General features: G+C 43.2%; 3 protein-coding genes across 3 annotated transcripts; all 3 read left to right on the plus strand.

Annotated features, from left to right (window-relative positions):
• The first annotated feature begins 5078 nt into the window (after window positions 1-5078).
• On the plus strand, window positions 5079-5881 carry LOC119655602 (proline-rich protein HaeIII subfamily 1-like). Its single transcript, XM_038061558.1, has 3 exons — window positions 5079-5221; window positions 5397-5466; window positions 5631-5881. The coding sequence occupies exons 1-3, from the start codon at window positions 5171-5173 to the stop codon at window positions 5804-5806; spliced, it is 297 nt and encodes a 98-aa protein (XP_037917486.1). The 5' UTR covers window positions 5079-5170; the 3' UTR covers window positions 5807-5881.
• Window positions 5882-26812: 20931 nt separating this feature from the next.
• On the plus strand, window positions 26813-32776 carry LOC119656014 (matrix metalloproteinase-9-like). Its single transcript, XM_038062264.1, has 3 exons — window positions 26813-26925; window positions 27016-27076; window positions 32429-32776. Exons 1-3 carry the CDS (start codon window positions 26878-26880, stop codon window positions 32623-32625), a joined length of 306 nt encoding a protein of 101 aa, XP_037918192.1. The 5' UTR covers window positions 26813-26877; the 3' UTR covers window positions 32626-32776.
• A 15144-nt stretch (window positions 32777-47920) lies between these two features.
• LOC119653432 lies at window positions 47921-48452 on the plus strand. The gene is made up of 3 exons (XM_038058013.1): window positions 47921-48028; window positions 48102-48177; window positions 48274-48452. The coding sequence occupies exons 1-3, from the start codon at window positions 47981-47983 to the stop codon at window positions 48450-48452; spliced, it is 303 nt and encodes a 100-aa protein (XP_037913941.1). The 5' UTR covers window positions 47921-47980.
• Window positions 48453-72089: the final 23637 nt, after the last annotated feature.

Raw genomic sequence — 72089 nt, forward strand, 5'->3', positions numbered from 1 at the left:
GCGCTCTTGAAGTTTTACAACGCAAATTCACCCGAACCCTCATTTAGAAAAAGAATCTTCCACGGGTTGACTATCTGTCACGACTTTGCGACCTCAATCTTCCTTGCAATCCTTCAATCTCTGCAATTGTCTGGCCGCATCGCCTTTCATAACACACGTAGTGCGGACATTTTTGAAGTACCCTTCGCGGCACTCCTACTCCGAGTTTATGTAGGTCCCTACAACGCCCTACAGCTTGTGTCCTTTGACTCTGTCTTCTTCTTTAGTTTTAAGCATAAGGTAAACCAGTTACTCACTCCTCCCTCTGAGTGCAACAAGGAATTTGTTTGCTATTCTATTGTCTTAATTAAAAAAATAAATACATAAATGAATAAATAATCCAAACTGATCTACGAATGTTTTCAAGATCCAACCAAAGCGGAGATGATGCTATTTTCCGCTAACAAGGACAAGTAAACTTCACCGTCCGGGGTTAAATGGACTGGCAGTTTGCTCCAATGTAAAATTTTGAATTGGATATTACATATAGAACTGCGAATTAAGAAGACCTGTCTCGCCTTCCGCCCCTGCAGGAGGATCTTTGCAAGGAATTATGATCTCCGGCCGAAGATGGTTCTTTAAATGTACGCAGCTGCGGTTTGTCCTAACCTAGAATACGGTTCTATTATGTAGCTAGGACTTAAAGAACCGCGTGTGTAGCAGCTACTGGGGTTTTACAGTCCCACCCGGCAAATGCCTCAATATACTCCTATACCTCCTTCCATCAAAGTCTCACGCCATAGTAACATCTTAGACGAACTGCCTCGGGTACTCTTAACATTCCCAACGGATTCCCACACATTTAAGCAGCAAGGCTTCAACAGGATTGGTCTGAGCTTCCCAAGCAGAGCAGAAGGGAGGACCGCGGACGTGTTGCAAGTATTCTCCTCAAATCAAAGATTGTGTGTGTGTAGTCGGGGCTGGCTTATTTTTTCAGATTCGCACAGCTTGGCCGAATCGTACGGTCCTCTGGGGTTCGGAAGTACTGGCGATGCTAGAGTCGTGTCGATAGATGTGCATAATCCGAGCCCCACACGTAATATTTTGATCCTGACCGGGAGCCAAGCGGTCATTGAAGCTTTCTACTTAGTTTCAACATTGTCAAGACTGGTGGAGTAATGCAAAAACACGCTGAACGACTGAGTGCCACGCTCCTCTGTCCCAGCTGACAAGGGTCAACTCGCTTTACTTAATAACTGCAGACTTCAAATGACGAAGGCTCAATTCCTGTGCCAAGTTGACAGCCTCAATTAACGAGATCCGATCGCGAGAACTTTTAGGCCGGAAGTGTACAAATGCATACAGGATTACGGCGGCTAGCATGGGGCACTGGTCTATAGAGGCCACGACACTCTTGACTAGTGAGTTCTCATCAATGCAAATTATATGACCATAAAATCGAAGACATGTGTCTCAACTTTTTCGCGAATAGATCATATCGTGTATAACGACCACCATTACCGGAAGACGCTGTAAATTGCTTTTCATAGTCAGCTAGCACCCATTAAGAGCGACAGGCCCAACGAAATTGTAATAGACTTTGTGTTTGAGACATTAATTGGTGCATTGATCAGACAGACTGCAATTGTGGGACATCACTACATTCAAGTAGAGCTGAATGCATCCACAAATTTCACGGCGTACTTCAATCTTTCTTTTTTGCGAGCATTTACGCACAGAGTGTCGAACTCCCCCAACAGTATGCCATCGAACTACCTGCTAAACACCTGCCTGTCGTCAAAGAACCAGCTTGGATCCGTTCGACACGTCACCTTTCCGCTCTAGTCAGGAAATTCCTTTCACTAACCGGAAGGGAGAGGAGAAAAGTAGTTGACAGTTCAGGGAGCTTGTTCCTCCGTCGTTCGACCTGAATCTTCCTCGCAACAAGGCAACTCTCCTCTTCGCAAGTCAACTCGCCGATGGACATATGAGGCAGGATCAGGATTTTCTTTGTTGTCAGGATGATTACCTCGTTTTTCCTGGCATAAGACCGAAACCGTGAGCAGCTTACCCGTTGCATCAATATGCCAACTCTGTTTTGCGCCTGTTCAACAGTGCGTCCCACAACAAGTGCTGCAACACCCTCTGCGTAACGAAGCTGGCGCAACTCATCTGGCATACCGAACCTCAGCAGACCATGTATGAAGCGGTCTGGCCTTAAGATGAATCTCCACGCTACTCCGGATGTGATCTCTATCCCCTCTGGCCCTTTAGAGTCTAGCACATAATCCCTTAATATCAGCAAAGATAGCTTGGCACGCGAAATGCGTTTTCTATTGTGCGTAGCATATCTGACCATCTTTTGGAATTTCTGATATCAGGTGCGTCTTGGCTCGATGAACGGCATTCACGACCACCATAACAGCATCCAGCGTAGATCTTCCTACTCTCAACCCAAACTGCCTTGAAGGCAAGACCCGGCAGCCCTGATACCTTCAGCGAGTCTACTTCTGGTTAGCTTTTCGAGGACTTTCCCGACCGTGTCAAGCATACACAGCGGTCCGTATACAGACGGTAGTTTAGAGGCGTCTTTTCCTTTGCTGATTAGCGCGAATCTCGCCTCCTTCTAACGACAATGAAAAATGCCCTCCTTGATGCAAGCGTTGAACGCCCCGAGCAGAAAGCTGGCCCGTATGTGAAACACCAGTTTGTAAACTTCCGCTGCGATACCATAAGTATCTGGCGCTTTCTTGTTTTTCGTGAAGGTGAAGATACTGCTTCTTCGAACTCTCTTATTTTCGAAAGGGAGCAATCCTTGACGCTTTCCACACTATTGGTAGTTCAGTCTTGGCTGCTAGCTTTGATCTAAGCTTCATTCACAGACCCGGTTGCTTAACGCGGTCATTTAACTTTGTAGGGAGACACAAGGGAGACATAATCTGCACAAAGCAATACAGTGGGGTATCGGATGACTCGCATGGTAGCGCCCATGACAAGAAGCAACAAGGAGTGGTATGTGCGTGCTTCTGTAACGAACGCTGACATGCGCAGTGAGCGGTTTTGATATACCTACCAGATTTCTATTTTTGTCCTCCGCTCTGTGGTAGAGCAATTTAACCCTGTATATGATTTCCTCCAGGAGCAGCTACTCTCGCAACCCAGCTTGGTTCATGGTAATTTGACTGACATCGGGATCCGTTCAAGAAACTTCAAAGTATAGGATGATAACCTAATTGGACGGTAATTTGAACTTTCTGCCGGATTTTCATTCTTCTGCCATATTAGAACAGGAGACTTCTTATCAATCAGATAATGTTCTACCCTCATCAGTAACGTAATTGGTGAGTTCAGAGAGCATCCAATGAGAATTGAACCACCATCTTCCGCAGCTATGACTTAAAGGTGTAAGCCCTAAGCCTCCAAGGATATTAGTTTATAGCGCTAAAACCCTCGACTCGGACTCTTCATAGAGGATTTTGTGCCCCTTAGTTCCAAACATTCATCTGTCATCCTGGAATTGTGTGTTTCTTTGGATATCATAGTTAATAACGGATTCGTCTCGCTTTTCTAATGTAGACCTATTGTGAAATAGGCTTAGAGTTTTCCGGCAAAGTATAGTCAAACTGAAGCTGTTTCGCCCAAACGCTTTCTTTGTGCTACTACGTGGGAGTAATAGGAGGCATATCCAGAAAGTAATTGTACTGCGGCTCTCTTTTCAAGATAGTGGCAGCACTGCAGTGTAGCTTGACTCCTCCCTCTCTAAATAAGACCGTTGTTGGAAATCCTTGACGAAGGATCATCTCTTCCGCACAATCTCTATCCAATTTCTCGGCAAGTGCGAACTTCGCACCTTCGTTCGCTATCTAATTGTAAAGGGAAAAAAACCCGGTTGGGATTTTTGAGGAGGTTACAACTTTTTATATTGCTAGAGTTTGGTTATCCACTACTCGCGTGAAACCAAAGAAGGTCTCAACCGTGGCGTCATCTCCTTTGGCCCTCCGTTAAAATAAAAATTCAATATCAACCCAAATATTCAGGGTACCCGTATTTTGGTCCAGGAAGGCATGATTTTGATTGCATATTGACTCAAAAGGAGACTATCGACGAGGCAAAATGCAGAAAGAACCTAAAAAACTGAAAAGGACGATTCAGAATAAAAACGGGGGTATGTTGACAATGGAGGTGAAGGTGGATATTAGAGGACAACATTTTCCAAAAGATGAAAAGTAAAGTGAGATGTAAGGAAGGAGATGAAGGAGTTGGCGGGTAACTTTTTCGGGGAATCATAAAAAAAAAATTGATCCCTTCCATCACCATCGATTACGACCCCCAAAAAGAATCGATTACAATACACATGCATATGCGTATTAAAGCAAAATTGATGTAATAAATTAAATAAATATACTTCACGTGGTACTCAACCTGAAGTTACCTCTGGAGCCGTTGCAATTGGAGTAGTTCGTCAAATTGGACTTTTCGGAACAGCTTTTCGACCCTCTTATTTGTAGATGACGTCCTTGTAGTACAATAGGTTCGTAGTGGCAGCAGTTAACATTTCACTGGTGGTAACTCTGGGGTTCGGCTTTTCTTACCTGATACCGTATACCAAAGACAGAGGAGCTACTTCTTTCTTAAAATCAGAAGGCATTGATGTATGGTTCTTTTTTTCTAGAACTTCAAGAATTAAGTAGAATGTTTTTGGTTAATATAATATGTTTATATGCTATGTTCCAACAAGCAAACGATCCCATCTCGGGCATGGAATTTACAAAAAACTGAGCATTCATCAAGCTTGCTGGAGCGTAAATCAATTTGTTTTCTCATTGAAAGGCTTTCACGTGAAGTTGACTTTGTTGAACCACACCGATGGTATTGAATTTGATATAATTTAATTTTATAATTATCATTAACAACCATACTCGTGTTTTAAATTTACTGCAATGTCACATTTTTTGCCACCTGAAGTAACATTGAGCATGGAATTAACAGGAAAGACAATTGGAGTTATTAGCAATCCATATATGTATCTTTCATCTCGCCGGACAATAGTGTTTATGGAAGTTTCAATTATATAAATGGATTCTACGTAACATCCACCGGTAGGCGTGATAATTTTCTCTGCTCTTTATATAGAGCTTAAATCAGGGAACCCGCGTAGTTCTGATTTAGATTTTCAAAAGCCTGGGACACCATGGGTAGGCTGCCTCTGTCGACTGTTGTAATAGCCATTTTCGCGCTTATTGTAAGTTTTGGTGGATAATAGTAGTATAAAAGTGGAATAATAAAATAGTCTTCATATACTTACCGAAATGTGAAAATTTCCTTATTTGATTAAAGGAATAGTTGGTTTCTTGTCGTAACTCAATCAAAATCAAAATCCTATAAAAAGTACAATTATTTATTATGCTTCTTTTAAGTGTCTAAATGGGAATGCTTTGGAACAACCATCTTCTGCAGGATTCGAAGCTAAGGCTCAAATGAATGGTCGTAAGTTTTAAGCTTAACAAAAACTAACTAACACTCTGAAGTCAGGTGATCTGCAGTTTGCAATCACATTTGTGTTTATATACAATTTTTATTTTGCTATCTGTAGTTAAGTTTATAAATTTAATTTTAATATAAATAATAATTTTTTTTTCAATTATTTGCAGCCCCACAAGGTGGAATGCCCCCACCAGGCGGAAGGCCTCCACCCGGTGGTGGTATGCCCCCACAAGGAGGTGGTATGCCCCCACCACCGAATAATGGAACACATGGTCCACCACCTGGAAATGGAACTTTCCCAGGACCTCCTCCTCCTCCGAGCACTGCTTCTTCATCAGGTTGAATCCGCTTTAAACTGAATTTCTCTCTACGGTTTGTCTTTTCGAATGATATAAAAAAATAAATTGAATTTCCAAGATGAAGGCATTTTGTTTAGTTGTAAACTCGACAGTTGTTTAATAATCGTGAAGTTAAAACTTTACCATATAAAATTGTAATTGACCATGTTTCCAATAACGCCTGAAGCATAGAAAGCAGTTACGATAGGATGGAAATGAAAAAATATTCAACACTTGAGCCTGAGAAACCTTAAAACTCGCATAAACGTTGAACATTCAAATCTCTGCTAAATAGCGAGGGGAACAGTTTCTATAGCCTAAATAGCAAAAAAAAAATCTGCTCATCTTCATACATAATTTCAGCAATGTCCTTTTAGTCCCTAGAAATCAGTTCTATATTAGCCAGCACTGTGATGTTGTTTCCTAATAATCCTAAATCTAATCCTGAATTAATACTAATAGCTTCCAGAAGGCATATTTTTTTATCACAAGGAAGATAGTAATCATCATCGTCAGCGGCGCAACAACCGGTAACCGGTCTAGGCCTGCCTTAATAAGGAACTCCAGGCATCCCGGTTTTGCGCTGCGATCGACCAATTCGATATCCCTAAAAGCTGTCTGGCGTCCTTATCTACGCCATCGCTCCATCTTAGGCAGAGTCTGCCTCGTCTTCTTTTTCTACCACAGATATTCAACGGTCTCAAAGTTCTATTCTCCTATCCTTATTGTTTTCGTTTGACCAATGCGATTCGATGTTGTTGGTTTTTGGGTTTTGGCACTAACGTTGCCACCATGTACTTTGTCTTGCCTTCAATAATGGGCAATCAATCTCGCTCCACCTGCTTAATCTGGATGAAGGTTGAATGTACATCCCGGGTTGTTTTTCCCATAATGTCAATATCGTCATCGTAGGCCAGTAGTTGGATGGACTTGAAGAGGATGGTGCCTCTCGCATTTACATCTGCATCGCGAATCACTTTCTTCAGGACCAGGTTGAAGAGGACGCATGATAGGGCATCCCTTTGTCTTAGACCGTTGTTGATGTTGAATGGTATCGAGGGTGATCCTGCTGTTTTTATCTGGGCTCGCACACTGGTCATGGTCAGCCTAGTCAGTCTTATCAATTTCGCCGGGGTGCCGGGGTATTAAGGCGATACATCGGCTCCCAAAGCTTACATAGGGATACCTACGATAACGGACTGCGGATTATACAGTTAGCAGTATCGCACGAAATGGTTGTGGGAAACATCTGATTTGCGCGGAAAGCGGTCCACAAACATACGTGGGCCTCTCCAAATGCGACCACTATCAACCAAATTGACCATGTGCTGACTGAACGCCGCCACCCATCAGCCTTGATGAATGTCAGAACATATAGGGGGTCAATACAAACTCGCTCCACTGTCTCGTTAGCATAGTGCTCCGAGCCACCCACAATCCCCTCTGACAATCAGGTAAGAGCGAATACTGACGCTATTCATACTACAGCCCTCCGTAACACCTATAAAGGGGCCATGGACACGGCAATAACTATAGCTAACAGATGTCGTGGAGATTAAGCATAAACAAATGATCTTGATAACCACCTAAAGATAGTTATCTGATTTCCAACAGAATGGGCATATTTAAACGATGGGTTGAGTACTACCAGAATATTGGCGAGTTAGAGGACCCGCCAACTGAAGATGACGGACAAATTCTGCCACCACCAAGCATAAAAGAAATAGTCCGTGCAATTCATCGGCTTAAAAACCATAAGTCGCCAGGAGCCGATAGAATCGAATTGGTTAAATATGGAGGCAACCAATTAAAACAACTAGTTCATTAACTGATGATCAAATTATAGGAAAACAAATCAATGCCTGATGACTGGCAATGGGGCATTATCTGTCCCATGCATAATAAGGGGGATATCACACAGTGCAACAATTATATCATGTTACCGAGCACCAACTATAAGATATTCTCCACTATCTTGCTAGGTCAGATAGTCCATCATTGGCCCATATCGAATGGGCTTCACTTAAGGCAAATCAGCAACAGATCAGATTTTCTCTCCATGAGAGAATTCGGTATCCCAACGAAATTGATAAGACTGACTAGACCGAGCCTGACCAATGTGCGAGACCAGATAAAAGCAGCATGGTCACTATCGAGATCATTTAACATCAACAACGGTCTAAGACAAAGGGGATGCCCTATCATGCGTGCTCTTTAACCTGGCCCTGGTGAAAATGGTTCACGATGACGATGAAAATGCTAGAAGTACCATCCTCTTCAAGCCCATCGAACTACTGTCCTACGCTGACGTTAATATCATCATGGATAGAACAACCCGGGATGTACAGTCTGCCTTCATCCAGATCGAGCAGGCGGCACGAAATATTGGGCTGCGCATCAATGAAGGCAAGACAAAATATATGCTGGCAACGTCAGCACCAAAAACCAACCTACCAACAGCATCAGACGGCACTGGTCAAACGGGAAAAATAAGGAGAAGAGACTATAACTTTGAGACCATTGATAATTTCTCCTATCTAGAGTCGAAAACTACAACCGATAACACCTATGACGATGAAATCCGCGCACGGTTGTTGACTGCCAACAGAGCCTATTTCAGCTTACAAAACTGTTTCGCTCGAAACTTCTCACCATAGGGTCAAAGTTTTTACTGTACAAGACAATGATCTTGCCAATCCTTATTTATTCCTTGGAGACTTAGGTTCATAGCAAACAAAAACTGCGAACTACATGACCATCTGGTTGTGGGCAAAATCCGGCTCAACAGGTTGCGGTAGGTGGGTCACTTAATCCGCATGGATGAGATTGATCCAGCCCGCAAAGTGTATAAGGCAATGTATGGTAGAAAGAGAAGAGGAGGCAGACCCTGCCTGAGATGGAGCGATGGCGTAGGTCAGGACGCCAGGCAGCTTTTAGGGATATGGAATTGGTGGATCCCGGCGCAAAACTGGAGTGTCTAGAGTTCCTTATTATAGCAGACCTAGACCGAATACTGGTTGTTGTGCCGTTGATGATGATGATGATGTTCACTTAGCAGCTAGGTAAGGAAATATTCAGTCTCACCATGCTTCCGATTCAGCCTCGCACATGACTTCTCAGTGAACCGAAAAAGCTCTATTTTGAGTCGAAAGTGAGTGAAAGGTACTTAACTGTTGGTTTTGACTCGGTCGTAATTCTCTTTTTAGTCAGGATGGCTACTTCGGTTTTTCCCAGTGCTGAGTTGAAACCATTAGCGGTCATCCATCCGCTTGTCGAGTCTAAGCAGACCATCATAAGAAGCGTTCCAAAAATCCTGTTCTGATATGGATCTCTGTGCTACTCCCGACATGATCTTCGCCTTCCTCTGACCCTCTAGCGTCTCATACAGCAGGGAGCGATCTTTCAGATGATACCTCAATATCTGAAAGCGATTGCTCGGCATGCCGAAAGTATTGTCTAGTGTGCCTAGAATGTGGGATTAGCATCTTTAATGTCAGACGTTACGAAGAATACCACCCGTCGAGATCAGCGGCTTTGTGTTTCCGCTCGACAAACCGACATCCTTGACTTCTATGACAGATCCCCTCGCTCTAAAGCCGAACTGCCGTGGGGATAAATCTCCGGTAGCTAGTCTACCTCTGGTGAACTTTTCGAGCAGTTTTTGGCAGTGTCAAGCATATAAAATGGTCGGTCTAAAGACGGTAGCTTATGGTCGCCTTTACCTTTGGTAATCAACACAATTATGGATATCGAATTGGTGGACCTCGGCGCAAAACCGGGATGTCTGGAGTTCCTTATTGGGGCGGGCCTGGATCGGATACCGGTTGTTGCGCCGTTGATGATGATGATGAATCAACACAACCACCGCCATTTTTCAACGAGAAAGAAAAATGCGGTCTTTCAGGCAAGCAACGAGCAGTTGGTCTAGCCGATGTTGAAGCATCAGTTTGTATACCTCTGCTGGGATATCATCGGGTTCTGGTGCTTTCTTGTTTTTTACAGAGAACACTGCCTCTTCCAACTCTTTTATAGAGAAAAGAGGGCAGTCCTCGGCGTGTTCCACGCTGGCGTCATCATCCCGTGTGGGGTGGGCAGGGAATAGTGCCCGTACAATGCGGCCGATGTCCTCAACCTGACCATACAGCTTCAATTTTTCGCGTCATCCGTCTGTAACCGGTCATTTAGATGTTGTATCAAGCGGCGAAATTTGTGACATACCTTCCGGTATTCTGCAGTTTCCGCCATCCGATAGTACATAGAAGGCTTGCCACGTCTCGGGGGGCATTGAAGCCTGGCAGGCCGTCGTTATCAGGTTCAGAACTGAATTGGTAGCGGTACTTGGGTTGGGTACCATGTTTTGGTGTGACATCTGAAATCTAATACTACCAGTGACAAAAGTGGGCCAAGCTTGGTATGTCACCACTCGAAATAACTATGACCTTCGACAAACGTGATTGATTGAGGGAATCGAAAAGAACTATGGTTGGTACAAGTTTTCCGTTCAAAGCACGAGTGTAAAAGGAAAAATCTAGAACAGTGTTTCTTTCGGGAGTAAAAGAAAAGGCCGCAGCATCAAATTGCAATGCGATGCGGAAAATGCAAGATATCTCCTCATAATAAAATAATTGAAAAAAAAGAACAAATGAAATAGGGAGTGAACCAATGAGCCCTCGGGATCCCAGCAAGATGCCGAGAAGAAAAAGAACCTCTTCACTGAAGAAAGCGGAGCAGGCAAAAATTCCTGGGCTCAGTATCTGCGATAATGGAAATGATCCAATATTCGGTAGTCCGAAAAATGAAAAAAGATGAGCAGTAGGAGGACCGGAGAAAGGTCTGTCCAAAGATAATATTTATATCCAAGAAGGGGGACATTTTTGGACATATGACGTCTGGCAATCTGGCCGGTACCAGACGGGCATGTCCAAATTAAATAAATTAGGTGGAAAATGTGTTAAGGGGCCAATTTGAGATTAAAGCCAAAAAGATTGAAAGAGCAATCGATCTTAACAATTTACAGTAGAATGTCAATGAGAAAATATACGAGAAAACGCAGATTGTTATTATTACTTTACCGGTGGAAGAAACGACCGAATTGATTAAGGCAGGCACAGTAAGGACAGGTTGTGGTTTCAAGTCTCTGATTTTGGCTACATTGACAAAAAAGGAGTAGGCAATCCGGAGGGACTACTGGCCTATGCTGATGATATCGACATCATGGGAAGAACCACCCGAGACGTACAAACTGCCTTCATCCAGATCGAGCAGGCGGCGCGAGATCTTGGGCTGCACATCAATGAAGGCAAGACAAAATATATGGTGGCAACGTCAGCACCGAAGACGAATCAACCAACAACATCAAACCGCACTGGTCAAACACAAACACGAACAAGAATAAGGATAGGAGAATACAACTTTGAGACCGTTGACAATTTCTCCTATCTAGGGTCGAAAATCACAACCAATAACAACTACGATGATGAAATCCGCGCACGGTTGTTGTCAGCCAACAGAGCCTATTTCAGCTTACAAAGACTGTTCCGCTCGAAACGTCTCACCATAGGGTCAAAGCTCTTACTGTACAAGACTATGATCTTGCCAGTCCTCATGTATTCCTCGGAAACTTGGGTTCTTAGCAAGAAAAATTGCGAACTCTTGGCCGCGTTCGAGAGAAGAATCCTCCGAAGAATTTTTGGCCCCCTACATGAGGATGGACGATTCCGTAGCCTACACAATGACGAAATCTATGAGCGATACCATGACCGTCCGGTTGTGGATAAAATCCGGCTCAATAGGTTACGGTGGGCGGGTCACTTGAAGATGATCCCACCCGGAAAGTCTATAAGGGCAATATCTATGGTAGGAAAAGAAGACGAGGCAGACCCTGCCTAAGATGGAGCGATGGCGTGGGCCAGGACGCCAGACAGCTTTTAGGGATATCGAATTGGTGGACCTCGGCGCAAAACCGGGATGTCTGGAGTTCCTTATTAAGGCAGGCCTAGACCGGATACCGGTTGTTGCGCCGTTGATGATGATGAATCCGGAGGGTAGTCACCTCATCAAGAATTGCATCTACAGAGCTACAATGTATTTCACACAGAAACAAAGACAGTGTGAATGACAGACATATTGCAGGTGTCCGGCATATAGCAAAGCAGGGAACCGTACTGATAAATGACTTTTGTTTCAAGTCAATCTTAACCAATGCAGAAACTTGCTTTTGGAATCCATTTGAGAGTTGAATATAGACATGATACTAATTTGTAAATCATACCTAAATTAAAGTGGCGCTACTGGTGTGAAAGATACATCCACACGCTAAAGAAGAGCATAAGATCGCTAAACCATCATCATGGAGACGCTTTTGCTAAGAGACTAACTCTCTTGATGCAACCTGAAAACTGAAGCTGATTCTGGTTAAAGAACGTACCCAGAAACTGGGTTATTTACGTTTACAGAACGGGAGGTACACAGAAACCAGGGAACCCACCTACACAGACGCAATAAGCTCCCGAAGCTTCTAACGTCTTTTCTACTAAAAGGACTAGAAAGATTAGTAGATCGGTTCATAAGGGATACAAACATTCCTAAGTGGACGCTTCACCATAAGGAACACACCTACCAGAAAGGGAAATCCACGGAAACAGCACTCCATGAACTCCAAAAATTGAAAAGGCGATGTCCGAAAAAAATACGCCTTAGGCGCATTCGTGGACATCAAAGGCGCCTTCAATTATGCCTCATTCGCGGCAGTTTCTGATGAGGCAAGACAGGATGGAATCGAACCGATGTTTATAAGTTGGATCCTTCACATGCTAGAGTGGAGAAAAATCCACATATTGGTCGGCTAGAAGTGTATTGAAGCAGGATGTCTTAAGGAGTGTCCACAGAGAGGGGTTTTCATTCCGCTGTTATTGCTCTTGGTAATGGATACGCTACTATAGCTCCTGGAGGACAAAAAGTCTTCGCGCAAGCATTTACGATGACGTAGCGGTAATAATTACCACCAAGTTTGCGGACACAGTATGTGTGAACGCTAGGAACACTGGCCTAGTTATATTTACTACGAATGTCAGGTGGAGCAGCTATACGCTACCCACCTTAGCAAGGGCGGAAACCCAGCTGGCACAAACAGTCAAGTATTTAGGAGCACATTTCGACTCCAAGTAAACGTGGAAGCACCATATCCAAGAACAATATCAGAAATCGTGCAGATTGCTCTGGTGCAATAGGAATGTGATAGGTAAGACTTGGGAACTTTCATCAAAACGTATACACTAGATGTATACATCCATAATAAAACCCATTTTGATGTATGCATGCATCGTCTGGTAGGTGAGACTGAACTTTGCTAACAGCAGAAAGCTGCTAAAGCAGATTCAGAAGCTTAGTTGCTAAAGTATTACTGGAGCAATAAGTACCACACCGACTGCGGCACTTGAAGCTATCCTAAATCTACTCCCCATTCACTTGAAGGTTAAATGGAAAGCAACCAATGATGTATATAGACTTAATACCATTGGAACGTGGAAAGGCGGCCAATCACACGGTCATGCGTCTATGTGAGAACTTCCTTGACAAACATCCGGTAGCTCTGACGCCATCCGATCATACGGTATCGAGTTTCACTTTGAAAAGACGTATACTGTCATAATCACCAAAAGAGAAGAATGCCGGCAAATGACCATGAGTTTTTTCAGATTACGGACTTAATAATAACCTTCAGGGTCAGTTATGGAGGGTGGATCAGGCGTACGAGTGATCTTGGGGGATCCGATTATGGAACTAGCCCGACCCCTCGGAAAAATGACCACCATATTCCAGGCGGAGATATATGTCATTTCATTGGCAGCAGAAGAATGTCTGCGACAAAAGTGGAGGAGTCGCACCATTCAAACCTGTTCTGACAGTCAGGCGACATTATCAGCACTAAACTGCGCCAACATATCAAACCAGTTGGTGTGGAATTGTCATCGGGTGCTACTGAAACTTGGCCGACTGAACGCAAAATTCGTGATGGGGGTGCCGGGGCACTCTGACATTGCTGGTAATGAGGAGGCTGACAGACTGGCTCGCCAAGGGTCTGGATCCACAATGGTGGCGTCAGAATTAGCTCTTTGGAATCCGGCCATACCTTGCCAAGCCTACTCTGAGTGGTGAAATTGCGAGGATTCACGCAGCCGAGTGGAAAAATTTGAAGTCTTGCCAGCAGGCGAAAATCCTTCTGAAAGAACCTGGGGACGCTGGCATTTTTGTTGTCCCTTAAGAATTGGCACATGAAAACCCTAGTAGGACTTTTAACAGGAAACTGCTCCTTAAACTACCGTATGGAAAAGATTGGGGTAGCGGTTTCGACTATGTGCAGCCAATCTGAGAAGGAGGAGGAGACGGCCCTGCACTTTTTATGGAGCTGCCCGGCCTCCTCAGATCTCAGACGAATACACCTTGGTAAGGTTTTCTTCAATGAAGAATCTGTATACTCCCTGCCTCTGCGAACGCCGTAGGGGGGAAGCCATTGGAAAGGCGATTTACAGGTATAGTACAATGAGCCTAACAATGGATAGTGTTCGGAGCTGTATCTCCCCCAGTAAACTAAACTTCATTAACCCGGATAAAGCGCTACACACGAAGACATGTACAGATGAATATGTTATGTACAGATTATAAGTATGGTGGAATGGTATGCGCATACAAGAATTATAATCATTGAGTGTCGAGTTCATTGGAGAGAGAAGAAAAATTTTCATTCAGATGCATAATACAAATAAATCCTGAAATAAGATACACTAAATTTTAGTAACTCTAGAAGGACTGAAAGATTCATGAACTTCCATAAATATTTTGTGTCATTGGAACTCTTTGCTTACAGTTAATCGATCCAGGAGTTCGGAAAACATTACACGCCTTTATTACTACACTATATTCAGCTGCTGGGAAGTTCAAAACCTGGTTGACCGTGATTAGTAGTGCGAGAGTATCAGCATTGAATGCTTGGTCTAATCACCGATCTCCTTTTTATGGAGATATTCTTCCTTTCTTGGTGATTCAAAGTACTTCAGGCCAATGATGATAACGTCTGTATTAAGAGATTTCTTAGATATGGATTCCGTCCTGAAAGCTCGAAGAATATATTAGGCGGTTTAGGTCAAAGCCTTCCTCTGAAATAATACTTGCGACTGTCCCTGTGGTAACATCTTTTGTAGAAGAATGTACATACTTTAATAAGATTTTTAAGTATGAAATGCACTATATCCGTTTGAAATTGCATGGAAGTAACCAAATTCCGCCTTTAGACTAAACACCGATACTCTTAGGAAGTTACTTCAGTTGAAAAGTCAAGTAATAATGTTTGCTACTTTATTGCAACTGAAATCCAAGTATATATTGTGGTTAATCCTCAACCCGAAAGCATTTATTTTTGGTCTATTTTCTAAGAAAGAGATTTTGTTTAGGAATAATTCTTTACTTTTAACATTTTCATTGTAGGAAAGGATGTTTTCATGGTAAATTAACTTGTGGTATTGGTTGCTGCTGTAGTGGAAGTCCCATTTCTACAATGTCCTCCTCGGTGACCTCTACGACGGCCATTAGGAGATGCTTTAAAGAGGAAATTAGAAACTCTGAATGCGTTATCTACAGAATAAAACTTACTAGTAGTTTGTTGGCCAGCTTCTGCGGGAACAGTTCTGAGAAATCCTACAGGATCCTCATCCAAAGAAAAAGCGTTCATTCCCTGAAGTAACCAATCGCCAAGGAAGACAAGGCATAATATTTTTAATTATTCCAAATCTAATCAAAGGTCTAGTAGACTTACGATGAAAGCAATACTTGCTATTAACACAAGCAACAGAGTCCACTTGATCATTTTGTCTTTGGTTCTTAAGCTACTGAGCCAAAACTAAACAGGAATCTGAAATTTATATCTATTTAAATGAAAACACAACCGGATGCCTGCCATAGTAAATTAAAATGCTATGAATTTTTTCCACAAATATAAACGGTTCGGTGGAAATTGAGCGTGAACTCCAACGATATGTTAATGTAATCTGTTGATACCCAATTCGAAATATTGACAGCTTCACTATCATAATGATATCTGTTCACTTTGGTATACAGTATACGTCTGTTCTCATTGAGTAACCCGAACTAAATGGGCGAACAAAACACACCGGCATTTTTGTTAATAATGTTGGCTGTTGAAAAAACATTTGAATTTCAAGCACTGACAAGCAATGAATTCTTGTGAATTCAATTCTTTGTTTCTTCTCTCGAGCCAATTTTTTATTGGTTGGTACAAAACACAGTAAAATCTATTAGATCTTTTTAGGGTAATTACGGTTCCACGACCCCTGCAAACTTAAAATGTTTTATTTCGTTAGATTTCGTTCAGTTGGTCAATTTTTCGTCGATTCTCTCTCTATGTAAAGAGATAAGGGAATCCATGACCTCCGCGAAATAATGATTAGCATCTTGAGCGGCGCAACAAATGGCATCCGATCTATGTTTACATTAGTTAGGAACTGCAGACATCCTGGTTTTGCGCCGAGGTTAACCAACTCAATATCCCTAAAAGCTATTTGGCATCCTGGCCTACGCCACGTGACGTTGCATATGGTGGCGTTAATGTGCAGCATAATATCTCGCGCTAACTGCAGCTAAGGCTGATTTTATATCTCTGTTCCTCATGAAGTCGTTATCGTAAGCATAGGCTAGTAGTTGGGTGTCTCCCACATTTACATCTGCATCGGGGATCACTTTTCACCGGGGTCAGGTTATGATCAGGTATCCCCTTGTCTTAGACAGTTATTGATGTTCGATCATCTCAAGAGTGATCCTGCTATTTTCCCTGGCCTCATACATTGGTCAGAGTATTATCAATTTCATTGTGATACCGAATTCTCTCATGACCGTGCACAGTTCGCTACGCCAACATAGGCAGCCTCGAAGTCTATGAAGAGGCAATATTCCAATATATTAATTTTAGCGACTGGTTGTCCGTCCACTTTGGCCAATACATAGTGAAAGAGCAACACGGCTTCGTTAAACGTAGGTTCACTGCCTCCAACCTGCTTGACTTTACCAACTTTGTCGCCAAATGTCTAAATTCACGACAAGAAGTGCATACCATTTACACTGACTTCGCGAAAGCCTTCGACACTGTAAATTACAAGATACTTCTATCCAAACTCTCGTCCCTAAACGTTCCCATACCACTTGTTTTATGGCTTGCCTCTTACCTTTCCAACCGATCCTGCCGCGTCTCTTTTGACGGCAGTACTTCCCGCTCCTTCTCCCCCTCTTCTGGCGTCCCACAGGGGTTATTTTGGGTGCTTTGCTATTTTTATTTTTTATTAACGGCCTTCCTTCCCTCCTTACTTGTCCCTGTTTGCTCTATGCAGACGACCTTAAGCTGTTTTCCGCTATATCGTCGCCTATGGACTGTGTTTCTCTTCAGCATTACCTGCACACTCTGGTTCGTTGGTGCTTGACTAATGGTTTAGCGCTAAACGTCAGAAAGTGTCACTCTGTGTGTTACTCCCTCAAATCCTCACCCACTTCTTTCTCCTATTCGCTTAACGGACATTCCTTATCCTGCTTAAATTCCACTCAAGACCTCGGAGTCACTTTTGACGATGTCATCGATTGAGCAGCAAAATTGTCAGGCTTTATACTTCGCTCCTCCTCTGATTTTGACTCCATCCAACCCTCCTTAGCTCTCTTCAATTCCCTCGTGAGGAATACCCTCGAGTATTGCTTCGTGATCTGGTCACCCTCCCGTAACTGTGATTGTCTTGCCCTTGAAAATGTGGAACGTAAATTCACCCGTTCCCCCTTCTTTAAGAAAAGCTTCCCTCGTGTGGATTACCCCTCCCGCCTCCGCTTTCTGAACCTTCCCTTCCTACAACAGCGTAGATCCTATCTGGATCTGTGCACATTCTTTAAACTTTCCTCGGGTCTGATAGACTGCTCCGCCGCTGACGAGATCACCAGCCGTCCTGCGTCTTATAACACGCATAGCGCAGACAGACAGACAACGTGCATTTCGCAGAGCTCAAAGTCTACTTTCATTCCCCGAATCCCAGGCTTTGCCGAAATTATAATGCAAAACAGCTTGGTCCTTTTAACTTCCCTACTTTAAGTAGTTTTAAGTGTAGGATAAGTTTTTTGCTTTCTCCTTTCTCTGTTTGTTGTCCGTAAATTAAATAAATAAATAAATATTTTTTCTATTGCTTGTCGCACAGAGAAAATCCAATCTGTTGCTCAGACTAGTTGATTTCCTCAGGCTTAATTTTTCTTTCTGTGAAGTCGCTTGTCCACTCGACAGAGTTCGCGATAGGTTTCTGCACGATCCCGTGTTCTTTGAGATTGGACCATTGCCCGATATGCAGCCTTTTTCGGTTCCATTGTTATGTTAGTTGCGGTTATTGCAGAATCTATTTCCCCCTTGTAGGTGTTGCGGAGGACTCTGACGGGCTACCTCTCTACTTGGCTATTTAACTTTCCAAGTATGATTTTCATATCATCTCTGGGGCAGGTTTCGAGGTTTTGTTCTACTGCCTTGTAGAAGGTACTCTTCTCCAACTCTGCAGTATCCTTTGTGAGGGTGTGAACATTAATGAGACTCCTATTTCGAAATTCGCCTTGGAAAAGCAGAGTGCATAGCCGTCCGCTTATGTTTTCAAAGCCAGTACCATAAGAGCAGGTTTCATTTTTTGGCCGGCTAGCAAACCTACTCCAAGCACATGGTAGTGACCCTTCTTCAAGAAACCGGTCCCTGTGCAACGCATCTGTTGTAACGCTGTTACATCTGCCCTATATTGGGACAGGGTATCGGCTAGCTGCATAGCGACTCCTTTTCTGTATAAAGGGAAGGGGCACATTTCATGAGAAAATTCGCAAATCGATTGTCTATTGTCGTTGCCGGGTTAATTGTTGTGTATTCAATCCAGTTCCAGACTCCTTTTTTGGCTTCGTAACTTTGGTTTTCCCAGTAGAGTTTTAAGCCCTGTGTGTGGGTGTGTGTGGTGGGCGAGAAGCTACAGCTTCTGAGCACTCAGGTCGTGTTGGCCCATTGTACCCGCTACCCCCGTCTAACAAAATATTCCAGATTCGTTAACGTATCGCAGGAGTTCCGTTAGTTGATGTGATGCTACCCGTCGCAACTACAGAACATCGGCACCAAAGATTTGACGCCTGATGCATCGACAAGGCGGGGGGGGCATTCACAAAGCTAATGCTCCGTGGATTCCCCTTCCTCATAACAGGAAGGACACGTATCATTTTGGATAGTTCCTATTTTGAACATATGCCCAGCTAGTGAATCATGGCCTGTCAGAATGCCCACAATATTCCTGCAAGTCCTCCTGCTTTTCAGCAGGATAAACTTCGCGGTACGCATGTTCGGTTCTGTCAGGAAAAGTTTGGTGAGTCGAGCAGCATTCCGGTCATTGTGGGAAGCTTGTTCCCAATTTTTGAAGACAGACTTAGCCAATGATACTGAACCTCTAATTGATGGTTCCGGTCTCGGCATAGGGGAGATTGACTCCTCTTTCGCTAAAACATCCGAGATTTCAATTCCTTCTACGCCTCAGTATCCAGAGTAGTTCCACCGTATTGACTCTAAAGGTAAAGTTCAAACGATTTCTGCATTCCTGAACGATTTTCGAGGTGATCATTACAGATTGCGACGCACTTGCCCTTCAAACGATCGTCAAACACCCAGTTTGCTGCCCTTAGGATAGCATAAACTTCGGCTTGAAAGACCGTTGCATATTATCCCAAAGGAAAAGCCCACTTCTCGTTTTTTTTTCGACAGGTAGACTCCGTTTCCAGAACCCTCCTTTGTTTTTGAGCCATCGGTGTAGAAGATTTCCGTATATCCCGTCACACATTCGTCTGGGACTTCCCAGTTCTCTCTACACTTCAGGATAACTTCATACCTTCTACCAAATAGTTGTATAGGGACACGAGAATCGGAAGTCATTGTAAGAACTGGATTCAGTACTCCCAGTATCTCTTTCAATACTGCTTTTGAACCCTATCCAACCCCCAACCTGGATGACCAGTTGGTATAATTTGGCTCGTTTTCAGGCGCGGGAGACTCTACATCCTTTTCCGTCCACAGTTTTTCATTAGAAAAGAACTACCAGCGATTACCACATGGAGGTGGGTATAGGATTTGTTAGTCGAGCTATTAGTATTCGTTCAACAGGCGTTTCCCAGGTTTTACTATATGCCCATCATGTATACCAATCCACATTTCGCTTTTACAAAATATATAGGATTTTGCCGCTAGAGATATTATTGAGATACGGTATGGATCTTTTACAATCATGATTAGATGACTCCGTTTCGTCAAGTGTCGGTCCTACTTACAGATGATCCCTGTTCTTCCCTTCTTTTTCTATTTACCTATACGCACACATGTCACATTTCAACGGTTCATATAAAGTTATCTGTTTACCTTTCATTTCTTTTGTTATTATTTTCCTATTGCTGACATGTGAACATTCAATACTGAAAAGAAAATTGCCCGCTGTATACGATCGAGTTAACGCGTGTCCTGGATGAACCACACCCAAAGTAAAACTCGATCACGTACAATGGATATCTGTTACCATTTTCTGTTGCTACTTCTTGGTAAACTGAAAATTTAGATAAGTGTAGTTTCATATGCGCTGGTCCACATGACCCCGGATAGCGCTGAGTATGACAACTAGACGAACTCTTTCTGGGAAGTACAAAAAAGGTATACGGTGCAGTATATTTGACACTTGGGAGCTGCAATTACTGGTTAAGGTTAGTCAGTCCAACAAATAACTAACCTAATATCTAAGAAGTCCTGCGTAGTAGAGTAGTCTTCATGTTCGCCGCGTCCTTTGTACCTGAGAAGCCTTTCTGGAAAATGCCTTACGAACACTGCCTACCAAACCTTTGAAAACATTCTGAATACCGACCGGGCTATGTAGTTTACTACGGCTACGAGAGTATATATTCTATACCTCCCGATACCTTTCCATTGCCTCTAAGAAGTTGATGATATGATAATAATAAAAACTAATTTGACAATTTCTCCTATCTAGGGTCGAAAATCACAACCGATAACAGCTACGATGATGAAATCCGCGCACGGTTGTTGCCAGCCAACAGAGCCTATTTCAGCTTACAAAGACTGTTCCGCTCGAAACGTTTCACCATAGGGTCAAATCTCTTACTGTACAAGACAATGATCTTGCCAGTCCCCATGTAATCCTCGGAAACTTGGGTTCTTGGCAAGAAAAATTGCGGTCTCTCGACCGCGTTCGAGAAAAGAATCCTCTAAAGAATTTTTGGCCCCCTACATGAGGATGGACGATTCCGTAGCCTACACAATGACGAAATCTATGAGCGATACCATGACCGTCCGGTTGTGGATAAAATCCGGCTCAATAGGTTGCGGTGGGCGGGTCACCTAATCCGTATGGATGAGGATGATCCCACTCGGAAAGTCTATAAAGGCAATATCTATGGTAGAAAAAAAAGACGAGGCAGACCCTGCCTAAGATGGAGCGATGGCGTAGGTCAGGACACCAGACAGCTTTTAGGGATATCGAATTGGCTGACCTCGTCGAAAAACCGGAATGTCTGGAGTTCTTTATTAAGGCAGGCCTAGACCGGATACCGGTTGTTGAGCCGTTGATGATGATGAAAAACGAATTTGAAGTTTTCCGTTGGCAGATTATCTTAGTCGTGTAGGGACTCCATTTTGAATCTCATCCCATACTAGAGTTTTGGGCTCCAATACGTTTGTCGTAATTCCTTTTTGGCACCCAGAAGTTAAATGGTACTTGTCATATTCCATAAGATTGTGTCCATCTAGCTTTCTCTTCGACTTGAAAGTACAATAGGCTTAGACCAACTAGGAGATTCATCCGACTGACTCCAAACCTTAATGAAATCTCCTTTTCCAAAGACTTAGTTCCATGTAGGGATATCCAGTTAATATATTATATAATGCCAACGCACAGCTGACTTTAAGCTGATTATACAGATAAACAGAGCTCCCAAAAGAAAAATAAGCAACATCAAACCTTCCCGCACTAAGGAAGGAGGTAACTGGCTTTCGAAATATCGATAAATGCACCAATTCTACGTCACTTCCATGAACCTCTGCTCTCTCAATTGGCAGACTGTTCACTAACTAACAACGCTCACCCCATAATTAAGTCGATCGATCTTCCTTGGTAGGCGATCAGGCAAGCATGTTTTAAAGGTTGGCTAATGTACTCTCAAGCTCCGCAAAGGCTTGAAATAGGAGGTCCAAATCCATAGCCTACGCATTAAAATCTGCAGCAATTAATTTAAGGCAATAGTCCTAGCGTTGAACACTAGACTCTGGAATATATCTTCATATTTCTTCTTGGCATAGTGGATTCCACTGCATGGTGTAGTCAATAATGCCTCTTTCTGGTCTGCTCGCTGAGTTCTTCGTTCGAAATGTACGAGGTCAAATTGCTTCGTTATCATATTGTAGACAAGTGCTCCGAAATTTTGAATAACAACTGTGAAAATTTCTCATGTACTGCTCCCAAAGTACAAAACAGATGGACCACACAATAGTTTTAATTTCATCTCAGTGTGAAGATAACTGAATTTCCAAATTTCGGATAAAGCAGCGAAGGTGGATCAAGCGTTGCTAACGAGTCGAGCGACATCTACTTCGGTTACGCCCCCGGCAGAAACCACACTTTCTAGAAGCTGTCCTTTTTAAGGTTTTGTGTGAAACAAAACCTTATTAGAATCGAGACGGTGTCTGTCTGTCCGTCTGTCCGTCTGTCTGTCTGTCTGTCTGTCTGTCTGTCTGTCTGTCTGTCTGTCTGTCTGTCACACCCGATTTATTCGGAAACGGCTAGACCGATTGTCACAAAAATTGGTGAGAGTATGTAATCTGGTGATCCCTTGCATGCAGTAAGTGGCGCCATCTTATGTTAAGTTTAAGGGGGGGCTCCCCGTACATGTGAATGGAGGGTGTAAATTTTTTTTTCACAGAATGTAGCCATGTAGGGTATCAAATGAAAGGTCCCAATTAGTACTTTCCGAATCTGGTTCAATATTTGATATTAGATGAAACATAGGGGAGTGAGGGTTCAAAATATGACCCACAAAAAGTGTAACAGGTCTCGTTCTCAGAACCTATCCAACTGAAAAATCTGAAAAAAATCACAGTGGTGCGTCTCTACGAAATCTAGGCCTCAAAATATATCCGGTTCCGATATCTGCACAAATAAAGTTAATAATAGTATATTTCCACATTTTAGAAATTTACCCGGCACCCCCGCTTATGTTCATCCCAGAAGTACAAAATTTGGCATGCGTGTGAAGAATATAATGCACAGTTTGGTCAAGTTTGAAGAAAGTCCAACTATTATTAACAAAGTTATAGGGGGTGAAACTTTACAATTTTTTGTGAATTTCCTGCACTCTACAACCCGCATGACGTCATCATCACATATCAATTCGTCAATACCACAGCGAAATGAATTCTTATGAATTGGGTCGCAGACAATTATTTTGTTTTAGTTTTTTAGTTATTTGTCAACCAGACATGTGTGTATGTAGGTATATAATATATGCGTGCTAATGAACTTTGCGGGTAGTGCCTAATTCAGATAGATATAAGACGTAAATCGGAAATGTGGGTACGATAAATTTAGATACGTGCATATATGTGTACAGTAGGTAATTGGCAGTTTGTTTGTTTAGGGTGAGCGTGATATCTATGCCTGTAATATGTACGTATGTTTCGTAGTTTGGAAAAATATAAAGGATTATATTGGATTTGTAGCTATATACGGACAGAAAAATGTGCGTCTCTTACATAAGATGAACACAAAACCTTTATACCCGAAGCGCGAGCTTCCGGTATTCCGACTTGTTTGGTGTTTATCTTAAATTCGACAATAATTGCCTCTCTTTCAAAATCCAGAGTCCTCTGGCCAAAATCCATAACTTGGTGAGAGAGCGATCAGATCTGGACCTCGAAAAGTGTTAAAGTATTTCATTCAAGAACCCCACCGTTCATTTGGAGGCAATATGGTCAGCCTTTTGCTAACCCATTGTTATTACTTTGATTTAGAGCAGGTTGTTATTCGTAGTTCAGTCTACTGGTATTCGACATACAGTCACGTTATAAATACCTCTGCCACTAATGAGATTTGAACAGTAGCCCTCTGATACGACAGTCTAGCACTCTAACTACTAAGTTATCTAGAAAACAGTGCAGGAGGGTCCAGAGGGTAAACTAGCTTACGCAGCTTCACGCGAATACCCATCCCGACCATTGGACTCAACACAGGTATACTTCTTTGGAATCTTAGCGATCACCACCTTCTTCCCCTCTCGGGGAAATGTCTTCGATTCAGGAATCAACCATTAACGTCCATCACAGTATCATCAAAATATTCGCGACCACATGCAAATTCTTATGTTAGCCGGTATACAATTCTGAAATTATTGTTATCTGCTGCAGTTTATACGGCTATCTAGACTATAGGTACTCGTCGGCGGTCAGTCTTATTCTGGTACCCCCCGCAGTCACATGAGATCCTACTTTAAAAGGGCTTAGAAATGCAATTGTGGGATGCGAATTAAACAAACAAAATTAGCCAAACGATGAGGTGCTCTCATAAAAAAATGGTATAGGCTTGGTATCTAAACGGAATTAGCCATTGTGTGAACGGACATCCTACAAATAAAATCAGAATATCGTAGGCAGGTCTCCGAAGTGGGCGAACTATAATTGGGTATACCCAATAATCATCGATAAAATGTTGACATGGACGGAATCCCCGTTGATATAACCAAAAAATAATGCAACGAAGGCAACTTCTGCACTGTAGTGATACCCGATACCAAAAATGTCATAAACTTTATGAGGCTGAAACATATCATGGAAACACACATTGCGGAAAGGATGCCACATTATGTCCTGCCCATTATTCTAAACGACTTCTGGTGATGAAAATTACGAAGCGATTCAGGGGAAAGGTCATTATCATCAACGGCGCAAAAAGTGGCGTCCGGACTAGCATTGTCTTAGCAGGGAATGGCAGACATCCCCGTTTTGCGCCGAAGTCCACCAATTCAATATCCCTAACAGATGTTTGGTGTCCTGGCCGACGTCTAACACGTCCTCGTCACCTACCATAGATATTGCTCTTATAGACTTTTCGCTCTGGATCATCCTTCTCCATATAGATTAAGTGACCCGCCAAGAGTTTTGCCATCGTTTGCCTCCCGGAGAAAATCTCTTCTGTTGGTGATCGTCCTGGAGTGAAGCCTCTTTGGTATGGTCAGATCGTATTCTGGGCGTATGGTACCAAAAAAGACAACATAGAATATCTTGTGGATGGTACTGAGCAATTTGATACCTCTATAATTGCTGCATTGCATGATATCCCCATTTTATGTGTGGCAGAGATAATGCCTCTTTGCCAATCAGCAGGCATTGATTCACTGTCCCACATCTAGAACATTATTTGGTGAACCACTTGGTGTAGTTGGTCGCCCCCATATTCGACCAATTCAGCTATAATTCCATCGGCTTTTGGCAACTTATAATTTTTAGGCCAGTAAAGTGCACGGCCTATTTCTTCCATGTCTGGTGGTGGCACCGCTTGTCCGCCGTCTTCAGTTGGGACGACCACCAACTCCCCGATATTTCGGTCGTAAGCGGCTCATCAAAGTACTCAATCCATCGCTCCAATATGCCCAAATGGTATAGGATGAGCATCGAGAAGAATAAGACTTCATCCATTTGTTGGTAAAACTTGCCCCCTGATGCGATTTCCCTCCGTACTTTCCGAGTTCAGATATTTTTTGGTGCTTCTGGACTTCCTTTTTCTTTCTGTGAAGTCACTTCCCCACTCAGCGAAGTTCGTGATAGGTTTCTGCACGTGCCTGCATTCCCTGCAAGTGCGAATATCTATGAACGCAGAGGGAATCCCCAAACATCCAAACACGCTTCAACAAAAGGAACTTGCTCAATGGTGACGCTGCGTACCAAAAATACCATCAACTTTACAGTAGGGAAGTATATCATGAAAACGCTCCTCGTGGGGAGAGCGGCAAGCTATTATTTTCCTGCGATTCAAAGAAAAAATCGGATGTTTATAATATAACGGCTAGCGTTCCACAGGAATCCATCCTTAGTCCTCTGCTACGAAGTACAATAAAAAATTATTTCACAGTTGACTTCCGATTTACCATAACAAGGCATCGCACTTAGAGGAAAATATATATTCTTAATCGAAACTAGCTCAGTACTAACCCGATTCGGTGTTAATAATAAAATAGAATAGAGAGGAAACCGCTCAGACATCCTGGAATAATGAGCCAACAGCGGTGGAACAAGCACAGAATTTGATTTGGCAACCAGGATTCCAACCCAGAGCGACAGGATCGCTCGACCAACTCATTTTTAAATTGACACAGTGGGTAAAGGATGTGATTTTGATAGTACGATAAGTGTCCTACACGTGAAGCGTAAAAATAGACCTAGAATCATATGCTAGTATCCCATGTAGAGTAGATGAAGTGATGAAACATTAAACTGCTGAACCAGATGTGTTCACTTTGTTCGGTTGACGCAGATCAATTTGATAGAAATAAAAATGTAACTAAACCTGCTTTCTGCATAACTTTCTCAAAAAAAACCAAACGGTGGACATCCGCTAAAAAGCGCGCACGAGCCTGAACTCACCACTTTATTGCAATTTTCATGACCATCACGTTTAAAGTATGATTATCTCAAATAGTTTGTTGTGCTGGAACACGATAAGTGTAGATATCACACCCCGTAAACGTATATATACATTCTTGTAAATCGAAATTATGTTCCACAAGTTGAACTAAAAAACGTTATATAATTACAATTTACGCTCAATTTAAAATTTTTTGCGCTTTAAGGAGACACATGCACTGTAAATCCATTGTTTGTATGTAAATTAAATGTATCTGAATTATGCCAGTTAAATAGTCATTCAATTTTGCAAATTTTGTTTAGTACAGGCTGAGCTTAGTGAGTTACATTTGCGTCGATATGAACTGGGTACTCATTTTCATTCTGGTCGTAATATATACCCTTGCTGTAAGTTTGGTATTTATTTTACTAGTTAAAGATGTATTTAATCCAAAGAAAAATTAATATCTTCAAATTTCATTTTACGTTTTATTTTAGGCTACGAATGCAACCCCTCTGATTGAGGGATCTGAGACTCTAATTAAAACCCCCAGCAGCGGTAAGAGCCCACTATATTTTGGTGTATGATATGAGTCAACCGCAATATTATTTTCTATGCACATAAAGATTGATATAATTCCCATTTAAAAAAAAAAGTCGAATCTCTATTGCTTGCCTCAAAGAGGCCACCGCTACAATAATCTTTTTTTCCGCTCTATACTCAATTCAATTTTTATTCAAGGGATCAGCTTACAGTAATTTAAAAAGATATGTACATCGAATATGAATTGTGAAAAAGTGATAATTCAAATTATTCAAATTATTAATTATCTGAATACGTCCGAATATAATCTAACATATAGTGTCCACAGTTTCGCAGTATCTGCATCATTTCATTCGCTTTGTCCTGTGACACGCTGACGAGAGAATTAATTTCATTAACCTTTTCGTTGTTATTTTCACATAGACCTGCTCATACTGCATATTATTGAAAGCATTTCAAACTTTTGTTTCTGGCTGGAGCGAAATGTAATGCATGCTAATGCAAATAATGTTGGTGATTCCGCAGGCATTTTGTTCTTGTTATGCAGTCGTTCGGGGTAGGCCGTTTCCATACAAAATTATAGAAAAATTGGAGGTGGCTTTTGTTTCTGACCCAGCCGATGTTTGGATCAGAAATTGGCAGGTCATTGAAGCAGATAAACGAGGATGGTACAGGAAAGTCATCTGGGTGGATAAGGAGTGTACTTTAATATTCGATACGGATCAGTGCACAAAGAATTCATAAAAATCCTAAAAAGAAGGATTTTTGAAATTAAATATAAAGACTAATATAAAGAGTTTAGTGCATTGTTCAACTGAATGTGTGGTTCTTCGCGTTTTATAGTACTCATCGGAAAGTGTATCCTAGATGGAAAGTATCAGAGGTCCAGGAAGCTATGGCGATCAGTTAGAAATTGCCGGTCCCAATACATGGTGTAGGCAGAACTCTCTCGTACTGCCTGGAGTTAATATCGTTAAAAGGAACATGTTCCTGCGATTAGCTCATGCTTGTCTGCGCTGTTTTGATAAATCACCTAACATGCAGCATTATGCCTTTCCATGCATTGCACCAGCACAGCGCTGCCAGAAATGAGATAAATCGTCCCTAACACCGAACCACACCTTATAAGCTCGGGTGGCAACCACGCCGTCCTGAATGGCAAACATGCAACCCCCGTCTCAGCGACAAGCCATCTGTGTTCTTCAGATGCGAATCGACAACTCACTGTCATGACAATTTACGTGTTCACCATGCATTGCGTGCAACTTCCATTCATCTGCTCTTGGTCTGACTTCACGCCACTCAGAGGATTGAAGGACCGATACTTTAAGAAAAGCGGAGTTGGCCCACAACCTGCCTGACAAATATTCACATGCAAGGGACTCGCCCGCTGCTTCCTGTAAAAATAAGCGCATAGTGAGTAAACTTGCCGGTGATATTGTGCCGAAATGTCAACCACGTCTCTGACTCGGATGTCATGAGGCAGGTTCATCGGTTTCACGGCCGAATTTAGGTGATACATTCAAAATCCGGACACAGTAATCCGCATGGGATCTGAATGTTTTACAGATCGGTCAACGTCCATCCAAATGTTGCACAATAGACTTCTAAGATGGTCATCGGTATCTGTACCAATACCAAATTGATATCATTTAAGTCAAGTGTGTCAGCTCGCACTTAGCACATTGGCCATATCTTATTGCAAAACCATGTCCTTTAGTATAAATCAATAGTCATGAAAGGGGTTTCGACGTTCTGTACAGAACCAAAGAGGACTCAACGAATCCCCTCGAAAGATAACCCTCCGTGTACGAATAGGCTATGAGTTGTTAATACCCACAGATGAATGCACTGATAAGGTGGTATACCCCTATTGAATGACAGTCGCCAAAAACTGTATTTGATTCGGATTTAGAGATGAACATTGATTAGCCAGGTGTGCGAGACGCTGTCACAAGCCTTGGCCTAATCGATATGGGAACTAACCAGATTTCATCTTCATATAACTACCGTTCGGATTCATTGAGCGATCTCGTCACTTCTTGTCAGACTTTCACGATCCGCAACTGCATATGATAGAAAGTTTCTGCTTTATTGTGTCCAAAATTTCAAATACAAATGCCTCGCTTAGGGTGGTATAGTTCAGGCAAACCATCTGCACTTTATTTTCCACTCGTTTACTGGCATCTCCAGAGCTGAGTTCAATCAACGTAGCAATGTTCTGCCTTGCTGAGTCCCGCTCACGTTCTTAAAAAATATTTCTATAGTGGATCGGTCACACAAAGCAGTAGCGCGAAATCGAATCTTGACAACCGCAATTATACCACAATACACAAGTAATTGTAGTTGCAGAAGCGTCATATCAGCACACAGTCGAGATGCAATCTTATAATGGATATGAGAAGAATACTTGGATTTGCTGCAGCCGCGTTGAACCTGAGAATATTTGATCTATTTAGAGGATCGATTTGCAAAAATTGTATGTACTTTGGAATTCGTCCCAAACCTCAGAGAAAAATTCAGCCAGACGGTGAATAAGATTGCTTCAGCGAGCATGGCAACTATTACCCCCAGTGCGGCATAGAAGTGTTCATACCGTCGCGGCAGTGACCGGAAGTCAAACATACCCCCTGATGATTGGGGGATTGTGTCGCTGCGAGTAATTAGGTGGTACTGGTCTGCGAGCAGTTTCACAGTTATGTGCGCGCATTAGCGTTGCACTCATAGCAGGAACGAAAGCTAAACAGGTTCATATATTCAGTCCACTTCACTCGACAGCTGCAGCAGGCTGATCCACGCTGATGTTCATCTTGGTCCGTAGTCGTCGAACCACCTTACGATTAGTGGTTTTGACAGCGTGTCCATTCCATCCTTACCAAAGTATAAGGTCCTCATTCGATGGATTTGCATTTTATACCTAACTGCCAGGTGTGGTGATAGCTTCCTTAGTGAGTAACCTGAAAAACTGCAAACTTCCTGCACCTTATACACTCATTTCCTGAGGCTCTGCGGTGGCCTACAGACATTCAGGCTAAATCTATCCATCCCTCTTCTTAACGCCTACAGCGGAGGTTAATTACAATTAATTAATTAATTACAATTTTGACAACTATTTTTAGGTTTTCGAATTGTCACAATCTCGGCAGATACCGGATTTTACCTTACACCACCACTAAGTGCCAAGCATTTAGGTTTGGATGATCCTGCCTACTTAAAAGGTAAAGGCACGCTGGTGGTGGTGGCCGGTGGTAGGTCAATGGAAAAATCCGTCAAAAACTCCCCGCAACATCGAACACGTACGCTGAATGGTGTACTTCTTCATAGTCTGAACTAGTCAGTGGGAACTACAACCGAGCCAGTGGCTCATAGTTCACCTCCTTTTCCTCGTACTTCCGTTCAGTGTTGCTATTATGGGAGATAGTAACATTAATAATATACGCGGAGCGACCTATCTTGTCATTAGTTTTCTATAACTTCCTCTTTTTGCTTTTTACCCTAGATTGATGAGATCATTGAGTTCATCGCATCCCAATCATCCTGCAATGGCCCACACCATATTTTCCGGTATTAGTGGTTCACCTAAAATGTCTTGTAAGTTTCTCCTCTTGTCCCTGAATCCCGCAGTTTGGACAATTGGGCGAATTATTAAATTTGAATATATGGCGATACTGGCGATATCTCCCATGCCCGTCAGAAACTGGGTTTGATTATAATTGATCTCCTCATTTTGCCTCCTCAGCCACACTTTCATGGTAGGGATCAGCTTGTGTGACCCCAGCCATTTCCCGAATGGTCTCAACGTTCCTACCATCTATTTACAGATACCTCCCTTTCGGAGTTCTTCGTCTGCGACAAAAAGACTGACTTCTGTTATTATGTACTCGTTATCTCATCTGCCAAGATGTTAATTGGCATCATTCCCGAAATGATGAATGCAACCTCATTCAAGACGGTTCCGAAGGCAAAATACACCTTGATGTCTATCGTCCTATTAACCGCACTCAGTTTATGGGCATTGCATGATATGTGAAATGCCTTTCCCCAAATAGGGGTGGCACAAATCAAGATCGAATTCATCACCCTGGAAATAAACAGCCTACATGTATACCGTGGCCCTTTCACTTTTGGAGTTATCCTTGCCAGGGCCATACTCGCCGTAATATTTGAAACTTGATTGGTATTTGATGGCCGCCTTGGAAGTGATGATGTGGTTGTCGATTCTAATTCGGGCGTAATATCGCTTCCGGCGCTTTGTGAACTGGACCGCTTCGTAAGTACCAGTCCAGCGCTGCATAAAGAGGCTTTAACAGCACTGATTGCTTCGCACGAGTATCATTAAGAATCCTTTAAATACTTTACAACTGCAACTAATTCAATATCATCGATGAAACCCACCACCGTGGCCTCCTCCAGATTAAGCCCGCAGATGCAACATTCTCCTGGAGTTTGTCATTCGTATCATACGAAAGCTTCCTTTCTAATTAATAAAAACAGACTATACCAGTGAGGTAAGTGGGAACACCAATCGCAGACAGGGTTTTTCGTATAAACCTCCAACTGGCCAAATTGGACGTATTTCTCACCTCCAGGATTACCGCACACGCAATGTTTGCTGGAACTACCCTTGCCGTGATAGCGTTCTGGGCCAATCCACTAACCAATTCGTCTGTCTGTCTGTTACACGCATTATTCTCAGAAACCATTATACCGATTGACAGCAAGGTGGGCGGACAATGGCTGAAAATTGATAATTTCTTCCACGAACCCATTCACAAAACCCACCCAATCGAAAAATCTGAAAAAGAACATTAGTTTTTTTATTGCTAGTTGTATTGTTTTCTTCTGCTAGTTTGGCGCGATACTCCCTTGTTTGTTGTGGTTTTTCAGGCTCCGGTGCGGACCGACGCATCGGGTTAAGGTTAAGTTTTATATTATGATACGGAAAGAACTGAAAGAAGTGTTAAAAGGGACTCCCATATTTTCAAGGTCGGCTAGCATACATGTCGGCGGAACATTCGGTGGAATTTCAATATTTGCAGGCGAACCTTCATGGTAGATTTCACCTACTTTTTAGGTTTTTATAATCGCCCTCCCATCTAGGTCGACTCCGGCCACCTAAGATGGAGCCTCAAATAACTTGTGAATGCATTCAAATTTGGGTGTTATAATTTCGAAATACCCTGGTTCATAATGTAAAGGTATTAAAGAGGAACACCACCCTTAAAAAGTTTGGATATATGCAATGGCACGATACATTCGTTGATCGTCTTCGGATGGATTTACCCTTTTTTCAAAAGAGTAGTATCCACTGCCGCTGTCGAAGATTATTGGGCTAATTTCATTTTGCATCTTTTCCCAATATTCCAGCTTGTCGAGGTGGCCGTCCAGGACGCAGACAGACGACGACAACTTCAACCGCAAGGCCTAATGCTGGTCCACCTGCAACAGTAGCGAATACACCCGGAGCACAGCCTACTGTACGAACAACACTACCACCTACATTACCTCCTGCTGCTACGAGGCAAGCCCCAGTAACAATCGCACCTGACTCCGAATTTATATAGGATGTACCTGGATCAATAAATCTAGTCTAGTGAAATAGTGCATCATGTTGTTATTTAGAAAAATCAGTTTTGAGTACTCACATTGGCTGGTGAGAAGAGTTTTGTGGAAGCACAGCCTTCATCTAGCATTTCCTCTAGTCACGTAAGTAAGATTCAGTATGCTTAAATAAATGAAGTCTTAGACTTTAATTCTGCGAACCAGATTTTTCTAAATTTTAACCAGGCCAAGGAATATTTATGCAAATCTATGGATGCCGGTCAAACAATGAAGTCGAATCAGGACCAAACTGCTTGGCTTTCAAGCAAGACCAGTTATTAATTCCAATCTGAAAACTATGACTATCTGCATCTTCGGATTGCGAAACAGTGAAAAGATACTACACGTAAGTTGAAAACATAAAAAAGACGAAGAACAACATGAAACAATCGGAATTCCGTACCGCACACAAACTGCTCCATCATGCCGAGGAACATCTTCACAATATTGAGATCCAGCTGACTTCCATCGTGGGTACTGATTTAAGTGATATTTTTATGGAACGGAACCAAGTTTAGATTTGGAACTGCGCTGCGTTGGTCAACCTAGCAGCAAAGAATCACTGTAGAAATCCATGCAATGAACCTGGAGGGTAAAACGGCATAGAAGTCGAAATGGTGGTATAGCACATCTTCGAAACACTGAGAGCCAGGTTATTATACCCAGAAAGGGAGAAGTTGGGCTTTTAAGCAGTGGAGCCAAGGTTTACATTGGCATCCTATGGGGACTACAACAACAAAGACCACTGCTCAAAAAGCAGGGACAAGCAAAAGCGCGTCCGAGATCAGTATATCAGACGTCAGGAAGGAGGGAGGCTCAGTGGCGCAGGTGCTAAATAGTACCTGCGCTATTTAAAGGCAGACATGGAACGAGAAGAGTTGCGAGAGCCAAGAAAGCGAAGAGCAGCGGTGATGGGCCTACATGAGAGAAATACTGCCAGAAAACTCAAACCTGAACCAAAGACGAAGGAAATCCCAGCTAAGTGAAAGATGAAGGCAGAAATTAAGAAGCCCGCCATTAGTTATACTAGTATTGTCAACCGCGTTCGATTGGCCATAGTGCCAAAAATGTTCATAATAATAATAATAATCGTTAGGGCAACAATCCATATAGGATCAGAGCCTTGAAATTTGTTAGAGCACTTCACTCAAGACCGTCACCGTACACTACAGTACGCTGTAGGAGGCAATGCTGTCAATATTGCGCTCGACCGAGATTATTACCCTGATTTGACTCAGGTACTCATTCGAGCCGACTGGTATCCGATGTCTAATAACAATACAATTCCACTGCCACCAGGGAGATTTGAACCGCGGCCTTCCGTATGACAGCCTTGCGCTCTATCCACTCAGCTATCCGGAAATTATAACAAATACTCACTCGTAAGAAGCAAGAAACTATCGAAGACCTTGTCGTCAGGCAGATGTGCAAGGGTTGGACTGCGAAGCTTGTGTTCAGCGAGACACGCTTTCAATCAGGTCATATACTGGTGGACTGCGCGATGGAGGACACTGCACAGTGGCTAACGACTCCCTAAATTGCCAGGCTGGGAAGAAGTAGACCTGTCGACATGTGCTGGGAATAGTATACCAGGAGGACACATGGTGAGAGTGTTTCTTCCTAAAGCCCCGACACTAGAGATGGAAGATCTTATGGGCCTCCTTATTGCTCAGAATAAGGATAGAAACTCCTTACGACCAGGGTGGAGGACCAATCCCTGGAAGCAATCAAAGTTGCCATATCATATATAAATTTGATAGCACATCTGTGCTCGTGCACACGGAAAAGCCGAGAAAAAACACTTTGAAGGGGACATCGGGAGAAAACTCCACTGGCGTCTCCGAAGGAATCTCGGAAGGAAAAGGCGGAAAGAGCTAGATCAAGCAGGGAAGTAAACCTGCTGCCCTGTGAGAAGAAGCTGGACGACCTAGACCAAGAATTTCTAGCAATATGCAGGAAAGCGTCATGTCGGACAAAGGTCTGTGGAGAAGAGCTCTAAACACTAATAGAGCCAATGGCCAATACTAAGATAGCTCAGGTAAACCTTTACTATTCGGGTATTTTGGGACTACTTTTGGGGAAAACCAAGAGCTTGCATCATTCTCACAATAAACTAAATATAGATATCCTTCAGAATCTATAACTGGAGACCTCGTGGCTGTCCAAGTCTCACAGGAAGCCGGAAGACAACTCGAGACGCAGTCGTGGCATCGCACTATCTCACAGGAAACGTCATCTGGATCCCACCGGAGCCAATTACCAGACTGGGGAAGTACTGTGAGAGAAGGGCGCTACCACTTATCCGCGGCTGCGACGCCAAGGCCGCCATGAGGTCTGGGGAAGAAGCGATAGTAGTCGAAAAGGTGGGAGCCCTCTTGAATATATTCCTAGCAATAAATTAGAAGTATATAATATAGGAAACAAAAACCAGGAAAGAGGTACTAAACATAATTCTAGGGAATACTTTGATGAACGGACTGGTCAAAAGATTCGAGGGTGTCGGATGAGAGCTATATGTTGGATCACAGACTAACCAGATTCGGAGGAGCGGAGGCAGCGCAGATGTTGTTGGCTGCCGGAAGGGTTCGGATTGGATGGGCTTTCTGCCGTTTAAGAGACCAAATTTCACTGAAGAGGTGCTTTAAATGCCTCATGTTTGGGCACTTCGCGAAGGCATGCACCAGCAGCATTGATCGATCCGATCGATGCAGAAGGTGTGGGGAGAAAGGCCATATTGCCAGAGAGTGCAATAGGCACCGCAAATGCCTATTGTGCGAAGCAAAAGAGGGACAGGATACCCGGCATATTATTCAAATAAACCTCAATCATTGCAGGGTCGCTCAGGATTTACTTGAGCAGACCACGTTCGAATCTGAGATGGAAATTGCCATCATAAGTGAGCCGTACAGAAACCGTCACGGTGGGATATGGGTCACCGATTCGACTGGTGAAGCGGCGATATGGGCTTGTGGTCGACAGGCCATACAATGTACTACAAGTCAGGTAGCCAGTGGCTTTGTGTGGGCGAAAATAAGTGGTGCATATGTATGGAGCTGCTACGCCCCATCAAGTTTGACAGTGTCTGAATTCGAACAAATGCTTAATAATCTTGTTCTCGACGCAAGGGGACGAAGTCCAAAGGTTTGCTGGTGATTTCAATGCTTGGGCCCTAGAGTGGGGCAGCAGAGAATTAAATGCTAGGGGGCGCAGTTTAATAGAAGCTTTCGCGCAGATGGACATAGTTTTGGCTAACGAAGGTGCCGTAAAGACCTTCCAGAAAGGGGGGTCAGGCTCAGTTGTAGACCTGACTTTTGTCAGCCCTTCGCTAGCGCGCGGTATGTGCTGGTGCGTCAGCAAACGATACACCCACAGCGATCACCAGGCAATCTTCTTTGAGGTATGTGTCGAGCCTCAGACCAACGAGCTATCATGCCCGAAACCGAAAAAGATTTCAGGCTGGTCTGCAAAATCTTTGGATGAGCAGACCTTCATAGAGGTGTAGTTAGATCAACCTGATAATGCAGGCGCCTCTACGGAAAGAGCCGTCCATCTGGCTCAATGCATCGCCAAAGCATGTGACGCGTCCATGCCTAGGAGGTGCTAATTCCCCAGTAGAAGAATAAACTACTGGTGGAATGATGAACTGACCGGTCTTCGATCAGCCTGCCACCGAGCCAGAAGAGCGGCTCAGAGAGCGGTAGGTAGAGTCGATCAGGGGCAGAAAGAGTGCGACTATAAGGCAGCCCGCAAAATCCTCAAGCTCGCCATCCAGCGCAGCAAGAGGAAATGCTTTAAGGAGCTCTGCTCAGAAGCGGAAGTAAACCCGTGAGGAAAAGCTTATGGAATCGTGATGGGACGATTCAGAGGCCGTTTATCTCCGCAGATCACGTGTCCCACCCTCTTGCTAAAAAATATCCAGGGGTTATTCCCCCAGCAAGAGGAGAGCACCCACACCCGCCAGTCACCAGAGACGAGCTGCTGGAGATTTTCAGCAGAATAGGAGACAACAAAACGCCGGGCCTAGACGGAGTACCGAATAAGGCCCTTAAGCTTGCCGTAAAAAACAGGCCGGACATGTTCGCTGAGTTGTTCGAAGCGTACATGTCCGAAGGAATATTTCCAGCGGCTTGGAAGCGACAGAAGTTGGTACTTCTGCCTAAGCCTGGTAAACCTCCAGGTGAACCATCGTCATACCGAACCATATGTCTTTTGGACACTGTGGGGAAAATGTTAGAGCGGGTAACCTATAATAGATTACTCCCGGTTGTTGAGAGCCAAGGCGGCCTTTCAGATCGGCAGTATGGGTTCCGAAAAGCCAGATCAACCATTGGACGGAAAAATGCATTCAATTCGGCCAATTGGAATCTAATACGCAAATCCCTAGCGAAGGTTGTTATTCCCGCCTATCTCGCTGCTATCGTCGATAGTTACTTAACTGAAAGGAGGCTCTGGTATGACACTGTTGACGGACCCGAGGAGTACGTTGTTTCCGCGGGTATCTCACAGGGCTCTATATTGGGCTCACTATTGTGGAACATCAATGATGTACTTAATCTTCCCCTTCCGGAGGAAGCCACAGTGGTTGGTTACGCTGACGACATAGTACTGGTTGTTGTCGCAAAGCATCGCGAAGATGCTGAGTTATACTCAAGCGAGGCAATCAGTGCTGTCAAATGCTGGTTAGAGAGCTCCGGTCTGACGCTTGCGGAAGAAAAAACAGAAGCGGTCCTCATCACGAAGCACCGGAAGAGAAATTACGCCTGTGTTAGAATCGGGAATCATATCATCACTTCCAAGCCGACCATCAAATACTTGGGGGTGGTGATAGACAGGAAGCTCAGCTATAAGCAACACGTACAGTATTTGTGTGATAAATCATCCACTGCCAGTATGGCCCTGGCGAGGATGATGCCGAACGTGCGAGGGCCACGGCATACCTCTAGGTTGCTTATAGTCAGGGTGGTGGCCTCAATCATGCTCTATGCGACCCCAACTTGGAGCGAGGCATTGCGGATGACTGTTAATACTAGCAAACTGAATGCAGTCTACAAGAGGGCAGCTCTGAGGGTATGCTCTGCCTTCAGGATTGCCTCAGATGATGCAGCATTCGTCATCTCTGGAATGATGCCGATTGACATCTTGGCAGATGAGATGGCGAATATATACAATGCGAGGCCAATCTCTCCCTTATTGCAGACGAAGAACGCTGAGAGGGAGAGATCCATAAATAGGTGGCAAGAGCAGTGGGAACGCTCGGGAAAGGGTCGGTGGACTCATAGGCTCATTCCTGCCATCAAGGAGTGGTTGGAGAGACGACACGGTGAGATTAATTATAATCTCACCCAGTTTCTCACGGACATGGAGGATATCTCCAATACCTTCACAGGTTTAAATTGGAGACCTCACCCGACTGTCCAAATTGCGAAGGAGTTCCAAAGGACCCAGAGCATGTATTCTTCCACTGTCCACGATTTGTGGAAGAAAGGAGGAATCTAGAGGAGACTCTAGGAGAGGTGCTGGTACCAGAAAATCTGGTGCCGAAAATGCTAGCACATCAAGAGAATTGGGATGCGGTCAATTGCATGATCGCATCTATTCAAGATAAATTGCGAAAAGCAGAGGAAAGGAGAAAAACGTGGTCAAATGGGGTTAAGCTAGAGTGAGCTGACTCCGCCCCGTGATGTAATACCTTACGGTGGTTCCGCGGGGCAGGGAGGGAGTCGGGGGTGGTTTTAGTGGGTAAAAATCCCACACGCTGGTGTGTCCAGACCAGTGTCTTTTGAAGATTTCCACCTTCTCAAAAAAAAAGGCTAACCAGATTCAGCATTGAGGGCAACTCCAAAATAAAAGGAACCTCTTCAAACTCTTCAACCGAGCAAAATAAACTAGAGTTTGGCCGAGGTACAAAAATACGCAGATTGCGGGTAGTAACGCAATGAGGGATGCAAAACGGAACAACTTCAGGGAATTCTGTGACAGGATCGAACAAACCACAGAAGCAACCAGGCTATACAAAAGGAAGATGAGATATTTACCGTGAATGAGGAAGTCAGAGTACACCTTCTTCTCAGAACTCATTTCTCGAAGTCATACCCCACGGCGAAATTCGACAACATTCTGCCTGACACCTCAACAACGAACAAAAGGGAAAGAAAGGAGAACTGGAAACTAGTAAAAACGGTATATTGGCCCGGAAGCTAAGGTAAAAGGTGGGCAGTGGGAAACTTAAACCACTTAAATCACTCGCAGTAGATGGCCTCTTCCCAGCATTACTCTAGAGAGACCTAGAAATCATCTTAGAGGGTGATAGGAAGCAGCATGTCCTTGAGGTATATACTATGGGCGTGGAGGAGGTCCTTTTCAGACCAGTTTGGTTCAATTTGGAGATGCGAAATCGAGAAAATTTTAATTGTCTCAGTTACCTATTGTTCGTGTGATGTTGTCAAAAGTATGAAGTTACTTTACCTTCAATGGATGTTTTCTTGCGAAGAATGACCGGTGCTTATGGATACGATTGACTTTTCTCTCAATTGTTCTGCCATTCTCCCCACTTATTCAGATTCGAATGCATAACTGTACTAGCTTGATGTTTAATGCTAACACATCTTCATTTAGAAAAGTACACATCGACGAATCCCTGCTGCCAGCCTTTCTAGGCTGTCATTCAAATGCTGGCGGCCGTATTGGGTTATTTCTACTTAAACTTCTCTTTTTTTGGGCTCTTATAACAACAACAATAGTATGTTCTAGACACGGGTGCCTTATCTATCTTACTAACATATACTCGCATATATAGAATATCAATGGAAATAGACAGATACAATCTTAATGAAATAAATTAAAGAAAAATGATACCATCAACGGTTATCTTGTTCGTCTGGGAATACGAATAAAAGTAACTCACAGCTAACATTCATGAAACACATTTCAAATTGAAATATTAAAGAATCTAAACCTTTTTTGCGACCAGGTCCACATAAATGGATAAACAATTCCATGACCAATGATTGTTATTAATTAGAATTAAAAGAAGAGAATGAGAGTTAAAAAAATAAAATGCAAATGCAAAACACACAACCCTACAACCCCCAATTTTCACGGCCATAATCACCTCCAAGTACAATTTTTGCAAATTGAAATTACATTCGCGGATTCAATCAAAAAACTGAAAAATTATTTTGGTTCATGCTCAATTTGCACGTTCTTTTTTGGTGCTAAAATAACAAAACTGACCGCAGGTATGCCTGTTATAAATGTATGAAGATTATCACTGAGGGCAAATGTATCTAAATTGTGGCGATTGAATAATCATATAAATCACATCCTGTTGAGCACACGCTTATAAGCTATAATTCAGATAGTTCAATTGCATTGCGGGGATATGAACCGTTTATTCCTTACTTTATTCTTTTTATGTTTTATAAGTTCTGTAAGAGTTTTGCTATCTGTTATTAAATAATAGGTGGATAGTTACATGCAGTTCCTTTTCTTTTCAAAAGGAGACAGGTGCTCTAAAAAGTGGACCAAATGCGATATTAGGAACTCACCCAACATATGCTGCCCAATACACAACCCGTAAGTATGCATATATCTGCATCTTTCTTCGTAATGAAAGAGGCATTTGAATCAAAATCAATAATTTCATACGATAATATCCACCTATTCAAGTTTTCTCATATCTTTTTGCTGTTTAAATGTCTAAGATCGTCGTGGAGGCCGTCCAGGACATATTAGACCCACGTCTCCAACTCCACAAACAGCTGCCGCAACTACGGCAGCACCAGCACCTGCTGCAGCTCCAGCAGCTGCTGCGCCAGCACCTGAAACAGCGCCAGCCAAATCTGTGGCGGAACCAGCAACAGTAAAGACAGAGGAAGGAACAATGACAATAGCTCCGGACTCTGAATTTATATAAGTATCTGACTGAAATTGGATTTCGAACTAAGTTTACTTAAGCTTTTAAGTAATTTTAATAGTTAAAGTAATTTTTATATTTTGTCATTAATCAAAATGAAAGGAAATTGTACAGAACTTCGTTGTCTTTCATGTAAATAGGAGTTATAACTTTCAGATTAAGCGATAAACACAAACCAACTATAGCCATCCCCTTACTCCCGCTTCGCCGCTCCCTTCGTCAATCAATAGCATTCGCAACCACGCCTTTCTTACCTACTTTGTCTCTCTCAACCGGCACACAATCTGCCCCATCATGTGGTTAACTGCATTCCAACAACATCACAGCTATGCCATTGGGCTAATCCACCATTATGACCTCGCAAGCAACCGCGATGTTAAGTACATCATTGTATATGATGCTCCACTATAGTGGCCATAGCACAGAGCCTGTAGAACACCCGCCAAGACAATGTTTTCCCTGGGTCCATTGCCTGTTTCGTGGCAAATTACTCTACCCGTTAGAAAGTTATCAACAAGCGCAGTTAAATAACTGGGTATACCAATCGACGTCAAAAGCCTACTTATAATGCGTTGTTTCAAGCGACCCATTTTGCTTCGTATAGCGAATTTAAGGTTTCAAGGTTTCTACGAGTTTCCTTGTAGACATGCTACTTCACTTGCTTCTCAATCCTATCCATTGCTCTCTGGGCCGCTCGTCTGGTTCGATGACACACCGACCATAAATCAGATAGTTAACTGTTCCACCAACAGTTAGATCTTCTGCTGGGGAAAGTGTAACGTCTCGGCATCGATGAGTGGTATACTGTTCCGACACTCTCCATGATATGGAAGGCTCTCCCCGAAGCTGTGGCTGGTCTAGAGACCCAGTCCAATAACCTGACGTTCTCTTCATTCTTGGACTACCAGGTCTCCAACCGGTTGACTTGTTCTGTAGCGCTCACTGACATTATGTGACATACCGCGAGCTAGGGAAGGCCTGATAAAAATTAGGCTCCCAGGCTTTGCAGTAAGTATTAATATGACCATCGTTAGCCAATATGATGTCTAACTGCACGGAAAACTCCAAGATCTAATGCCCTCTTGCATTCATCAATGAACTTCTCCATTTTATCGCCCTTCCATTAAAGTCACCGGCAACGGTTTTTGGTCCCAGACCCTTTGCGTCCAAAACCAGTCTGTCTAACATACCTTCGAATATAGTCACGATCAGGCTTGGAGGAGCATAGTAACTATAGGCCTACAAGACATCTTTTTTTGCCCATACCAACCCATTTATAAGCTGCTTCATGCATTCCGCGTATACCCATAAAGCCGCCTCACCTGTAGAATTGGCTACCCATAAATTATTGTTAGGGTTTCTTCAGGATTCACATGTTACAGCGACTTGCACCTCCGATTCGTGGGTAGTCTATGAGACCAGGTCTTGAATGACCTTAAAGTGATTGAGGTTGATTTGGATCAACCTCATTTTTAAACCGCATTTAACACCTTTTTGATCATTGTTTCACTTCCGGGCAATGTAACCCTTTTCCCCATATCGATTGCATCAGTCAGACAGATCAAACGCAAGTGGGCATGTCTTCGCCAGATGTTTGGATATGAAACACTTGAAGCATCTCTTTAAAAAGATTAACTCATTTAGGCCACTGAATGCAGACTCTCCTGACAGCCAGCAGTTTGCACACTGTCTCTACTGGTAGTGGGTGGTTGCCGTCTGTGTGCTTCCACACACCTTGGGATCCTCATTTTGGTTCCTCCGGATTAACTTTCACCTTCATAGCATGTCTGCGATTCGTGGTTAAAATGATGATTGCCACCCGACGAATTCTCATTATCGTCCTCTTCATTTTAAGTTTTCTGGCCCAACTTTAGCGCAATCTTGGCTATGTCCTCAGGCTGGTCAACAGACCTTTTTGTTTTTTGTGAACTTGCTGAATCCTCTTGTTTGTCTGCCTATCCACGAGTATACGATTGCCTGTCACCTACGTTAACAGCGTTACAGTCTAAGCAATAATTTAAGGGCTTTCCTTCGCTAGCGATAAGTATCTTTACATATTGGTATCCTGTGATTATCTAGATCAGATACGTGGACATGGGCATATATGGGTAGCTATAAAGACTTGAGGTTTCAGTTTCCGAAAATTTACTCTTACACAGTCATCAGTAAGGTCTTTTATGGCGCAGTACACAGTATTAAAGCTCTAAAAATTTGACTATTTGATTCTACATCACCGTTATATTCAGACAGGTTAAATAAGGAAACCAGCATCGAAATGGGATCATCTGAGGGATACACTGGTTCAGATGGATCAAAAGAAAAGTCAATGGAAGTAATGAACAAGTTATGGCTGAAAGATAGACTGTGAAAGCGAGTGGAGAAGAGCGAGATAGATGTTGTTTAAGAGAATATAGGAGTTCTAGTAGGGAAAGCGGCCTATAATCAAGCGGTGTGGAATTGCCAAATCTTGGTAGGCGGATGCGTTATGAATATTCGCGCATTATAAGATAAGTATACTTAGCCGCAGGCCAGGTACATGGAAATCCAACGGAATCCGTAGGTAAAAATTGTTTATTGGATGGATACCCAAAAAAAATGAATCAGATATGGAAAAGGAGAAAGCAAGTTTCCTTTACTATGCAAGCTTTCAATTCCCTTCTGTCGATATCCAGCGATCATTGTGCCTCAGAAGTAGGAAGCTTTCCTTGGAGGAACCAGAAGATAATATGAATAAATTGTTGATGCAAAGGAGTAATGTAAAAGGAAGCTAAACCTATCATCAATTATCCTTCGCTCGAGGAAAGCATAAATAAACTGCGCCGGATCATCAAAAAGTGTCCTCATACGGCTTCGGCACCGACAACAGCAAAAGAACCAAATGCTCGCGAGCCTGAGGAGCAGATAAAAGCAAGCAACAAAGATAACCGAGGGTGCTAAAAATATCTTAGACTTTTGGTATTGAGTTGTGTATTGGTCAAAGTAACTAGATTGGTATTTAATGACTAGACTTTGAAACGAAAGTAAGCACTAATATGCTGTGCTATAATTTGTTACAAAACACCACCTTAGGCATAAAACAACCCCCTTCTTGTAGGGCAACAACTCTTAGTACACTTCCTTCTCGGCAAGAGCTTGGTTAATAATAACGCGTCCTAAAAGAACTAATGTGTTCCTTTACTGGTTATAGTATATCCATGAACTATAGTATATCGTTTAAACCTATAACCGACAGAAACTTTATTTTCTTTCCCTAATTCCAAGTGTTTCAACCTGGCATCTGGTATTAAGTATTCTCTCAGTTGCCTGAGCACAAGTGCCGGATACTGTCCAACAGCATGTGTGGAGGTTTCATCACTCTCCTCACAGAACCTATAGGCCTTCAGTGACCAGTGAATGTTCCCACTATGATTTTGTATGATCTTGAAGCTCTTCTGGGTGAAGTTCAAAGAATCTTTCGAGCGCTTGGGTTCGAATCCCTAAATGAGTACCCAAGAGTGTTCCATTCCTGGTAAGTGCGCCCAGTATAGTTCCCTCTTCATTTTTTTTGACATGAACCTATTTCCGACTCCACAGAACGACCCTGAGCCGCAATCATTTCGTGGCCAGCTCGTCCGCTATTACATAGGCTTTTAACCCAATGTAGCCTATTACCCAGAGTATCGAAACTTTACCTAAAGGAATACCAGTTAAGAGTTCAACTGGTTGCACCTAAGTGCTTTAATAGCATCTTGGCTGTCGGTTAGAATGAGAAGAAGGCACATTTGTCTATGACATATATTTCTGAAATATGCTGCTGTGCTTATCCATTGATTCAAAGTGCATTTTCCATCGACCAATGACCCCAGCGCCTGCTCCTTCTACCGTAAAGCATCCGTCAGTGTAACAGGAAATCAGTTCCTGGTTTAAGCCATATGTCAATGTCATCTCGCAGTTTGCCCTGTTGCTCCATCGGGCTACAAACTTCTTATCTAAGTGCAACCTTGTTGTCATGTTTTCCCTTGATATCAGCAATTCGGAATGCCACCTAGAAGGAATATCATTTTTCCTGTGGTTGTATTAACATATGCTCCTTCCTTTTCAAAAAACCCACACTGTATTATTACCTTCGTTTCTATGGCATCCCGCAATACATTCGTCATTCGTGGTTGATCATCCTGTCTGCCAAACGTGTTGACACTGATGGAGCCGATTACGTATTAGAACTTTAGTTAAATTTAGTACTAATATAGTTGTCTATGACCTCCTCCATGGTCTTAAGTACGAACGATGTTAGGCACATTGGTCTGAAATATTTAGGGGGAAAAGGGATCATTTCTACCCTCTTTCTGAATAAAGACCATTCTTGCGTGCCTCCATAAACTTGGTTTACATCCCAAGGCTGCCCCTTACGACTCTTAGAAGAAATCTTAAAATAATTTCAAGGCGTCTCCGGAGTAGTGCTGGGGAAATGCTACTTACTCTGAGTGATTTTAGGGGTTTAGGTACCATCTTACTTTAGCTTCCAAGCATACCTCTTTCGCTAGTTTGCAATTCACCTTTTCCCTTTCTGTCCGTTGTCGTGATGTCTGGCAAAATGTTGTTGCCTTCCACCGTGAAGTAGGACCCCAGGAAAAGAGTTGTAAATGTGTCCTGCTCATTCTAGGTAAATATCCCATCTTTCTTCTTCAGGCAGATAGAAGATGTTGCCTTTTCTTTGGATATAGCCTTATATAGCCTGAATGCTTCCCTGAAGCTCTCTCTCCTTATAGCTATATACCCCCAGTGCCCTTTTATACTTTTGCTGGTCCCCGGTTTGTTCAACCGGCGGAAGAGTTTTCGTACCTCCTTTCTCATTGTGGCAAAGTTGCTACTTCACCAGGGCACGTTCGTTGATGACTTCATTGTCTTAGCCGGACAGCTGCCCTCACATGCATCAATGACGACTTTGTTGAAACCTTCCACCACTTTTTCTAGCTCTATTTCGCTCCTGATGCCACCATTCATATGTACATGAGCCATGTTGTCACTCAAATGTCCTGTGTAGGACTCTTAGTCTGTTCTCCTGGTATTCCTTATTATTCTATTTACTTCCCAGTTGTCCTAAATCTCGAATCGGAGATAAAAGGCTCATCCGATACCCTCCAATTCTCATCAGAGTGTTCCCTAGAGTAATGTCTAATATCTGTTGTCTGGTTATAGTCACCAATGGTGGTGTGTTCCCTACATAATGTATTTCTAACTTATTACTGAGGCTGAATACCAGAAGGTGCTCACCACTTCGATTTATGTCGCTACCTCCCCAGACCACATAGTGGGTGTTGGTATCGCAGCTGAGAAGAAGTGGTAGCGCCTTCCTCTTGAACAACTCCAACAGTCTAGCGACTAATTCTGGTGGGATTCGAGTGTCGAATGCTTCGAAGTATCTTGATGCCACGACTGCTTCTTGAGATTTTTCCACGCTTCCAGTGAGACTTGAACCATCACAAGGTCTCCATTTAGAAACTCTGAAAGACATTATGTATCTTAAGTTAAGGAGCCGATTTCTGGCAGACTTCTGACTGCGAATTTATGGTCCAGGTTAAGGAGCATCACACATCATACCAAACGCCAAGCCGAGAAGGATGCTTTCTACGAGCAATTGCATGCGCTTCAGGAGAGGCCCCCTGAAAGGTGACATTGTGAACGATGATCTGAATGCCAAGGTGGGCTCTGACAACATCTTGCTGGGATATTAGATGGGAAGCGCGATCTTAACGAACGTAACGATAATGGTTGGAGATTTGAGAATATCTGCAGTTTCCACCACCTCATTATTAATTGAGCATAGAACTTGCTATAAGGCCCGTTATGTTTCAACTGATTGACACCACACGAGCAATTAGATTGCCATTTCCTAGCTTCGATAGTGTTTAGCATCTGACGATCTCGGCCATTAATGCACTCAAAGGAGTGAAACAACTGCGCTTGACGGTCTCTCCGCCGAGTTACTTACGTCCATACAGAAATCCGAGATCTTTCGCCGAGAGTGGAAGAAAGTGATAATCATTAAAATTCCAAGCGAGTGCACTCGTCTTGAGCACGACAATTGGAGAGATATCTGCGTGCTTCCAGTCGTCGCAAAAATAATAGGCGAAATAAGCCTGGAATGCATCAAAGAACATCTCGAAAGCTTGATCGATAGAAAGCAGGTTGGTTTCCGGTCCGAATACTCCACCATCAACCATATCAATGCCTTAAGGATCATTTTGGAGCAGTACGATGCGTCTAGATCATGGCTTCACAGCGTGAACAGGAAATGGATCTAGCGCATTGCTCTCCAGTTGATATAGTGAAACATGATATTTTTCAAGAAGAAGCCTTTCGCGGATCTAAATGTAACGTATTGATATTACCTGAAAAAAATTGATGCTCGGTTATTTTATTGTAGTGTCGAAGAGAGCAGCTTGATTAAGAAGGTTCTGCATAGGCTAAGATGGGAAGTGGTAATTTGTAGAGTGATTTTCTAATATGCCACATAATACCCACTAAACTCAGTATGTGGAACACATGTCCTATATCTGATCTTATAGAGCACCACACCTTCCCTCGTATGTTCTCTCAGCAGCTCGAAAAAATATCAACCAAAGACTGTTGGATACTGAATCCACGTACCCCTGGTTTTAAAATCGTCAAGTCAACAACAAGTACAATCCAAGAAACAGAGATAATGATACTTTCTAAATCCCAATGAAAAAAGATAGATGTCACTAAAATGTTATTTTTAACCAAACTTCTTCTTTTCCTTGGCCTGTAATAACGACACAATAGTATATCCTGAAGACTGGTGCATCAACTATATTACTACCATATGTTCGCATATAAAGTATAGAATATCAATGGAAATAAAAAGATACAATGTTAACAACTGAATTGTAGAAAATTGAAAACTTCAACGGTTATACTATTCCTCGCGGAAAATCAATAAAAGTAACCCACACAACTTAAGGTTGAAATACCAAAAATTATCTAAGATTTTTTGTGACTGGGTTCACAGTTCATTATCTATTCAAACATAAATACACAAAAAATTTCATGATCAGTGATTATTAGTAATGAGAGTTAAAAGAAGAAAATTAGAAATGAGAAAATAAAATACAAATGCAAAACTCTCAATCCTATTTCAATTTTCACGGCCATAATCATCTCCAAATACAATTTTTGCAAATTGAAATTACGTTCGCGGATTCAATCAAAAAAGTCAAAAATTACTTTGGTTCATGCTCAATTTGCACGTTCTTTTTTGGTGCTAAAATGACAAATGTTTGAAGACTACCACTGAGGGTAAATGTATCTAAATTGTGCTATTGAATAATCATACAAATCACATCCTGTTGAGCACACGCTCATAACATAAGGTTCAGATAGTTCAGTTACATTGCAGCGATATGAACTCTTTGTTCCTAACTTTATTCTTTTTATGTTTTATAACTGCTGTAAGTTGACTTTTGTTATATGTTATTAAATAATAGGTGGATAGTTACATGAAGTTCCTTTTCTTCCAAAAAGGAAACAGGTGCCCTAAGAAGTGGATCAAATGCAATATTAGGAACTCACCCAACATATGCTGCCCAATACACTACCCGTAAGTATTCACATATCGGCTTTCTTTTCCATAATGTTCTAGACATTTGCCATTTACCATTCATCATTGTGTCTTCTTGCTGTTTGAATCTTTAAGGTCTTCGTGGAGGCCGTCCAGGACGTATTAGACCAACCATCCCGGCTCCACAAACAGCGGCCTCAACTACGGCAGCGCCAGCACCTGAGGCAGCTCAAGCCAAATCGGTTGCGGAACCCACAACGGCAATCATAGGAGAAGGAACCATGACAATAGCTCCGGATTCTGAATTTATATAAAGTATCTTAATGAAGTTTAGTTAGTTTGAAACTGAGTTCTAAGTTTTTAGTGTTGCTAAGTAATTTTGATACTTTCCCATTAATCAAAATGAAACGAGATTATTAAAGCCTTGTCGTTATTGTTCCCAGATTAAGTACGACAAAAATAGCTCAACATTCATTTCCGTTATAAAAAACTATTTAACATAACTCAGTGGTAATGAAAACTACCAATCTTGATAATCTTCTGAAATTTCGTCCAAGAGAGAAGAAAGAAAGGGTGTGAAAGGGTGGAGCAAAGCCTCTGATCACTCAAAACTAGTGGTCCATTGTACTCGATTCCCCGGTCTAATGGAATATCCCAGATTCGTTTATGTATCGCAGGATTTCCGTTAATGGATGTGATGCTACCCGTTGCAGTTGGAGCACATCAGCACCAAAAATCTGATGTTTGATGCGCCCATAGGCGGGGCACTCACATAGAAAATGTTCTGTGGATTCCGCTGATTACAGAATAGACACGTATCATCTTGGAGAATATTCTGAACATATGCCCAGCTAGCGAATTATGGCCCGTCAGAATGCGGACAATACTTCTACAAGTCTTCCTGCTTTTCCACAGGATAAACTTTGCAGTATATTTGCTTGGTTCTGACAATGACTCTTCCAATGGTGTGTGCCTCCCACGTCCGTTGTTTTCCCATAGATCTAATCGAATTAGTCTATGAGCTGCTCTCATTGCGGTGCTCTAAATAAACAAAGCCAAGGGCTACAAATTATGTAATGCATTCAGACCTGCGCCAGTCTGTGGTGTTCATTACACCGGTAATACCTAAACACACAGTCCTTTGCAGTGTGGCTAGTTTGTAACGAAAACTCTTCTATTTCACCTTAACCCACCACATTTCGGATGTATAAGCGAACATCCGCCTAATAATACCAACATATATCCACACTACTACCAGAGGCCTACGTCCCCATGTCGAGGCAAAGGTCCGCCTACGCAGCCCATAAGCTGTGAGAGTGTGCTTCTTTACCTTTACATGTTTGTTCCAAAGCAGCTTTTTGTCTAGAATAACTCCCAGATATTTCACTTCTTTTGAGAGTTTAAGGGTTGTACCCCTCATCTCTGGAAGTCAAAGACCATTCAGTTTCCTCCTTATTGTAAATAATACTAGCGAGCCTTTCAGTCTTTCGTCGCTCCCGTTGTTTAGTAACGATCAACACCCACTTCAGCACACAACAATCTCCGCGTTAGCATAGCGTAGATCCACTTTACTGGAGTTCCGTCAACACCATGCTCTCTGGCGGCATTACAGAGCTTTTGGAAGAGCGCACAGTCAAAAGCCCCCTTCAATGTCCACGAACACCCCGTCGCGTACTCACCCCTCAGAGTTGAATCCTCTATTTTTGAATCGAAAGAATGAAGAGCAGACCCGCAGGACTTTCCACATTAGTAAGCATGTTGGTTTTAATTTAAGGGGTGCGGCTTTAACGCCTTCTCGCGAATGTGGTTCTCAACTAGTCTCTCCAAAAATTTCAGCGAAAATGATGTTAGGTTGATTTGCCTGAAGTTCTTTGGATTTGAATAGTCATCTTTCCCAGGCTTTGCTATGAAGACTACCTTCACCTTCTGCCACGAGGGAGGCACGTAGCCCAGAGCAAGACGTCCTCGAAAAATATTTCTCAGAAGTTGCTCTAAGTGTTCTATACCCTCCTTTAGCATCGCTGGGTGGATGCCATCCATGCCAGGTGCTTTGAAGTGTTCAAATGATAGTATAGCAGCTCCCGCCTTTTCATTGGCAACAACCGCTCTCACAGTGTCCCAATTCCCCTTGCAACACGTTTGTGTTGAAGGGTTTGCAGAAACCGCCAATTTACTTCTTCCCACTTTTGAGACCTGTTTTCCCGGGTGGTGTACTTCCAATAGAGTCTGTATAGACTCCACTCTGGAGTTCGTGCAAGTACCATCCAAGTCCAACTTGGCCGACTTATCCTTATTAAGGACTCTGCACAGCTTGGAATTCTCCCTTTCACCTTCCGGGTCGTCACAGCATGATCTAAAAGAGTCTGGTTTCGAACGTTTTACGTGCCTTTAATATTCACCCAGTGAGTTGCGGAATTTTAGCCAGTCTTCATCTTTAGCGCGTTTGCAAGCACGATTTAGAAGTCATCTGGTTGATTTCCCGAGTCTCTGCAGTTCCCAGTTCCACCATGGAACCGTTTTACCACGTTGGAAAGGAGTCCTTAGTCGCCTAGAAAGCTAAACTTTATCGCCAAGAAGTTCAATGGACTTCATCCAATCCATTTTCCTAGGATTACGTCTCTGTATTACAGGCTGTTCCCCTGCAATAGTTAGTAGATAAAATTCTAAGTAACGGTGATCTGAGAGTGAGACTTCATCTATCACTCGCCAGTTTCTAATCAACTCTCACAACTTCGAAGCGCCGATTGTTAGGTCAATTACTTCACTTCTTCTTGACCCCACGAACGTAGGGACGCACCCTACGTTCTCGGTCATCAGACCAGCTGAAGTGATAAAATCAAACAGCTTCTCTTTTCTAGGATTGCATTTGCTACTGCCCCAACAAATATGCTCAACGTTCGCATCACAACTTAATTAAAGTTCAAAGCCACTTGATTCTGCATACACTTTCAGATACTTTAGTTCTTGCGGCGGGGTGCTCAAAGAATCATAACGTAAGTAAGTAGAGGCAGGCAATTTTGATATTTCTCCTCTTACCATTAACCTGATATTGTAAGTTGACCGCAACAAGGCCCTGGGAACAGATTGTCTCAGCATCGTTGCCTCTAACAATTTTGACATCAGAACACAGGTCCTCGGTCTCGAAGATCTTTCATCGAGGAAGATCCTAGTCCCGTTGACTGATCCATTACTACAGATTCTGTTAAAACGAACCCATGGCTCTTGAACCAAAAATATATAAAGACAGTCCTGCAACTTTGCCAGCAGATAGGATGGCATGCTACAAGTTGATTTTACTAACTCTTATGTTTGTAGCCATAAGTGCGGTCTAATATGAAAACCACCGCTAACTGAAAAGTCTGCTTCGTTCGGTGTGGATCTGACCGGGGTTACCAGCTTGTCCTCACCTTCCGCTGAAAGTTTCGCTTTCTTGCGTCCGATTTCTCTGGATATCGCCATACTTGCTGGTGTAGCAACGTCCATGTCCTCATTTCCAAGAAACCTCTCCCTTTTTGCAGTACCTTCGAGTATAGTCGGCTAAAAGCCCTCCGAAGTTGACGCAGTCCGGGCTACATGGATCTATTTTGACACACTGGCGTTAGACTAGTTGCGTCCACATTACCAGCTTCCCTTTCTTCCGTTTTTCCGGGTACAGGTGGAGGAGAAGATTCTGACAGGCAAGCCTGTAGTCCCTTCTTCTTAGCGGCTAAAGTTTCCTTCTGCCGAGCCTTCATCACCGTATTTTAGAGGAGTTAGACAACAATGTCAACAACAAGCCGGCCGGAGTCAGATTTCCAGTGCCTCTTATTAAGAGAGTTGCTGTACTATCCTTTTTGACTGACCGGCCGTAGACACCCGGTATAGGTTTTTCACTAAAGTGGAGAGCCTGTTTTCCACAGATTTCTCCATTGGGGGACATGAATTAGGTGAGGCCTCCAAAATTTGTACCTCAGCCACGACCTGAAGTCTGTGACTTCTTACCACTTGGAGAGTTAAAATCCTTTGTTTGCATGTTCATGTGTTTTTGGACACCCTTAGTGTAGTAGTAAACTATCACAAGTTCTCCCACCACGACAAGGTGGTGTCCGAGGGGGAGAAAAATAACGTCTGGTTTAGATAAAATTCGAATGTAATTGACGCGACTATCGAAATTTTCAAAAGGCACTGATCTGAATACACCAGCGTGTGCGATTTTTATCCACTGAAACCACTCCCGACTCTCCCCCTGCCCCGTGGGACCACCATAAGGTATTACATCACATGAACACCCTTTTCTCGTCTCCTCCGCCTTTCGCAGTTTATTTTGGATAGATGCAATCATGGAGTTGACCGCATTCCGATTCCCTTGACGTGCTACCATTTTCGCGCCAGATTTTCTGGTACCAGCGCCTCTTCTAAAGTTGCCTTTAGATTTCTCCTTTCTTCGACAAATTTCGGACAGTGGAAGAATACATGCTCAGGGTCCTCTGGGACTCCATGGCAATTTGGACAGTTGGATGAGGTCTCCAATTTAAAGCTGTGCAGGTATTGGCGATATCCTCCGTGCCCCGTGGGAAACTGGGTGAGATTATAATTAAAATCACCGTATCATCTCTGTAACCACTCCTTGATGGCAGGAATGAACCTGTGAGTTCAGCAACCCTTTCCCGAGCGTTCCCACCGCTCTTGCCATCTATTTATGGATTTCTCCCTCTCATCGTTCTTCATCTACGATGAGGGAGAGTTTCAATTCGCGTTCTACACGTTCGCCATCTCATCTACCAAGATATCAATTGGCATCATTCCCGAGATGACGAATGCTGCATCATCTGAGAAAGTGCTGAAGGGAGAGCATACCCTCAGGGCTGTCCTCCTGTAGTTTGTTAGTGATAGTGTTAACTGACATCGACAACGCCCCCCAAACTGGGGTCGCATAGAGCATCATTGAAGTTACCAGCAACCTAGAAGTTAGGTTATGTTCGGCATCATCCTTGCCAGGGCCATACTTGCAGTGGATGATTTGTCAAAAACATATTGCACGTGTTACCTATAATTGAAGTTCGTGTTTGTATTTGATGATCGGCTTGGAAGCTATGATAAGATTTCCGATTCTAATATAGGCTTAATTTCTCTTCCGGTACTTAGTGATGAGGCCCGTTTCCGTTTTTTCCTCCGCAAGTGTCAAACCAGAGCTCTCTAGCCAACTTTTATTAGCACTGATTTCCTTGCCTGAGTATAACTCAGCATCTTCGAGATGCTTTGCGACAACAACCAGCGCTATGTCGTCAGCGTACTCCACCACCATGGCATCCACCGAAAGGGGACGATTGAGTTCATCGTTGTACATGATGTTCCACAGCAGTGGGTCCAATACGAAGCCCTGCGGGGCACCCATGGAAACAATGTTCTCCTGGGGTCCGTCGCCGACGTCATAGCAGAGCCTCCTTTCAGCTCAATAACTATCAATGATAGCAGCGAGATAAGTGGAAATAGCAACCTTCGCTACTAACTTCGGTATTAGTTTCCAATTGGCCGAATTGAATGCATTTATCATATCCAGGGTTACTACCACGCAATATTTGCTGGTATTACCTTTTTCGTGATTTGCATCTTCGGCCAAGCCAGTAACCAATTTGATGGCATCAATGGTTTATCTGGCTCTACGGAACCCATACTGTCGATCTGAAAGCCCGCCTTGCTCTTAACAATAGGGAGTAATCTATTATAGATGACCCTTTCTAACATTTCGTACACTCTCTACTCCGCCTAGGTCTGGCGCTTAATTGTTTCCTATTCTACCATGGACCTCTAGCAGGTCGTCTCTGGTGACTGGAGGAATTGCCCTCAAATTCAGAGCTGGTTGGAATGTGTCAGTGCTCTCCTCTTGCTGGGGGAATAAACCCTGGATGATTTTCAACAAGAGGGTAGGAGAAGTGATCTACGGAGATGAACGGCCTCTGAACCGTCCCATCATGATTCTATAAAGACTACCCCACAGGTTTACGTCCGCTTCTGAGCAGAGCTCCTTAAAACATTTCCTTTTGCTTTGCTCGATGGCGAGCTTGAAAGTTTTGCGGGCTACCTTATAGGCGCATTCCTTTTGCCCCTGATCGACTCTACCGTTCTTCTGGCTCGGTGGCAAGCTGATCGAAGGCTGGTCAGTTCACCATTCCACCACTAGTTTGGTTTTCGACTGGGGAATGAGCACCTCCTAGGTATGGACGAGTCGCATGCTTGGCAATTCATTGGGTCGCACGGATGGCTCTTTCCGTACAAGCATCTGCTTTATCAGGTTGATCTAACTACACCCCTATGAAGGTCTGCTCATCCAAAGCTTTTGTAGACCAGCCTGAAATCTTTTTCGGGTGATGGGTATTTATCCTATGGCTCGACATATGTCTCAAAGAAGATTACCTGGTGATCACTGTGAGTGTAATGTTCGCTGGCACACCAGGACATACCACGCACCAGCGCAGGGCTAACAAAGGTCAGATCTACAACCGAAGCTGACCCCCTTTCTGAAAAGTGTTTACAGCACCTTCGTTAGCCAAAACGATGTCCATCTGCGCAAAAGTTTCTAATAAACTGCGCGCCCTGGCATTTCATTCTCTACTACTCCACTCTAGAGTCCAAGCAATGAAATCACCAGCAATCGCCTTTGGGCTTCGTCCCCTTGCGTCAAGAACAAAATTATCAAGCATTTCCTCGAATTCAGACAGTATCAAACTTAGTGGGGCGTAGCAGATGTATATATACACCGCTTATACAATGCCACTGGCTGCCTAACTTGCAGTACCATGTATGACCTGTCAACTGCAAGCCCATATCGGCACCCCACCAGTCGAATCTGTGACCCATATGCCACCGTGACAGTTTCTATACGGTCCACTATGATGGCGATTTCCATCTCAGATTCGAACGTGGTCTCCTCAAATAAATCCTGAGCAACCCTGCAATGATTGAGATTCATTTGAATAAACTTCATTTTCTTTGGCGGAAAGGTGAGAACTGTGGACGCTCACGCATACAGTGAGTTACATAATTCTACGTCGAATTTAAGGAGGAGGTACATGCAAAAGAGGGGTGTAAATTTTTTTTCATCAAATATGGTCGTGTAGGATATCAAATGAAATGTCTCGATTAGTATTTTCCGAAGCCGATGTTAGTTTTGAAATTTATTGGAAAGGTGGAAAGTGCGTGGGTTGAAAGTGATAACAGACCCCTTCTCAGAAAGTACCCAACCGAAAAATCTGAAAAGGCTACCACTATATAATGCCTAGGCTCCATAATACCGCACGATATCTGTTCAAATTAAGTTAATAATAGTATACTGCCATAATTTTTAGTGAAAATCGCGCTATTACTAACAAAGTTATAGTAAATCAAATATGTCACTTCTTTGCAAATTGAAGACTTCGAATGTCAATATCCCTTGAAAATTTTTATTTTTATATATATTTTTACATGATGTATGCATATATTAGGTTGTTGCACATGAAATGGCCGATTTGGTACTCATAGGCCGTCGTCTAAATCTGTGTCATTACGTCCTCGGTGTTTCTTGCTTGATTTAACTTATTTCTTTTTTTTTATTTTTCATACATTCAAAGCTCTTTTGATAAATTGACTTTTTCTTGCTTTTGCCGATTTTACTGTCTCTTTTGCTGCTTTCACTAGCTTCATTTTGCTTTGTTTTGGTTAAGTTATTTGGGTTATTTTTCTTAAATTTTCGTTCGATCATCGCCCAATTCCAATATGTATAAATGGCGCCCAACGTGGGACATGAAATTGCGCCCACAAAATTGATGTTCTTCTGAGGTTCACATTTCCCGAAAAGCGTTGCCTAGGTTCAGAGCATCCAAGACTCAAACCAATAGTTTTCGGCCAATATATATATATCTTATCTGGAATTTCATTTTTCTTATTTGGAATTTTATTTTTTTAATAGTTTTTCTCATTCTATTTATTTGCTTCTTTTGAAAAATTAACTGTAAGCTAAAGTTTTATTTTCAATGAGAAGTGGCTTCTTCATATAATTATAGAACACTAAGCAGAAATATATCCCGACTTCTTCTCCAGCTTATTGATTGTGTTCCTACTTGAATATGTGGCTTCTCATCCAGTTTGAGTGCAACTGTTTAATGATCAATTAAACAGTTATTATCGTAGCTTCGAACCTGTGATCGTCGCTTCCCCTAAAAGTAGGCTATCTATGGGAATATTTGGTTACAGCGGTTGGTCATTTATTTTTCAATTGATATGATGCCACGGTCCCGAAGTACATGCATACCTATAAAAAGTAATAAATGTAGCAAAAAAGTTACTACTTATAATCCGCAACAATGTCGTAAGATAGGGTTAGTCTCCCGATTATGTAAGGTGTATACCAAGTTTGCATGTACTGGATCAAAGATGCTGAAACAGAAAATCGAGAAACGTCAGCTGGGTGAGACAAGGGCCAAGAGGCATCCGATCGATTCTATAATAATATTGAAAGAATTAAAAGTTCGCTATAAATAACATACTGTATTCCAATGCGATGTTATCAAAAAACGCCATGTTTTCAAGAAATGATGGATACAGTTGACACATGCACTTATTATCGGAAAATGCCAATTAAAACTCCGTAGACTAAGTAACTAACAAATCATCTGTCGATCTTAAAAAAAAGGGAATGACTTCCATATTTACACCTATCTTGGCAAGTGTGATTTTTGTCAGCCCGAATTACGCGTCCGTATCATCCAAGACGCCTCGCTCATAATTTTTTTACGATGGTGCAGCCCCACATGAATCGATATCTATCGCCGATATCCTCATTTGGAATATGATCCTGGCATATTTTTCCAGTGATCCAACGCAAGATTTCCATCCCCATTGCCACGAGGCGGCTTTCATTGTTTTTTCTAGTCAGCCAGCGGTCAGAACCATGGGTGGCGACAGGAAAAGTTTTTAGTACTAATTTGGATTACATATGGGCGTCCCACGCAGGGCCTAAAATATACTACAGAAGTAAAATGAAAGTAGATTTCCACATAATATTTTGCATACTTATTTTTAAAACTATTCTATCTATAGAATAAAAAAACACTATAGAATAACCTTTTAACAATGGCCTTACTTTCGCCTTACCTTCAATAAACTCAATTGGAGCGAAACCGTAGTGAAAATCAATGATTCAGTAATGACACCAAAGAAGAGCTTAGAACAGTAATAAGAAGAATTATCAAAGAAAGCAGATCCCGAAAATGCACAATGAGCCAAAAAGATAAATGTACGCTATGTAAACAAAATTCACTCAACATTCAAAAATGAAAAAAATCTTACATAGAGTTTGCAGTCAAAAAGGGATTAATTTCATTCCCTAGTGCTTTACATAAAAAAGGAGTAATCAAACAACTTCCGCCACAAGGCTAGACTAGCTATTTCACGGGTAAATAATGTTAAGCTAAATCCAATCAAGTAGTTGCAACCTTTCGATCCCCAAAATCTGGATGCCTCACGAAATCGACTTTGAAATAATATTGTGGCCATTGACCCGATTGCCAGCTGCATTCCTTTTTCTTTAGTGAACGAAACCAGTCGGATCACAATCTCGTCGGAATAGTGCTCCGGGTTCGAATAACAACACCTCCTACAACCACTGTGACAATCAGGTGAAAGTGAATACTGAAGCCATTCAGAACATAGCTCTCCGTACACATATAAAGCGGAAATGGATGCCACAATAACCGCAGCTAACAGATAACCTGGTGATAAAACATCAACAAATGATCTTCACAACCACCTGAAGAGCATTATCATTAATACGGCCACAAACATACTTGGCGCCAGCCGCAAGAAAAGTTGGAACTAAAAAAACTGAATGACAGAATGCTGCATACTGAGTAACGTTGCATTCTCAAAGAAGGCGGGCACACACAAAGACCTACCAAGAACTCCGTCGAATGGAGTAGCGACTTCACAGATGGAAGAAGGAAGTCTGAGAAAACCAACAGGTCTGCGAACTCGAAAACTACAGGGAGCAACTGCACCAGGCGCAGAAGTTTTACCAAGAAATTAACAGGATGAAGCCTTATATACCTCGATGCTCATCCTGCCGAGAAAAAGAGGGAAATCTGATTTCCGACAGATCTGATTTCAGACAGAGAGATCTGATTTCCCAGGGCATGGGATGGGATGAGTATTTTGATGAACTGCCCAACAACCAACTGAAGACGACGGACAAATGCCGCCACCAAAAAGCATAGAAGAAATAGTCCGTGCAATCCACCGGCTTAAAAACCGTAAATCGCCAGAAGCAGATGAAATTACAGCCGAATTAGTTAAATAAGGAGGCGACCAACTACACCAAGCAGTTCATCAACTATGCTGGTGTGGGACAGCGAATCAATGCCTGACGACTGGCAAAGAGGCATTACCTGTCCCATACATAAAAAAGGGGATATCACGCAGTGCAGCAATTATAGAGGTATCACGTTGCTGAGTACCATTTGTAAGATATTCGTCAATATCTTGCTAGGCTGGATAGCCCCATATGCCTAGAACATCATTGGCCCATACCAAAGAGGCTTTATTCCAGGCAAATCAGCAGCAGATCAGATTTTCTCTCTGCGGCAATCAATGGAAAAACTGTTGGAATATGGAAAACAGTTCTCAGATCTCTTCATCGACTTGATGATAGCTAGCCAGGGTAACATTTTACAGGGCACCGTAGTAAACCCACTACTGTCGAACATCATGTACAACGATGTACTCAATCATCCCCTTTCGGTGGATGCCACGGCGGTGGATTACGCTGACGACATAGCGCTGGTTGTTGTCGCAAAGCATCTTGAAGATGCTGGGTTATACTCAGGGAAATCAGTGCTAATAAAAGTTGGCTAGAGAGCTCTGGTCTGACACTTGCGGAGGAAAAAAGGGAAACAGGCCTCATCACATTCAACATCAACAACGGTCTAACACAAGCAGGCGCCCTATTATGCGTCCTCTTCAACCTGATCGAAGAAAAAGTGATTCACGATACAGATCTAAATGTGAGCGGCACCATCCTCTTTAAGTCCGCCCAACTACTAGGCTACGTTCACGATATTGACATCATGGAAAGAAAAACCCGGTTTACCTTCATCCAGACCGAGCATACGGCGTAAGATCTCGGCGGCAGATTAATGAATGATGGACGAAGTACATGGTGGCAACATCAACACCGAAATCCGGAGAACGAACAACATCAAATCGCACTGGTCAAACGAAAATAATAAAGATAGGAGACTACAACTTTGATACCGTTGAAAATCTATGCTATCTAGGGTCGAAAATTACAACCGATAACAGCTATGACGATGAAATCCGTGCACGGTTGTTGGCTGCCATCAAAGCCTATTCCAGCCTACAAAAACTGTTCAGCTCGAAATGTCTCACCATAGGGTCAAAGCTCTTACTATACATGGCAATGATCTTGTCAGTCCTTATGTATTCCACGGACACTTAGATTCTTAGCAACAAAAATTGCGAACTCTTGGTCGCGTTCGAAAGAAGAATCCTTCGAAGAATTTTTGGCCCCCTACATGAGGATGGACGATTCCGTAGCCTACATAACGACGAAACCTATGAGCGATACCATGACCGCCCGGTTGTGGATAAAATCCGGCTCAATAGGTTACGGTGGGCGGGTCACTTAATCCATATGGATGAGGATGATCTAGCCCGGAAAGTCTATAAGGGCAATATCTATGGTAGAAAAAGAAGACGAGGCAGACCCTGCCTGAGATGGAACGATAGCATAAGTCAGGACGCAGACAGCTTTTAGGGATATCGAATTGACCTCGGCGTAAAACCGGGGTGCCTGGAGTTCCTTATTAAGACAGACTTAGACCAGATACCGGTTGTTGCGCCGTTGATGATGATGAATGAAACCCTTCTGTTTTTCATTCTGATAAATCAACCATTTCCAGATACGTTTTACGGCGGGGATAATCTTGTTGATGTTATTATTTTCAACACCTCCTGTTGCTTTCGTGATGAAAACCACAGCCAAGCAATGGGCTCAACGGATTAGTAATCGCCTCCTTCCAGCCAACATCAAACTCTGTAGGATTCCTGCCGAGACGGTGTACATCCTAGTACATTCACAGCAACAAAAAAAGTGTCCTGTTTCGATCAGATCGATGGTGTTCAAATAACATTACTAAGTTTATCCCTACTTCACCGAATTCAATATATTTTCAACGTCGAACGACCCTCAGGTACTTTCCCACTATAAGCATAAATATTGCCTGAAGGGATTCAAATTGGCTTTTCCGTAAAGTTCTTCTTTAAGAGTTTCCCAAATATACGGCCAGCTTCTAACTATTGGCTAGGATCACTTCTTCCCTGGCATAGTGTAACCCTTTAAAAGTGCTGAAAGTCCCTATAAACGTTAGTTTAGTGGTTACTTGATACCTCCTCTTCCTCTTGGTTACTCCTGAGGACACTTAACCTTTAATAGTTTTTTTAAATTCCGAACTGAAAATACTCTTTACATACTAATTATTGCTAATTGCATTACGCAACTGACGGTAATGCCGCTAGGATCATCCAAATGCTAGCATCGATTTCCCGGTGGACTGTTTGTGGTTAAATTTTTTTTCTACCACTTTCTGGTATTCAGGCTAACTCTAACCACAACGCTTTCCAGGTTCTTAGCAAAATTCGGTGTACTATTGGCATGTAACCAGTGCACAATACACTGCAGCCTGGTCATTCAACAAAAGTTTTATTGCCAATCGATGAGTACTAATCGTCTCTGCATAGAATCCTAGCAAAGCTCTGTTATTTACCTAGTTATTTACTTTTTTTATGTGACCCCATCGTAATGGCAAATAGTAATTGTGATGGTCGAAAGACATCCTGAGTGGCCGGAGTTAACCGAGAGAGAAAACCTATCCCAAGCACCTAAAAAAATTGGCTTAATTGACCGCGAAGGTCCACCCGCAAATATTGAAACTCCATCCGTTCTCGGCTCGTTCTGAGCTCGGGAATGTGGAGGGGAGTCTTTTGAGCACTTCGATCCCTCACGTGTCATTTTACAAAAATTAACGCGTCCTTGCTGGTGCGTGGGTTCGCACCGGAGCCTGAAAAATATTCAAATATGATGATTCGCGCGAGCCTAACAAAATAAACAACACGCTAACTAAACGAGGATATATATATAAAAAAAATAAAACGATGACACGACCGCGCGCGTGGATCCGTATAACTTCGGACCCAGGTGCCGCGGTCGTAAAGGAGGATCCACGACGGCTCTCATTTTCGACCGAATTTTCCCTGCTTCAGATGTTTTGTGAGGCGCGGCCTGCGAGGTTTCCTCCCTACCTCGACTTCCTCGACCGACGTTTACCTTGCCTCCGAAATAAATTAATAATTATTATAAGACCAGTACTGAAGAAAGTCACATATTGTGTCTGCAACACTTGTCTGCAATCCTTAAATAAAATCTATAGTTAAACTGGAAACTTTTCCTTTTAAGAATTTTACTTAAAAAGAACAAAGGAACTACTTTTATAAAACTGCCTCGGATGTTTTGTGAGGTGCAGCCTCTGAGGGTTCCTCCCTGCAAAATAATAAAATAAAAAGGGAAAACGCCGCCGTAGCCGGTCCCAAGCCCGGTTGTGAAGGGAGGAGGAATAGATAGCTATACGCCGCCGCAGAAACTCACGGGATAGTTGGGGAAAGTGCAGGAACTTTGCAGTCTTGCAGATTACTCTCTGAGGAAGCACCTGGCAGTTAGGTAGAAAATGCAAATCCATCTATCAGAAGAGGGGGAAATTTAAGCACCGGTACCGATAACCGGCGGGAGTCGTCCGACTTGGTGACTAGGTCGAGCTCCCGTAATGGACAGCACGGCCTTGAAACCGCTAGTGGTGGGTCGGTTCGATGTCTAGGCGCCATGACAACAAGGAGCATTGCTCCACCTGCTGCAGCTATTTCGCGCCAATCTGCGGCGACCACTTCAGCAGATTCGCGTTGGTAGTGGATAAAATGGACTAAAGAAATTAACCTCTTCATCATCCGCTCCTACTGCGAAATACCGGCGGGGGCCTGTATAACACTTTACCGCCCTTTGTTGCACCAGAGGTTGCGATGGTATGACGAAAGTCACTCCAGACACGGCCAGAATGCAAGATATGCTGGGAACTAGTGGATTTTTTCAGATCACTCAACGAATTCGAACAGAGCGTCTAAACAGTACAGTTTTCGGTAACAGAAGTGAAAGAATATTGGGGTGAACTTTGGGGTTACCCGCCCAGCATGCTGAGCTTGCTGAGTGGATCACCGCCGAAGGCACCCGCCATGCCAATACGACGAGCCATAAACAGCTCGAAAAATCGGAGAGGCCCAGGTCTGAATCGCTGCTGGTACAAAAAGTTCACCAGTATACATTGTCGGTTGGCACACAGCATCAACCAGGTCATTAGTCGGCCGGAGGAATTTCCATCCTTCCTCACTGCAGGGATTACCTACCTTATCCCCAAGAAGGACACGATGCATGACCCCGCAGATACAAGACCGATTACTTGCTTATCAACCCTCTACAACTTCATAACGTTCATTATTAGTGGAAGGGTCATTGCGCACCTCGATACTAAGAACATTTTGTCCGAGGAGCAGAAGGGCTGCTGAGTCGGGTCAATGTGTTGCAAAGAGGAACTCGTTATCGACTCGGTAGTTGTATAATAGAACAAGCAACTAGAGGTCAAAGAAACCTCTTTAGATGCTATATCGATTATGCCAAGACTTTCGAAAGCGTCCCGCATAACTAGCTAATCGATGTCCTACGTCTATATCGCATTGATTCGAAACCAATAAAGTTTTTGGCGACAGTCATGGAAGGGTGGCATTCCACCTATTCGTATACGGAGAGGCATTTTTCAGGGGATTCGTAGAGTCCACTTTGGTTTTGCATGCCACTGAGGCCCCTTTCATGGCTACTAAATGATGCTAGAACTGAAACTTACCATAACGTACTTAGATGAAATGAAAGTTGTATCCTGGCACTGACGACCACCTTAGAAGTCTGTTGTGAATAGTAGACATGTTCAGCAGTGATATTCGGATGGAATTTGGATTACACAAATGTCGAATCCAAGCCATTGGCAAGATCATCACGAGCCGCATGCCAGACACAGGAATGGTGGCCTCCACGTCCATACTATGACCGAGGCAGACTTCTACAAATACCTAAGAATCCTGCAATGAACCCTGATCCCTGAACCCTAGTGATCTGAAGGATACTCTCCTGTTCGAATTCCTGTGACGTGTAAAGTTAGTGCTGAAATCGCATCTTCGGAAGGAAGGATAAAATAAGCGCATTGAATGTATTCGCTGTCCCTTCATTGGCTTATGCATTCGGAATATTTCCGTGGACGAAAATTTATCTAGAAAACGGCCAGCGGCGGATACAAACTACTATGTTCAAATTCCGAATGCATCACCTAAACTTTGCCTTCACAAGATCGGAAGACGGGCGTGGTTGACGTGGCGACACAACATCACCGGCAAGTTGACTCACTGCGCGCTTATTTTTACAGCAAAGAGCAGATGAATCCCTCGCATGCGGCTGTCTGTAAGGCAGACTATGGGCTGACTCCAGTTAACTTGAAGGAACGATCTTTCAATACTCTTAGTGGGGTGAAGTCGGACCAAGAGCGGAACTGTCTTTGGCAACCATTTGTCGAGCAGATGGCTTTGCTGAGACAAATGGATTCATGTTTACTTGTTTCACCATCGCCCCTTTATCTTTTAGGTAAGTATGATCGTCTGAACTAAAATACTTGGCACATCTGCACATCTGTCGTAAATCTTACTGTAGTCCACACAAGGATTTCGCTGTAATTTTTGATCATTTTTATCGGGTAAAGTTTCACTTTATGCTGGACAGCGTAACATACTTAAGCGAACTGCACAAATGCTGAAATCGTTTTGACCACAAGTACTCATAGACGGAACTACAATATTTCCCGGTGTCACCACAGTTTCGCCAGATATGCTTTACAGCGAATAGAAGAAGCAGATTTGCAGAAAGAGAGTTCGTTCTTTCTGCAGGGTGCGGCAGCATAACTTCCTTTTTTAAAATGCGTGCCACTCAGTTAGTTGATGTCATAGCGGAGCGCTAGTGGTCTCGTTCAAGAGCGGATACTGTAAAGTTTTGTCCCGACATGGTTCAGTCGCCATCATGCGTTGGAATAGTGAGGAGCGTGCCTTTGCCATTGAGGTTTACTTTTCAAGCGGATGTTCGGTTATTGCAACACAGCGTGCATTTCGGAAGCGCTTTAATTTAGCCCCGTTGGCTCCCGTCCCAGACCACAAATCAATTGTTACATGGGTCACTACATTCAGACAAACTGCAAGTGCGACAAAAGGAAGAACTGGAGTCCCGCGGCCCGTTAGATCACCTGAGAACATTGAAGCAGTGAGAGCGTCAATGTTGCGATCGCGACGGCGTTCTGCGCGCAAACACGCATCTGCCCTTGGACTATCCGATCGTTCTGTGAGAAGAATTCTTCGTGATGATCTTCATTTTCATCCCTATAAGACAACAGCACACACTTCAAGAGCATCGATGGCTGTTTTGAGGGAACACTTTCCAGAGCGCCTTATCTCAATTAGAGGCGATTTGGAATGGCCGGCACGCTCTCCCGATCTGTTCCCTTGTGACTTTTTCCTATGGGGTTTTTTGAAATCCCGTGTTTATGTGAACCGTCCAAGAACCCTACAAGATTTGAAGACCAACATCCAAGAAGAAATTGCCAACATAACACCTGCTATGCTAACAAGAGTCATGACAAACGCCAGAAATCGGTTTACGCAATGTATGGAGAACGGGGGACGTCACCTAACAGATTTGATCTTCAAAACAATGTAAATAAAAGCTTTAGACATGTACCTACATTATAAAAAATAAATATTTTCCGATGCATACAATAGTTTTTATTGAGTTTTGAAAAAAAGGAAGTTATGCTGCGCACCCTGTACTATAACCGGCGATCGTACTGGTGGACGTTAAGTGAAAAGGAATTTGGAGTTCAAAACTGGCATATCTCGCGTTGGGCAACCTTCGACATTGTTAACAAGGATTGGAATCCTTCCCATGTCTTAGACAAAACAATAGTAGTTATTTTCTCCTGAAAGTATCGGAAGTTTGAGTCCAAAGATTCGAATTAACACTTAACTTTCCTGAAGTCTTCTCAAGAAGGCTTTGGAAATCCACATCCCATATTTTATCGCAAGTGTGCCTAGGGTTTATCGTAAATTCGAATTTATTTCTCCTATTAAAACTTAGTGAAGCTATTGATGTACTCTATTGGGACACAGCGATGAAAAGGGTCCTGATAATCACGTGTGTACGGAAATTCTGAAAGACACCCCGATATCATTTCCGATGTGAATGACATTAGCAGATGGCAGAGGAACTTTCCCCGCGACAGACTCTTGTTTTTCTGACACTCGCTGATAAGGCCATTTTGGGGTATCATTTAAATTTCAAATTTGCCTCTTTGCGTTAGAAAGTTCTTTACTATAAACATTTTGCGCTTATGCCATGGTCAAACGAACGTATTTAGTTTTGCCCCATCCTTTTCATGAAATCCTGCAACTAGAAGCCTATCTGGACAGATTTAACGAACAATTAACAATTCCGGAAAATTACTTCTCCACTATACACCTCATTGAGTTTTCAATAATAAATACAAAATTATCGCACCTGTACAGCACAAAGGACTTTAAACCTAGCACTTAACACCTGAAGCATTGGCAAGGAAACCCTCTATTAAAATTCAAAGGAAGTACTTAAACTTTGTTCATTCACTCTCTTAATCGAAGCCATAGCATCCACACGCATCTAAGGACTTGTAACACAAGGACCCAACACAATGGCTCTCTCGAATGCGATAGAGGCCGAGTGGTGTGCCGTTTACAATCATCCCTTTTAAATTTGTCGCGTTTGTTCGGAAAATGTTTGGTAGGAGTTCCCTTTTACCGCATTATCGGCAATAATTCATACATGGAAGGTTTTCGGGGGAAACCCCGAAAGTGAAAGTGAAAGTGGTTTTTGGTAGTTTAATGACTGCTTTCGGATGGCTGATGACGGCGCCCAAGGACTAACTGGCTGTTGTTGTTTCCTGAAATTTCCCAGCCTCGGCTCAAATCACGTGAACGATGGCTAGGACCGTTTTCGTTGCTGGAGATGGCGACGGTGATGGTGATGACGACGACTATGGCAATCAACTAGTTCTTTAATTATTAAAACTTGATAAACTTTGAGGTGTTGATGGAATATCTTATGTTCGATGGAATGTTGGTTGCATATCTACAGCCATTAAACATGTATGTTTGCAATGTAGGGAAAACGAGGCTTACAAAGTATGCCTGAAGTCAAAGCCGAATAAGGTGTCCTGGAGTATGAAATGCAATATTCAAAGAATTCCAATTTATGTTTCAAAGGACGTTGCCAAGTAAATCACAAATTCATTCAATTCACATTTTACATTATACTTTTCAATTAAATAATTATCAGAGCTTCTTAAAAAAGCTTCTTAAAAGAATTGTTTTTGGTGTCATGACTACCGCGATTCGCACTTGCGTGCATTCGGCACGCAAACTGATCTTTCAGCCACAACACTCCACCCCCAACTAAACCCAAAGTGTGTTTCAGCGAGGAACCAGACGCACGGCTCCCTGAACGCGTCGCGCACCTATCCTCCTGGTTGTGCTTTCAACCTGGAAGCTGAAGCTATAATGAAGTTGGCCTCGCTCAAGGACTTCGCAGGGGCCCTCGTAAGGTGGCTGCAGCGACTTCTGAGAAGTATCCCTCCTAATTACGACATGCGTGCAAGATTCGAGATCTCTGGGCACATCAGCCACGGTTTTCACATAGTTGGTGGGTGGTGACGGTTTCAGCTTCGGCATTACGTCCCCGAGCAGACGCAACAAACGGGTAATGTTGAGTCCCGACCTGATGTCGAGTACTGGGTCGCTATTAACATAGTATGCTGGTCCCAAGCCCAGGTAAAGGAGGAGGGTTTGAGGCAACGTACTCTGTACTATCCTCAGTAAAACAAAAATAAAATGCTGAGATCAGGGAAAGAGATAAACAGAGTATGGTTGGAGTTATTCTACTACGCTAAATCCTACCTGATCTCTCTTGGTGACAGGCCCCGCGACAGGTCGACCAAGAAAATGCATAGAATGTCGTTACAAACATGATGATCGGATTAAGTCACAGGCCTCGGAGAAATGCTAGGGCGTCCACCTCAGTCGACACGGCAGGACGGGCCCCGGCCCTGTCCAGAAATGGGCAAGGGTTCTTGACGCATGGACGGCGTCAGGACGTAAGTAAGTTAGTCCGCACACAACGAACAAAACAAATACGTGTCTGCACGCTAAATGTTGGTACCCTAACTGGAAAGACCGAGGAACTCGCAAGAGCCCTTCGGAAAAGGTGCATTGACATCTGCGCTCTGCAAGAAACCCGATGGTCTGGTTCCAAAAGCTGCGACATTGAACGCGAACGCGGTAAAAATGGCTACAAACTTCTCTATTTTGGTAACCCACACACTCAATATGGTGTTGGCATTGCCATCTCAGAGGGTTTCCGTGATGCCATTAAAGAAGTCGAACGATTTGATGATCGGCTGATGAAGCTCACCATTATATCAGCTGATCGCACTATTCACTTCTTCACCGCGTATGCACCACAGACAGGCCGACCAGATGCCGAGAAAGATGCCTTCTGGCAACTTCTCGATGAAAAGACTTGTCACGTGCCTGCTGACGATTACATAATCATTGCCGGCGACCTTAATGGTCATGTGGGTGAAAAGGCAGACGGTAACAGGTGCCATGGGGGAAAGGGGTTCGGAGCGCGCAATGAAGGTGGCGAGCGTATAATCGATTTTGCGGACACCCATGACCTTGTACTTATGAATACATGGTTAATCAAACGATTGTCTCATCTTCCCACATTTTATAGTGGGAACAATAAAACGCAAATCGACTATATTCTCATAAGACGTCAACATTTTACCACTGCCACTGATTGCAAAGCCGTTCCCTATGAGACCATCGCACCTCAGCATCGGCCGTTGATTGCCGTCCTGCGAATTAAGCCACCGATAAAACGGCGTGAGGAACGCACTGGCCCGCCGCGCATTAAATGGTGGCGATTTGGTGAGAAGAAAGAAGAAACGGTCTCACTCATACGATTGCCAACCATTACGAATGTGGAAGAATCATGGAACCAAATGAAAGACACGATCCACAAAGCGGCATCTGCAACCCTCGGGGTCACCAAGCCGGGTAAGCGGTACATCAACCGAGATACTTGACTTTGGAATGATGATGTTGAAATGAAGGTCCGTGAAAAGAAACGCCTCTACCACAAATTTCTCGACGATAAAACACCTGCTAATTGGCAAATTTATAAGAATGCCAACCGGGAAGCAAAGAAAGCGGTCGCTGTCACCCGAGCGAACCATTTCAAAAATCGTTACGATAAACTGGACACTCGGGATGGCGAGAGAGATCTGTATCGACTTGCTAAAAGCCGTGATGAACGCACACAGGATATCGAACACTTCTGCTGTGTTAATGACAAGAACGGTACTTTGCTTACCAACCGTCGAGCCGCAACGGATAGATGGCGAGAATACTTCGAGCAGATTTCAACTGAAGAATTTGCTCATCCTCCACTTCCACAATCATTGCCGACATTTGGAGCAGTTCCACCAGTTAGCGCAACTGAAGTCGAGGAGGCAATAAAACAAATGAAATCGGGGAAAGCAACAGGACCTGACGACATCGCATCTGAGCTCTGGAAAGCGAAGAGCTGGGACCCAACACTGTGGCTCAGTGAATTCTTTAACCGGGTTATTCAGGAAGGAAGAACACCATCTGACTGGCATGAAAGTACCACTGTTCCAATATGGAAAAAGAAAGGTAGTCCAGCAGAATGTTCAAATTACCGTCCGATCCGGTTGCTTTCCCATACCATAAAGATTTTTGAACGCATTCTTGACAACCGTATTCGCGAAATCGTTGAAATAACCGTGAATCAAGCCGGATTTGTCAAGAACTGCGGAACTACTGACGCAATACACGCTGCGCGGTTACTCATGGAGAAACACCGTGAGAAGCATCGCCCTCTTTACATTGCCTTTCTGGATCTAGAGAAAGCATTTGACCGTGTACCACACGAACTCATCTGGTATGCTTTACGACAACACTTCGTGCCAGAAGAACTCGTGCGCTGGGTTCAATTGCTCTACCACGATCCGAAAAGTAAAGTTCGAAGTATGGCGGGTGTATCAAAACCGCTTCGTGTCTCTGTTGGAGTTCATCAAGGAAGTGCCCTCTCACCACTCCTCTTTGTCCTTGTTATGGACACCGTCACACGGAATATCCAACGTCCAGCGCCCTACACACTGCTTTATGCAGATGATGTTTTCCTAGCATCTGATAGCCAAATGATCTCGAGCAACTTGTCCAAAAATGGAATGATCGCCTCATGCAACACGGTCTCAGGTTGAATCTAAACAAAAATGACGACCAATTCCCATGAAACAGGCACAATCGCTGTCAGCGAAAGTGAGCTGCCCAGAACTGAGCGATTTAAATACGTCGGGTCAACGTTATCAGCCAATGGAGAACTGGGCTATGAAATTGCTTCACGCATTAACGCAACCTGGAAGAAATGGCGTTCCACAAGTCGTGTTCTTTGTGATCGACGTATCAACGAACGTCTCAAATCTAAAATTTACCGCAATGTCATCCGTCCAGTCGCTCTCTATGGTTCTGAGTGGTGGCCGACCATAAAAGACAATGAACGGCGTCTCGCGGTAATGGAGACGAAGATGCTACGTTGGATTAGTGGCGTCACACGTTTAGATCACATTCGAAATGAGGATATCCGCGATCGTTATGGGGTTGCACCGATCGTGGAAAAGTTGCGAGAGAGGTGTCTTCGATGGTATGGTCACGCAATTTGTGCAAACGAGAATTCACTTGCAAAGATTGGTCTGAATATTGAAGTCGATGGTAAACGACCAAAAGGCAGACCTAAGCAATGGTGGCTTGATACGCTGGATGAGGATTTGAAAGCCTCGATATTGCACCCAGATCAGGCATTCGATAGAGCCAAATGGCGAAGCCGATCACGACGAGCCGACCCCGCTTGTGAACGGGACAAAGGCTGAAGAAAAAGAAGAAGAAGGAGTCTCAGGTTCTTTCCGTATACCAGCTCCGCGGGACTTGCAGCAAGTTCATTGCTATTGGCTGTCCGGAGGCCAGATAGAACGAGTGGCAGGACCTGCGACCAATAAAGAGTCGTCTTGGGCAATTATGGTGGCCTTCAGTATTATCGGGTGGCGTTTGACGCCGCGGAATTTGCCCAAATCTGAGAGAAGCCAAGGTTCAAACTGCATTCCTTGGTATGTGATTATAATTGCCGGCACACTAAAGCGTGAAACGCATTCTCGGCAGAAGGTTTCAGCACAAGATTGTGCAGTCATGTCCTTCAGATTTATCGCCTCAAGCCACAACGTGAATCTATCAATCATTGTGAAGCAATACCTGAAACCGTGTAAGGCCGCCAAATGGCCAATTAAATCAAGGTGGATTGTCTGCAAACGCTTGCTTGGTGGCCGAGGGAGCACTCCTACCTCTTTCCTCACATGCTTTGTAGTTTTGCACTTCTGGCATGCGACGCCTGGATCAGTTGATCGTCAACCTCGCGACTTACTTTCTTCTAGAAATCGGCCAGAATGTATGGCCTTGGTCCCTTGTCTGAGGTCTCGCAGTATATACTGAATGTTGAGCCGAAGATAGAAAATTCCCTAAATGTGCAGTTGGAGTTGGTCCTCAACCTCTGAAGAACTCAGCGATTGCCGGAAAACCGATGGTAGCGGGTATCTTGACCTCTGCAAGACGTGACAAAACGTCAGCAACTATGTTATCTTTTCCGGACACATGTTGAACGTTAGAAGTGAAGTGGTTGGTAAAGCTCAAGAGCTGAAGTTGGCGAGGGAACGTTTCGTCGAGCTTTTGTTTCAAAGCAGCAGTAAGTGGCTTATGGTCTGTGAACACTGTAAACGGCTTTCTTTGAAGGCAACACCGGAAGTATTTAACTGCAAGATATGTGGCTAATAACTGCATCTTGCTGGACGAATGCCAGAAGTGTAGCATCCACCAGCTGTTGTCTCTAAGGACCACACAATGAGAGTCTCTGGTTTTTGGTCCAGACAAGAAGGCATTAAGGATTGACTGATGCTGGACAGCCTTGGGCAAGAAACGACAATAAAACTTTAACATGTTCAAAAACCATCCCAGATCCTGAACAGTGTTCGGAAACGGAAAGCTCGAACTCACTTGCACCTTGACTGAATCTGATTGGATACCTTCAGGGGTAATCAGGTGGCCGAGAAATCTCACCTGCGAATAAAAAATTTTAAATTTGTCAACGTAAAGTGCTAACCGGCTTGAAGGAGACATTGAAAAATGCACTTGAGGTGCTGTAAATGCTCGGACTCAGATGCGACCAGAACATCATCTAAATATACGAAAAGGAAGTGGAGGTTTCGCAGCGCAGAGTAGATGAAGAGTAGAGTAGAGCATTTAGACGTCTGTAGTCACCATAAGGCGTCCATTCGCCATTGGGTTTTGGTTTCACGTGAAGTGGCGAAGCCAACAATTGTCTGAAGGTACCCTGCGTAAGAAGTTCCTCAAATTTTTTCCGCACAACTGCGAGCTTATGTGGTGATAATGGACGCCCCTTGGAGAAAAATGGAAGCTAGTAGTTTAATGTGGTGCTGAACATCAGTCTTAACGGGTTCAGAGAGACTACGCTCGGTAGTGATATTGCGGTATTTTTGAAGAAGTGCGTGAATACTTGCGTCGACAGCGTCTTAAAAAAAGATGGAAAGAGTGCTGGGTTAGCAGGA

Source organism: Hermetia illucens, chromosome 4 (genome assembly GCF_905115235.1).
Source record: "Hermetia illucens chromosome 4, iHerIll2.2.curated.20191125, whole genome shotgun sequence".
Taxonomy (NCBI): domain Eukaryota; kingdom Metazoa; phylum Arthropoda; class Insecta; order Diptera; family Stratiomyidae; genus Hermetia; species Hermetia illucens.

What these genes read in the sequence shown, in the direction of transcription:
- LOC119655602 (XM_038061558.1), top strand. Translation starts at nt 5,171, where the DNA reads ATGGGTAGGCTGCCTCTGTCGACTGTTGTAATAGCCATTTTCGCGCTT. An exon ending in TAGCCATTTTCGCGCTTATT is followed by an intron (nt 5,222 to 5,396) that starts GTAAGTTTTGGT and finishes GCTTCTTTTAAG; the next exon opens with TGTCTAAATGGGAATGCTTT. An exon ending in TAAGGCTCAAATGAATGGTC is followed by an intron (nt 5,467 to 5,630) that starts GTAAGTTTTAAG and finishes AATTATTTGCAG; the next exon opens with CCCCACAAGGTGGAATGCCC.
- LOC119656014 (XM_038062264.1), top strand. Translation starts at nt 26,878, where the DNA reads ATGAACTGGGTACTCATTTTCATTCTGGTCGTAATATATACCCTTGCT. An exon ending in TCGTAATATATACCCTTGCT is followed by an intron (nt 26,926 to 27,015) that starts GTAAGTTTGGTA and finishes GTTTTATTTTAG; the next exon opens with GCTACGAATGCAACCCCTCT. An exon ending in AATTAAAACCCCCAGCAGCG is followed by an intron (nt 27,077 to 32,428) that starts GTAAGAGCCCAC and finishes CCAATATTCCAG; the next exon opens with CTTGTCGAGGTGGCCGTCCA.
- LOC119653432 (XM_038058013.1), top strand. Translation starts at nt 47,981, where the DNA reads ATGAACTCTTTGTTCCTAACTTTATTCTTTTTATGTTTTATAACTGCT. An exon ending in TTTTATGTTTTATAACTGCT is followed by an intron (nt 48,029 to 48,101) that starts GTAAGTTGACTT and finishes TCTTCCAAAAAG; the next exon opens with GAAACAGGTGCCCTAAGAAG. An exon ending in TGCTGCCCAATACACTACCC is followed by an intron (nt 48,178 to 48,273) that starts GTAAGTATTCAC and finishes TGAATCTTTAAG; the next exon opens with GTCTTCGTGGAGGCCGTCCA.